Here is a 72,089-nt window from a genome sequence, read left to right on the forward strand (position 1 = left end):
GAGTTTTTATCACAGTTGACACATGAGAGTATGGTGTGGTGAAGTCAAACCCCAATATTTTTTATTATTTTGCTAAAAAACATTTTCTGCACTCCAAGTGTTTGTGAAAATCCCAAAATAATTTTACCAATTTTAGTTCTTCATTTAGCTGCTAATCTTTATGCACTTTAGTTAGAATCATAAATTAAATTACAATTATTAATTCTTTGTCCTTAGTTAACCAATAGTGCATAATTAGCTTCATACTACACAAGTCTCTTGAGAGACAATTTGGAATACTTATAGTTACTTGCACGATTGAAGGAATGTATCAAGGAAGCAATGTGAAAAATAAAGGTTCGAGACTAATTCAACAATTCGCTTGACTAGATTTAGAAGTCAAATATTTAAAATAAATAGGTGAAATTTTAATATATATATATATATATATATATATATATATATATATATATATATATATATATATATATATCCCTTGATAAGTCTATAATAGTTACAAGTTCAAAGTTTGAAACTCATGGGGTGAACGACCTTCATTCAATCAATCACTTTTACATGTTTCATGTTGTTGGGGGTATCATTATTAAAAAAAGTATCATGAAAATAATTATTAATTAATTTAGGCACAAGACAACAAGTCAAATTGACAAACATGATTATGTACATTGCATTTCAGTAATTTTTTATGGACCAAAATTGTTATATTGACTAAAATTGATGTGGATGGGGCCGAGGCAATAGAGATTTTTTTTTCCATTACAAATAATGTCTTTAAAAAAATTGCCTTGTGCTCAAGGTTGATTGAAGAAAACTTTTTTAGTGATGATTTTTCAAAAAGGGAAAGTCTAACTTCTACTCCAAAGTCATATCCTCATCTGATTGCATGAATTACAACAAAAACAATTAAAAAGCTTAATAGTTATTTTGAAATGTAGAATGAGTAAAAATTGATTGATTTTTTTTTACTAACCAGATATTTTCCCTTGACCTTCTTTGTCACTGAAAAAGAAAAATTACAAATAGTCAAAAAGATTATTAAGAGAAATATGGAAGTTGAGTACTTATTAAGAACAAAGTATCAACTCAAAACCTTCAATTAGTGCAATAAAAAATAATCACTAATGTGTACTATGTTATTAATATATTTAAAACAAAATGTAGTTAAAGACTATTATTTTCTGTTAAACCTAAATCCAACAAGCTAAAAAAAAGTTATTGTTTTCTATTTTATATATTGTAAGACTATGAAGTCAATAACATTTTTTCACAATTCAAATAGCATTATTTCTGAAAATCATATATGCTATTAGAAATATTATAGTTCTTTTTAAGAAATTAACGAGCTTGTAGTTAGAACTTAGAAGTGGTGGTGCCTTACATTAATAATTTTTTATTCAATTAAAAACAAAATAATTAAGCTAATTAATTTCCTCTATTTTAAAATTAAGTAGTTAATTTTTGTTTCTTTTACTTATTATACTTAAATTTTCATTTTTATCTAAATATTCAGGATAGAGGCTTACTGAAATTGGGTGAAACTCCTATCAAAAGGTCCAAAATTTAAAACTCATGAAGTCACCTGTAAGTGCTTTGCATTTTTGGAAAATCATCATTAAAGAAGTTACCTGAAAACAATGATCAATTAACTTAGACACAAGACAACAAGTCAAGTTAGCAAATATGATTATGATTATGTACATACATTGTATTTCATTGATTTTGTCCGTGTCAAAGCATTCTGTCAGGATGTCGAATAGGTCAATATACTCAAAGGAAGTTTTGTTTATTCTCACCTAAATCCATCAAACAAATCCAACAATTTTGTAATATTGCAAAACAATTCCAATAAAAAGAAAACAATAATGAAAGTGGAGAAAATTTAAACATTTAATTTCCATGTTGAATTTTGGGGAACTCAATCTTCATCTACCTGATTTACAAAATTAAAGAAACATTTCATTACATTAAATCGCATAAACATTCATTAAATTAAATCATAATAGCAACAAAAAAATTCACATGTTGTTAAGGACATAATTAATAATTAATACATATGGAATAAGATGGATATTCCTCCATCTCATTAATGTGATATTTTTTAGAAAAAAGTCCAAACTTTATAAAATTTAAGCACGTCAAAATATATAAAAACTACTATAACATATGGCATTCCACGTAATTCAAATCTAATAACTAATAAATAGATGTACTTGAGAATATGAATGACTTAATAATCTTGTCATGTCAAGACAATGAGTTGACAAAAGTCTTTCATGTAATTGATATGAATTTTTTTTTACTAATCTTCGTTAACAAATACCAATGAATGATGCGAGAATTTTTATAAAAAATTGAAAGAAAAAATACACAAAGGAATCTACCTATAAAGAGGATGAGTCAATGGATAGAGTCTTCATGAAAATGAATGATTATTAATGATAAAATAAGTTTGAGGAATACTTAGATGTAGTATTTATTTTTATAATATTTATCACAAAATGAATAATATTTTAAATGTGCTAACAAATTTATTTTTCTTTGACTTGCCATACAAGAATGGTTTCTATTCAAATATCCTGAAAACAATAATCAATCAATTTAGGTACAAGACAACACATCAAGTTGGCAAACAAGACTAAGACTATGATTATGTACTTACATTACACTTCACTAATTTTTTTTGATTCAAAATAGTTATCATTTATCTACCATTTAAGATTTGGGAATGTTATTGATATCATGCAACATTGAACTAAACTAATTTATCCTTAATGCGGTTTTATAAAAAAAAAATAAACAAATGCAAAAAAAATTGTTTTTACATCAACACTTTCTACCTATTAAAGTTATAAATTTAGTTGAATTTGGAAGCATAAACTTGTGTATTGTCATTAATAAGGATATAGGTGTGTATGCAATAGTAGGAAAGGTGCATGTATCTCAACCAAAATTAAGCAAAATTAAATTAGATAGTTATTCACATTTTAATTAAGCATCATTGCACAACGGACAAAATTATATATCAACAAAATTATGTAAATTACACTTAAGACATTATAAGTATAAGAACGAATAACACTATACATAAAATTCATTATTCTTGTTAGCTAAAAGAAGTCTTGGTTATAAATGAAAGCGAACTGACATTGGGTCATCTGAGGCAAAAACAATATTAGTGATATCATTGAGCTCATCTTGAGGACTTAGGATGATATGTAGTTCTATACACTTGTATTATATAATTCAATAACAAAAGATTACTTAGACACACATATATTAAAAAAAATAAAATAAACAATATTTTTCAATGTATTCATTTTGTAGAGACAATTATTTTCTATTGGTTGTTTGAGTTCGTTTCTTTATTTCTTTATACAACAACATATTTAAAATAATGGCAACATGATGCAATATGAAATTAAATTAAATTTAGTGGGACTATGAAGAAAGAAAAATAATAATTGAGAATGAAAACAAAATATACAAATGTTTCTATCTGTGCATGTTGAACATCATAAACGAGTAATCAAGTACCATTGTCTTTAAAAGCACCAGCAACCTGAAATGAAAAACATATTACTAGGTAACCTAGTTTATTTGAAACTTGGTTTTGATCAATAATAAGATAAATAAAATTGAATCATTTGCAATGATTAATGTATTGTTAATTCAATCTTCGAGTAAAAATGTAACTTTTAAGTTTATTTGAAATTTGGTTATGCTAGATAGGATTCTATTTGATAGCACTAAGGTTCTCATTCAGTTAGACATGCAATAAATGATTGTCTTCACCATCAAACAAGTTTGTAAATAATCATTATCCACTTCATGAGAAATTCTTCTCGATCCAAATCAAAAAAATAAATATGAAGTTACTAAAAATTATACAACTCTTAAAAAAGCTAAAATGGGAACTCGTCAAATACTTTCTTCTAATCCTCTTCTATAGACATTATAAAAAAACAAGAGAAAAATCATAATCACAAATTTATCTCCACTTATAAAAAAGAATGGAATAAGAGAAAAATAAATGACAAATTTGAAAGAATTTTTCTCTATTTATTTGAAGCATGTATAATCATATCTATAGTGATATCATATTTCGTTCCATTATTTATAGTGATATCATATGTATTTCTTGAAAATTGGTCACTCCGGCCCACTTGTTTCAGGTTGTTTGCGAGCATGTTTTTGTTTAGTTGTGTACCATATTTTTTAAACTTGTGTGCTAACTTTAAGGTGATTTCATGTTCTAATAGTCATAAAATCTCAAAAGAAAGAGGGGGGAGTGCACTTTTTTTCTTCTTACAATTGATAATTGATTTGCTTTTTAAGAACGGATGAGATGCATATATGGACAACCCTTTCTTCTATTAAAGTCCCTTTTTTTTCTTGCTTGGATGTTAATGTCATTATGCACATGTTGTTATCATGTCACCATTTGAGTCGTGAAGTTCTACTTAGATCTATGTATGTTATGTTTTGTCACTGATTGAATTTTCTTGAGGATTTTCCTTGGCTTTTAGGTAATATCATAGTTATTAGACTCGTTGGCTCGAGACCTGTGAGTTTCACTAATTTGAGGCGCGTGTTGAAACGAGCGTGGACATGACCCGGTGCGACTTGGCTTTGAATCAGTCACAATAACCTGATTAACTCATCGAATCATGCATTTTTTAGATTTTTTTTAAATTAAACAATATCATTCATATGAAAAAAAAAATTAATTTATACCACACACTTGTTATTTATATATTTGCTTACTTTTTTTTTGTCACTTTCAACTTTTTCTTAACTAATTTGTCTGTGCATATATTATATATAATTATGTTTGACAATGTACAAAAATAATAATTTTAATAAATAAATAATGATAATATATTTTAAATTCTAACTTAAAGTTGTGTATATTAAATTTTAAAAAAAATATGTTATGTGTTCAAAATTTTAAAAAATTCATAATTAAGCTTCTAAATGTGTTAATTTTATTGAAGTTTAAATATTAATTGTATAAATTTATAGATTATGAAATATTTATATATTTTTTAATATAAATTGAATCATACAAGTTAACTAATAATTTATTGGATCGATTTGGGATCCAATAATCCAATATTTCATCCGAGTTGATGACTAGTTTGATATCAATAATATAACCTTTTGGATTGTGATGCAGATGGCAGGTATATTCATCTTTACCCAAAGTTCATCTATACAAGAAGTAGATGTAAACCTTTGCTTGAAGATTCTGTAGTATTCAGTTCGATCGGGGGTTGAACTTATTGAATTTAGAAATTTTATTTAAGGCAATGATATAACGTACTTATTTATTTGTGTTACAATTTTCCCCGTCAGTTGGCCTACAGAGAGCATCATTGCTTAATATTTGATGATGTCGGTGATATTTAACATCGATTTTAATAAAAAAAATGATATGATAACATTTTTGTAAATAAAGCGTCTACAGGTTATGGTAAAATCAATGCTGTGTATTTTTGCCTCAACATCGGTTAGTTTTAAAACCGATGCAGGCTACCTTATATTTTTTTCTCATCAATTTTCACACTAATATCGCGCCATTCCTTTTCCTCCATTGATGGCTCCTTCTCTCTATCGCCCAAAACCCTCCAAGGCCATGCCGGTGAACATTGCATCACTATCCATCCACCAGAGAAACTCCACTTCAGGGTGAGACAGCAAGAGCTTCCGAATCAACGGAAGCTTGGCCCAAAACCCTGCCATCTCAGCGTCCAGAAGAGCCATGTTGTAGAAAATCTCAATCCTGTGGACCTTGCAGTAGTCAATCTTGTTCTTGATCGATTTGACAAGGTAGTGGTCTCCAACCGGGTTTTCACACGGTTTCGGGAACGAACCGGTTACAAGGAGGACGCGGGGTTTGTTGGGTCTGATGAAGTTGTTGTTGAAATTGGAAATGGATTCGGATTATTATTCAGGTTTGGTTTCTTTGAGGACGCGGCGAGCGCGGGCAGCAGAGAGGTGGTGGCGGATCTCGTTGAAGTCCTGCTCCGGCGTGCGAACTTGCCGACGCCGATGGTGCCGCGGAGGACAACCAACGTGAGGAAGAGGCAGAGGAACGTCACCGTGCTGTGGCGGCACGCGCGCTGCATCTGCCGGACGCGCCGAGGTCCCAGACACCGCTCCAGCATTGCTGTTCACTGAGTTGACTCAGTTGAATCTGACGAGTTTATTGCCTTTTCTGTTCCGCATCCCTCTCCTCTTAATTATCTATACAGGTAAACTATTCCACCTAATTATCTATACAAATTATTTTTAGCATTTTCTCACCAATCTAAGCTGAAATCAATTATCTATATCCAAAATAAGTTCTCAGATGAGGAAGACAGAATAATTTGCAGCCTTTATGTTAATATTGGAAGCAGGTATAATACTTACTAACATTTAATGCAAAAACACTATCAATATAGTGCCGAGCAAAATATTTTTAGCTTTTTCTGACCAATCTAAGCTGAGATCAATTATCTAAATGTCATTTTTTTCTTGTATTTTTTCTTTATTAGAGTCCAGAGTACCAGCAAAGCTATGGGTTACTAGACTGTTTTTATGTCCTATTTTTTTTGTGAAATTGTATGTGTCAAACATAGCAAAAAATTTCAGAATAAATATAAATGTGATGCCAATCTCCAGAGACCAAACTTAGAATTTGCTGAAAAGTGAATAGACTTTTCTAGTTGAGGCAAAAGGGATTAGTTATCCAATCTCTCTTCAGAATATATATATATATATATATATATATCATCAAAAAGTGAAACAATTACTAGCCTTATCACTTTGGATCATTTTGCCTGTCTACCTATGTGTAATAATGTATGCTTTCCCCAATTCCCTATTGCTAATTTGCAACTTTATCATTTAGCTGTCCAATACAATAATACATGCAATTAAGGTTATCAAATTCGAGAGTTTATGTAAACTCATAAGAGTTTCATAGACTTAATTCGTGGACTTGACTCGTAAGTTCATAAGAGTCCACTTTATATAAAATTAATAACAAACTATCTATGAACAACATATCAATTAAACATTTCAATAATATAATAAAACAAAATAATAAATCATAAATTTCACAATACTTAAATAAACAGTCTAATAATGTATTACTACTAGATAATAACTTGTAAATGTTATAATAGTGGTAGATCATTCCCATCAAGGTGTGATATTAGTAGAGAACAAGAGTTTGATGTTATTAAAGGTGAGAATTTTTTTATTCGAGAATAGTACATTAAATGAAGGTATGTTGAACACTAAAAAGATAGAAAAAACTCAAAATGACTTACATTTTGGTCTAATTTTTTTAACTTGCTGACTCGATAATAAACTCGAGAGTCTACCGAGTTTACTTAGAACTTATAAAATCTACTCAGAGTCTACTAAAAAAAGAATTTACTCACGAATCAACTCATAGAGAATATGTGGACTCGTAAACTCGTAAGAGTTAACAAGTTAACTCGAGAGTTTTATAACAATGCATGTAACATGTTATAGTTATTCAAAAAAATATAAATATATAATAAACTTTTGGTAGGTATTTTGATACGAGCTCAATTTTAGAGTGTAGAAAATTTAGGGAGATAAACTCCTTACTAGCATAGGTAGCCCTCTTAGAGACTGAAATTGCAGAAAAAATGAAAGAAGATTACAAAGGATTTCAGCATTGTAAATGCACTGAATCCTCATTTATCCTTACTCCTAGTCAAACCTTTCCTGTTGGATTATGCTGAAAGTGACGAGGTTGTGTCTCCTATTGTTGGTTTTGTTGTGATTTGAACAAGTGAATTTGGCCTTTAGAGAATGTCTGATTAAAAAATAAGGGTGAAAAAAAGGAATTATTAGCCTGTTTTAGTACATATGTGGCTTAAAAAGAAAGCCTACAGCTAGTGTCATATAATATTTGTCTTTGACATGTAGTCTATTTTTTAGAGATTGTGATAGTCATGTCACTTCACTTTCTAACCTAATGCAGTACTTTGGATTAACTTGATGTCTTGATGATAATTTATATTTTATGCTACAGGATGATTCGTACATCGAAAGCTACATAAGCACCATTGGAGTTGATTTTGTGAGTACAACTCTACAAAATTTTATCTGAAACTGTTTGAAGCAATGTCTAAACTCACCATTTCATGTCAATTTGTGTAGAAAATACGTACCGTTGTGCAGATCAGCCATTATTTAAGAATTCTAAGGTTAGCATATTAGAGGTCCATAAATGTCTTTATTTGCGTCATTGATGGGTTGTTGCATACTTAAACATCAGGCATTAATTTTCTTAATGCAGGAGACAAAATTTCATCTCTTCCTGATGAGACGTTGCCATATTTCTTCAGAAGATTAGCATGGTCTCCTGATGGTTCATTTCTACTTGTGCCCGCAGGTATTTGGTTTGAGCAGTAGTAGATCATGATTCAATTAATCTTACTTTTTGCACTAGTTCCATGGATGAGCTTTTGTCACTGCATGCAGAGATTCTTTTAGAATCTGGCCAGCACTTGAATATTTCATAGTTTATCATCTTTTATCTTACAAGGAAGTGGACGAGTCTGGTCAAAGGAGATTGAATTGTTGATTTTTGTATTGTTGGTTGCATTCTGATGTCTGGACTGTTTTTAAAATCAATAGATATTTTCAACTTATTGGTTGAATCATATCTATTGATTTCTTCTTTTGAGGCCTGAATTCCTGCATAGCATTTACCATATGCTCAGTTTCTTACTGATAAGTTTATGTCTCACTTTACCTATTCCAAGCTCTTACAAAATTAGTACTGCATCTAAATCTGTGAATGCGGCTTACATATTTTCTAGAAAAGATCTTTCTAGGTAAAATTTCAGTTGTATAAATTCAAAAAGCTTATATAAATTCAGCTGTATAAATTTGAAGAGTGACCAACAAAGTATAAATTTGTCATCCTTAATTTAATTGATAGTTGATCATAATTATATTCCAATCACAATTGTGTCAAAAGGATTATTATATTTTTTTGTCTGTCCTGTTTGAATATTTACATTAAATTAATTTACAGTACAATTGTGATTGAAAAATAATTGTGATCCTTAATATATGACACATGAATATCATATGAATCTCCAATGTGACATCAAACCTTCTGCCATTTTTTGAAGGGTTGAAGATTGCAAGAACAAGAATAGTTTTAAGAAAACTCGTGTAACTGCTTTCAATATTGTCGTTTTGAGCCAACTGACTTTGAGTACATTACAAGAACACAAGCTTATCATCAAATATACAGCACACACAGTAACACACTCTTACATCCAACAATAACACAAACACCGAAACACACATCAGTTAAAAATATTTTGGATAGAGCATGCCGAGCAACAGCTCTACTCGGCATTGCCTTGTCAGTTTCCCAAAATAGAGGGAAAAATGACATCCACTCACTGTAGGAACATCAGCCTTCTAAGGGAGGTAGAAGAAATAAAAGAATATGCATGGGGTGCTGCTAGTTTTGGTGAACATAGGGAACAAACTGTACTTTGCTGTAGTTACTGTTTTTATAGCCATAGTCTTTGGTTCGAAAGCGAGATTGAGATCTATATTTTACATAAACCTCTGACGGAACGGAATATTGCTACTTATTCTTATTGATCCAATTTACATTGACTTAGTTGGTTGACCTTTGTGTTTAGTTTTCTAAATAATATGTATAAATTGTTTATTTTAATATTTTTTGTACAAAATAATATAACAAAATATAAATAGCAAATTTTGATCTTACTAGGTCTGGTAAAATATATACCGCATGTGACAATATTCAACGGCATGCGGCAATCATGGCTTAATAATATTCAACGGTTTAAAACCTAAGTAAAATGACCCTTCAATTGACGTATTAAACAACTAAAAAAAACAAAGCAAATGTGCTTCAAATGAGTATCAATCTTATAATTAATTGCGTGTGAAACAAATAACAGTGCTGAGGTAAAGATGAAAAAAAGTGTTTCTTGATTTATCTTAAGACCCCGCATGCGGTACCTTCCCTCTGATAATGTTAATCTTAATGATATTAATTTTACGAATTTAAATAAACAAAAAATACTATTTGAATTTTGGTAAATAAGGCAAATTCATTGTTGCCACATAACTCCTGTTAGTTGAGTAGATGAAATACTTAGGTTTTTTTTTTTTTTTCGCTAACTATACCTTCTCTTTTCTATCTTTTCTCAAACTACACGTTTTTGAAAAAAAAAATTAATATATACCATTTTCATGCTACACTGTAAACTCCGACCATACACTTTTTTTTAATTAATTTGTATATTTAAATTTTTATTTTAATTTAAATTATTAAAATAATACAAATATTATATTATATAAATATATTTTTATTGATTTTAAAAATACTTTTGTAATAAAAAAATAATATTATTAAATATAATTATTTATCTTGTATTATTTAATTTATATAAGACATTTTGTAGGTGAATATTTTTTTTAATCTGAATTTTGTCTAATAATATATTTGTTTTAGTAAAAAGATTAAAACTTTTAATATTATTAAAATAATATTTTTTTATTAAAAAAATTTAATATTATTAAAATAATATTTTGTTAATAAAAATTAACAGGAAAATAGAAAAAAATATAGAATTTACTAGAAACATGATCATGACAAAAACAATTATTTCAACATGTCTTCATCTTAAATTTTTTCTCATCCAAATGTAATTGTTTAAGTATTTTATTTATAATGTTCTTTTATAAATAAATTGTTAAACAAAAAATATTATCATTTTTAAAAAATATAATGACATAAACAAAAATTATATTTAGTAACATAATAATATTAAAAGTTTTAATTTTTTTACCAAAATAAATATATTATTAGAAAAAATTCAGATTTTAAAAAAATGTTTACCTAAAAAATGTTTTATATAAATTAAAAATACAATATAAGTAATTATATTTAATAATATTATTTTTTTATTAAAAAATTATTTTTAAAATCAATTAAAAATACATTTAAATAATATAATATTTGTATCATTTTAATAATTTAAATTAAAATAAAAATTTAAACATATAAATTAATTATATAAAAAAGTTTGTATGGAAGTTAGGTGACCAAACCCGACTTTTCAATGCAACTTGAAAATGGTGTATATTAAAAAAAAATTCAAAACCATATGTAATTTGGAAAAAGATAAAAGAGAGAAGGTGTAGTTTGAAAAAAATATATCAATTAAAGCATAAATGGTGATTTTTCTATGTGAATCTGATTAGGCTTCTTTATGATGTAAAAACCGGTAAGGTCAATTGATCATTTATTAAAAATTAAATATTTGTGATTACAAAAAATTAAAATGAAAGTTAAGTTATTTTTCTTTTTCAAAGAAATTACGCACACCACCCTCTATCTCTCTCTCACTTAGCTTTTCTAAACCAGCGTCACCATCTCTCATCAAAGGTAATATTGAACCCTAATATAGACATTTGTGCAGAGCCTCTTCGATCGCAAAGGAGAAATGCCAGATAGCGGAGCCTCTTCGACTGCAACATCAAGGCATCTAAATTAGGGTTTATGATTCAAGGTTTAGAGTTAGGGTTACTTTTTAAGGGGCTATGGTTTAGGGTTAGGGTTTAATGTTTTAGTGTCAGGGTTTAAGATTGGAGTTGCATGAATTAGGGTTACTTTGTTACTTAGGAGATTCGAATGGATTGATAAATATATGTTAGCTGTGTTATTAATTTTATTAGTTAATATATTTTGGATCAAATCAGATTAATTTTTTTGTGTGGGTTTTTGAATAGAATTTAACGGATAAGGTATCCAGTGTGATAAGTTCTGGAGGTCGATATCCCTTGCATAAGAAAAAAATGAAATTATCATGATAATATTTTTAAATTTGAAGACTTTTTATTGTTATAAAGTTTGTTATTTAAGAGATTCGTATAAATTTATGTTAGCTGTATTATTAATTTTATTTATTAATATATTCTGGGTCAAATCTGGTCAATTTTTTTGTGAAGCTTTCGGATTAGAATTTATTTACCAGAGGGTGAGGTAAGTTGTCAAGCTCCATATCTCATACATAATTAAATATTGAAATTATCATGAGAATGTTTTTAAATTTGAAGATTTTTATGATCCGAATACAAATAGGACTAATTATGGTCTCTAAATTTTTTAATTTTCACTTTAGTCCTTAAACAAAAAATTCACAAATCATGGTGTTTTTGTCCGTTAGCATTTCTTGTTCTTTCCATTTAGTGTTCCATTAACTGGTGATATGTCAATGGGAGTGTCATGTGTTAATATGTTGTGGCAATTCATTTGTTGACAGATAGAATCCTCATAAAATGTTTCAAGGAGGATTTGACAATAACAGAATCAACCTAACAATATCTCTTGTTTGAGAAAGTAAAGGAACTCAGTTTTCAAATGCAACAAATTCTAAAATAAGTTTTCAACAACTAATTCAGGAATACACAACCTCAATATCTACATTCTAAGCATGTATTAAAACAATTTATGTATATAATATTTATTTAAAAACAAATAGTGCGTCAGAATAATATAGGAAATATCTATTTGTATAATGAAAATTTGGAAAATTCTTGTAGAATCTATTGAATATTTTATAAAAAAAATTACAACTTATTATTGTAAGAATATTGGTTAAAAACTTACATTTTATATATACAGTTTTTACAGTATTTTCTTAAAAAATATACATACAAATTACATTTCGCGTTCGTGTTCTTGATTTTTCTTCAATATCTTGTAAGATTTAGATGTTTTAAGCGCAAACTATCATTAATAATTAGCATAGAATTGGTTATTTGAATAATTCTTTCCGCCAGAGTTTTTTATTATGAAAAGATAATTATTATAAATCATACTTTTGCAAATCCAACGAATAAAAAGAAATTAAAAGTAAAAACAAAGATAATACGTTTACTTCAAAGGTTCGTTTAGAATCTTCTACCCAAACACAGACTAAGTATTCTAGTTGGAGAGCCTCAGTTCACTACAATCTGAAGCCTGCAGGGGCACGGGTACCCAAGTTAGCAACAAAGTACACAATACACTCCATCTCTTCTTAACTTGCGGCTCCAACTTAGCACTACTTATTCTTCATCTGCTAAAAGAGATCATGGGATAAAAGTCAATTCAAATCAAACCATTCATATATCCTAAACCAGCCCAAAAAATTGTGTTTATATTATGAAAAGAAAGATTCTCTCATTGCCTCTTGTAAATTGACCATAATCATTTTCGGATGAAAATGACCGCTTCTGCTTCTTTAAAGATGAAGATGGCAACATATACTGAGGACTAGTGCTTTCATGGACATATACTTTTTCTGAGTTTAGTTGCCTTGTTGTATTTGAGGCGCAGAGATTTATAAATCCTCTTCAGGTATTTAAAATTCTCAAGCACGTGCTTGTTTAAATGAAGATAGTTGTTAACTAAAATCTACAAATTTATGACAAATTTAAGAATAACAATATAAATATAGAAACTATCTATTTGGTTTTATTTTCAACAACTAACCGGATTTGGAGGAAATTTACTCGATCTCTTAATAGAAATCACTCATGTGTTGTAATTAAATCTCAGCCCCTTGCTCATGTCTAAACAAAGATCTTTAAATTGAAAATACATCATATCCAATATCCACTGAACCTGACAAGCATAAAAATAATTTATAGTATTGAAGTAAAAGATATATATTTTAAAACAATAATTTCGTGTGTGTTTGTGTGCAGTAAAAGATATCTATATTTTAGAACAATAATTTCATGTATGTGTACATTGCTCCGCTTCATTGTTACCCCATACTTATGTTGGAAAAATAAAATAAAAATGAAGGAAAATAATATACGAAAAAGATGCACAGTCTTAAATTAAATAACAAAATAACAGTAGCAAAATAAATTTAATTGACAACACATGAATAATGCATTATAACATACAACACAAGAAAAAAAATAAGGGAAGAAAGATGTAGCCTGGGTTGAAGCGCGTAAACGCCATCCTTAGAGAGAAAACGCCCCCACTGCACGGGTAAGAAATTCTGATTGCGCTCCTCTCCCAAGATACGACAACCTGTTGGTTTCGATCGTGTGCAGCGAAAGGATCCCCAAACCTTATGAGCACCAATGCTCTTACTCTCAAGAAATAAATTATTTTATAAGAGAAGACATAGAAAATTTTGGGAGAAAAAGATGAGGCTATAGTTCTGTCATCTTTTTAGAAATGAGAAAAGAGAATATATAGGCACAGGTCACCTTAAGCAACAAATAAAATATGACCGTTGAAAACTAACCTACAGTTGTCAAAACAAATCTAACAAACTAGTTTGACTCATTAAAACAAAATCTTAAGAAAATCTAAAATAAATATTTTTATTTTATAAGATAGAATTAATATATGTTTATAAATTTTAAATTAAAACACAAATATTTACCAACATTTCCCCACATAATTAAAAATTTTAAAATATATTTTCTGAAAGATAATTTGTATAAAAACATAAGAGAAAGAGCATGTGATATTGTATTTCGGTATAAGGAACCTTCCGGGTTTGAGCCTTATACCTAGTGTTTATGAACTTCCATCCGAGAAATCTACAAATTTTTAACCGGACTTTAGTACACAGCCCCTACAATATTGGTGTTCAATTAGGTTCTAATCAGTGGTAGCGCGTTACACGGCCTTGCGCTTGTATCTTGTTTCGTGAGTGTCCCTTAGAGATTAGCCTATATCTCACAGTGGCGGCCCCACCACCACACTCACTAGGTGAATCCTCAAAGAGTGAGTTGTGACCCTCACCCCTACAATAATTGTCATCGGATTCATTAAGAGGTATTTTGTTTTTTTACCAAAAATACATATATAAATACCTCAACCTTAATATTGCCACAATTTATAATACACCTCGTCATAGGTATGAGAAACGGAACAGCTCCGTCAAATTTTATTTTGGTGTACTTTAGTCAACAAACAATTTCGTTGTTAACCGTTGAACTCCATTCATGGGATCACCAATCACACGGAGACGGGTGTCCATTGTTGTAACTAAATAATGGGCTTTAATCTCATTCCCCTCGACGACTCAAGTACTTGTTGACGCGTCAACCCTTTTGTAAGGGGATCCGCAATATTATTTTATGACCTGACAAAGTCAAGAGAAATGACACCATGAGAAATCAAATTTCTTATAGACTTATGTCTCACTTTTAAGTGTCTTTTTTTTTCATTAAAATTTTGCTAGTCACTTTAGATATAGCAATTTGACTATCACAATGCATTGGAATTGGAGGTATACACTTATTTAACAATGACAAATCACATAATACATTTTTAAGAAATTCAGCCTCACTAGTAGCAGTGTTTAAAGCAATAATTTTTTTTCCATGTGAAATAATAATTTGTCTAGTAAATTTTCATGATACTACACAATCATCTAAAGCAAAGACATAATCACTCGTCAATTTTATTTCATCAAAATCAGAACTTCAATTTTGTATCACTAAATCCCTCAATTACTTTCCAATTTACCAACTGCATGTGCAATATTAGACAGGCCTAGAGAAGTTTGTCAAATGCAACAAAGAAACGATACTTTGAGAATATTTATGTGAAGAAAATCCTTTACTTAAATTTTTCTTTAACTTGATGGATGAGTCATAAGGAGTAGAAACATGTTTCACATCAAAATAATTAAACTTCTTCAACAGCTTTTCAACATAGTGTGATTGGGTTAAAATCATGCCATCATTTTTCTTTATAAGCTTAATACCCAAAATCACATCTACAAGACCAAAGTCCTTCATATCAAAATTTCTAGACAAGAAAGACTTCACATCATTTATGAATTTCATATTACTACCAAATATCAATATGTCATCCACATACAAACATAAAATGACACATCCATTATCATCAAATTATTTCACATACACACATTTATCAGTATTATTGATTTGAAAACCATATGAAAGAACAACTTGATCAAACTTGTGTGTCAATGCTTTAGAGCTTGTTTTAAACCATACAAAGATTTAACAATTTATTTTTTAAGGAAAAATATTTTCAAAGAAAGTGACATCTCTAGATTGCATAATAGTAACATTAGAAATTTCAGTCACTTCTGAATTAACAACTAAGAATCTATAAGTAATATTATGTAAACAATATCCAACAAAATATAATTAATATTTTTTTTTCAATTTTCCTTTTCTTATTAATAGGGATATTAACCTTTACTAGACACCCCCACACTTTAAGATATTTCAGATTTGGTTCTCTTTTTCTTCATAGCTCATAAAGATTTTTTTATAAGGTACTCTATTAAGAATACGACATGCAGAATATAAAGTTTCACCAAAATGTTTATTTTATTGTTTTTGTGTGTTATATTTTCACATGTTTATTATTATTATAGTAAAAAGCTACATATATAGAGGCAACCAGTCACTAACGTGTAACAACAAAATATTTACAAAAAATAACGTTAAAAAACAGAAAATAAAAATCAAACAAACTTTCTAACATTAAATATTTGTAACGTTCAGAAAGAAAATTGACCGAGTAAAACATTGGTTCCTAACATATAGGAATGAAAATTAGTAGGATGCTTTTAGTTTTTCACATAAACTAATTCTAAAAGCATTTTATCTTTAAAACCATCATTAATAAAGAAAATATATTTTAATAATAAATTTCAAATTATAAGAAAATATTTTTCAACATTCTCACACTAATTTATAAATTTTTTTAAAAATGAAATAATATAAAAAAGCATTTTTAATGGAGCATAAAGACTCAATGTATCCATTATACACATTTTGATAAAATAGGATGCTACCGCAGAAAAGACTATGCAAGAAGAAAGTATAAAGTTTTTCTCTCTAAGACGGTTGGAAAAATAAAATAAAAATGAAGGAAAATAATATACGAAGAAGATGCACAGTCTTGAATTAAATAACAAAATAACAGTAGCAAAATAAATTTAATTGACAACATATGAATAATGCATTATAACATACAATAAGCACAAGAAAAAAAATAAGGGAAGAAAGATGTAGCCTGGGTTGAAGCGCGTTTAGAGAGAAAACGCCTCCACTGCACGGGTAAGAAATTCTGATTGCGCTCCTCTCCCAAGATACGACAACCTGTTGGTTCCGATCGTGTGCAGCGAAAGAATCCTCAAACCTTATGAACACCAATGCTCTTACTCTCAAGAAATAAATTATTTTATAAGAGAAGACATAGAAAATTTTGGGAGAAAAAGATGAGGCTATAGTTCTGTCATCTTTTTAGAAATGAGAAAAGAGAATATATAGACACAGGTCACCTTAAGCAGCAAACAAAATATGACCGTTGGAAATATGACCGTTGGAAACTAACCTACAGTTGTAAAAACAAATCTAACAAACTAGTTTGACTCATTAAAACAAAATCTTAAGAAAATCTAAAATAAATATTTTTATTTTATAAGATAGAATTAATATATGTTTATAAATTTTAAATTAAAACACAAATATTTACCAACAACTTAACTTATTCAGTATTATCTATTCAATATGGTCAAACTCACGGCCGAAAAATTTCTGGTTCTCCTCGCATCTTGGATATGTTTTTGCATATTCAACAGCAGCCAAGATAACTTTCTTGGCACTGTCATCATCAAAGTTTATTTCTTGCAATTTCATTTGACTCTAACAGAAAATACAAAAAAAAATGGACTAGAAGACAATTATCACAGCCATAAATATATATTAGAATAAGATATATAATTAATTACTCTATAAATTATACTTTTGTTTTTGCCCAGTAGACAGTAGCAGACTCTTGTGGATGAATGTTAGCAGGTCTAAAAGTGGAAATACAGGGATCAGAACCAGTATTCTGACATGAAGAAATTTGATTATAAACACCCAGATCATGAGTAAGAGGAGTAGAAGTATCTGTAGATTCATTAGAAGAGCCAGACTCATGACTTGGAACTTCAACTGAGGAAGCAGTGGGAAAATTCTGATATATATTCTGTAAAGTAGAGGATCTTATTCTGGTTATCTCATATTTTCCTTAATGTATTATGATGTGAATGAGAATTCTCTGAGTTCGAGAACAAAGAAACCTCCAAGGAAAATAACAGAGAAGGGGAAAATTAGACTTCATTCAGCATTCTCATTCATATAGCAATTGCTGAAAGAATTCATAACAATTGGGAGAAGTTCCAAATCTTTGTTTGCTATTGATAAAAAAAAATAGAGAGATCAGTAACACAGCTGTTTGTTAACAGAAAACTAATTAAAACGGTTGTTATCCAACTGTAGTAACTAATTGAAAATAGTGTACCTACAATTATTAAATAACTAATTTATTTTAACGAAAACATTAAAATTCTTTGTAGAAGTAATATATAGTACCTATCTGAGTAGAAAGAAGATACAACACATGCAATTCTAGCATTCACCATTGTCTTTCGAGTTCCTTGAGGAGCGATGAGTCATGAGAGAAGTGAGGTTGCATGCCAGCTTCGTCAATGGCAACATGAGAATAAGAGGGAGAAGAGAACCAGATCTCTCAACGACTCAAATGTGTTACATTTTCATTTATATGTTATTGTTATTTTGGAATATTAAAGTATGTTTTGACGGAAATTTTAAAATTATAAGAAATTTTAAATTTTAAGAATTTTAAATACTTTAATTGAAATTTTTTTATTTTAAAAATTTTATGTTTGGATGGAGAAATTTAAAATTTAAAATTTTAAAAATTCTAAATATTTTAATTGAAATTCTTTTATTTTTAAAATTTTATGTTTGGATAAAAAAAATTAAAATTATGAGGGTGAAAAAAAAATATATGATTATTGTATTAGTTATAAGTGTATTCTTTTATGCTTACACCTAATGTATGTTTTACAAGCTCATAGTGTTCCTAGAAGAAAAATATAATAAAAGAATTTCAATTTTTTACCTTTTGAACAAAAATCAAAATTTCAAACTTTTAGTTATTTAAAATTTTATTTTAAAATTTCAAAATTTTAAATTTTTTAAAAATAACATTCAAACAATAAATTTTAGACTAAAAAATTTAAATTTTTAATAAATTATTTTCTTCAATTAAAATTCTCTAATCAAACACCCCCTTAATTTTAAAAAAATACACAATGTTCAATTAAAAAAATACACAATGTAATATAAAATAAGATGCACTGCTCGATGCTACCTCAATAGTTGCTATGAGAGGCAACACGCAACAATAAGATGCACTGATAAAGTCTGAACATGATTTGAACGGTCAGAAAATTAGGAAGCAGAAGAATCTTTGAGAAGTCTTAGGTTCGATGCAAAAGCTCTGTTATAGTCAGTTTTTTAACTTTGAGACGTCTGAACACTGTAATATAAAATATATATAAAAATAAAAGCTCTCCCTGAAGAAAAAAAAATGTGGGTTGGGATTAAAAATTATCCACACACCAACGAATTAGAATTAGAAATTAAGGATGTTGAAATAAGTGTTTATTTTAATAAAAAAAAGTAAATATTTTTTTATTTTTTAAGTATGTGTATCTAAATTATTTCAATTTAAAAGTATTTTTTTTTACTTATTTTAATAAATAAATCATATCTACTTCTTTAAAAATTGATTAATTTAAAGTTATTTTTAAAAAATTAGTTAAATTACTCATTTGGTCCTTATAGCTTCATGATTCTTATCTTTTTAGTCTTTATAATTTATATTTTAATTCTCTTTTAGTCTCTGTAGTTTAAAAATCTTCTTTTTAGTCCCTATAGTTTACATTTTAATTCTCTTCCCTGTAACTTGAAAATTATATAGTGACTAAAAAAATAAGAATCATGAAACTATAGGGACTAAAAAAATCATTTTCAAAACGACTAAAAAAGAATTAAAATATAAATTATAGGGACTAAAAAGACCACTTTCAAATTAAATTATAGAGACTAAGAAAATAAGAATAATGAAACTGTTGGATTTATATGGGTAATTTAACCTAAAAAATTTAAACAAACACCTTAAGAAATGTGTTGAGTGGAATGACTCGTGGGCTTTAGTTCATATGAGTAGCTCTAAATAGATTTTGCATTAGTCCATCCTAAAGCCCAAAAGAAGTGCAGAAAGTAATAGCCCACAACATCTCCACAAAAAGCAATTTACAGCAGCATAGTAGATTAACTAGTAAAAGATTAACTCTTCTAAGTAGACCCCCCTCCCCCGCCCCCGCCTCCCAAAAAACAAAACAAAGAGTAGCCCTTCTATCAAATTCTTTTTCAGACACGAAGTTCTGATACAAAATATTTTTTCGAACAAACTTAATTAAATATATTCCAGTTAAACTAAACATACATTCGTTACATTTAAGAAACTTTAACTCGAATTCAACAAATTTAAAATATTATGGAGAGTAATGATCATATTTAAAATTTGGTTTAATGACATGTATGATTAAATTGCTCAAGTATGAGCAAAATATGATTAAATTTGGTTTTAAATTAATTAATTAAAATATAATATGGGCAAAATAGATAAAAAAAAAAAAAAAAAAAAAAAAAAAAAACTCCTCTTATACTCAGTCGCACAGATTGTAAAAACTAAGAACGCATCGTAAAAGCAAATAGTCCCTACATTAATGGAATGACAAATTGGACCCTAAATGACCCTCAATCCAACAATGAAGTTGGGCCTTTCGAGCCTTGCTGGTGCTCGTATGCAGGTTGAATGAGTAAAATGTTTGGTTTGAATTATGTAACAGTTACCCGCATCAAATGGAAAAAATTCTTCCTAACTTACACATAAATTTATAATATTTGGAATAGCTTCAGAAAAAACAAATAATTTTTCATGGTAAAGATGAAACAACATATAGTTTCTACCTTTTCTTGATATTACCATGATTTTGTAAGGTAGAATCAATTTTGTATTGTCCAAATACACTATTAGAATGAACGCTAAAAAAATTGACGAATGTCAGTAGTAAATGTTCAAGCAAACATGCATGGTGTCACAACCGCGTGCTTCGATGCATGATGGTTTTAATAGACATGCTTTCAAAATTCACTCTCTTCTCAAGCAAGTGAAATTCATTATGGTCAAATACATCTTAAAAACTAGTTACAAGGTGTCACGGTCCTTGAGACACAAGCTACAAGAAAAAACACACATAATAATACCATGAAATTATTTCACGTGTAGAAGTATACTTTGCAGTTACATGTAGACCTCCATGCCGATAAATTTGGAGGATTGACATAGAGGACAGAAACTAAGCTTGCTTTCACAATCTTTACAGAGGCAAAGATGCTTACAAGGTAACAAAACCATGGTCACTTCATTGACTCTGCAAGCCTTGCATGTCATCATCTCTTTCATGTCGGTATTCTCCCTCGAAAGCAGATGAAAATCAAGGGAACGGCCATTGCAGCAAGAAGCTGTATCGTCGACCTCACTGTCACCACATCCTTCTTTACTATCTCTGCTTTGGACATATGCTTGCTGAAGGTTGAACTTGAGAGCAGAAATCATATTTTCATTATATCTTGCTCGCTGTTGCCATGTACCAGCTTCCACAGTCAACTGCTCCATTCGATCTTCGAGTTCCATGTTCCTCTTGTTGATGCTTTCTACCTCAGCTTCTTTCTCACGAAGTTTCTGAAGGACTTTGTCTTCGATGAGTGAGACACTCTGAAGCTGTGTTGCCTGAACCTTCTCCAAGACTGCTTGCCGCAAACGTTCACCCTATTAGAAAGGAGAAGATTAATTAGTGTCGCATCTTCAAAGTAGAGAAAGTTATTTTCTTCTCAGTTATACCGATGCCAAATCAGGCTAAAAAAACACAGTATAAAAAGGCATTTATATTTGAACATTGAAGCAATTACTCAAAAGAAAAACAGTTTATTGATACTGTCAAAGATTCAGTGCAGAATAAGAGAAAATGATGAAGCTTGATAAGATTTCTTTAATAATTCAATCAGTGATGCATATAAATGTTATAAGGAAGAAGTATACTTAATAAGCTTTTCTCACCAGTTGTTGCATTTGACTCACCTAAAGAAACTAAAGTGATCTCATTATTCAATAACAGCAAGAGGCAAGAAAAAGGAGATTACTCTCCAGCACGAATAAAAAATTGAGTATCTCACATATGATACACACCTTTTTGATAGCATGAATCAACCTCACTAATCATAAATATTTTTATAAAATGTTATAGGAGAAGTGTCACCCGAGAGGGAAGCAGTTGGATTTGATGGAGGAAAAATCAAGGAAAGGGGCAAAGAGAAACGGGGGCAGAACGCCGCCGGAAAAAAAATGAAATGCGACTGATTTCTTGAAGGGGTTTATGAGTTGGTTTGGAAAGTAAAATTTGTAGATCTGTAGAAAAGGGGAAAAGAAAAGGAAAAAGGGAGAAGAGAGAAAGAAAGGGGAGGTGGAATGCTGTCGAAACGAAATGACGCTGCCCGCACATGGCAGTCCGCGGCAATGGGTGTATGAAAGAGAAAGATGAGAGGGTAAATAGGGTAAAGGGAGGGAAGAAAGAATAAATAAATAAATCTTAGCCATCAATTTAAAAGACAGAGATCTAGTGGTGTTAATAAACTTGCACATGGTGGGAGACATGTGCAACTTTCCCACCGTAACCAGCATCTTAGAATAGATCTTACTTAAGGTGTATAATGCCTAGAATGGATGCAGGCAGATTCTTCATTTAGTCATGGTAACTCAGCACCATGTAACAAGAATTAAGAATGAGAATTCTCTCAAGCTTCCATTACATAACTTACATCCCACTTCTAATAGGTATCTCCTTTACTCATGTAACGAGAAAACTGAAAGTGCAAGCTTCATACAAATTACACAATATCAGTGAGAGAAGAAATACTTACATTAGCCTAGTGCAATCAAACACTAAAGAGATCCAATTATCAAGTATCAACAATAGAAGACACATCAGGTGTGCATAAATAATGAGGTCTATACTCTAATCATGGAGGAGTCTATCAAGTCTCGCAATAAATGGTTTTAACTTATAATAGTTTACCTTCAACGAGTAACCAATAAAATGGTAAACTAGACATCAAAACCCAAGCTTACCTGCACTTTGAGAAATCTATCTATCTCTACATCCTGCTGCTGCAACTCACACTTGATGTCATCACCGATGAGTGACAACAAAGCTGAGTCTCCGGTGGATGTCAGGTGAGTATTGTCTAGTGACAAGCCCAACCCAGTCGACACTGATCGTGGTTGAAGGAAATCAACAGAAGATATCTGAGAATTGTTCTCCAAAAAATCCTGTTCTTTTAGTCTCTTCCTCTCTGGCTCCAAACCATAATTCCATTGCAATTGCAAATCCACTCCACCATCACTGCCATCAGCAGGAGGAACAGGACCCGGAGCAAACCCAACAACATGAACTAGACAACAACAACAAACAGACAAACAAACAATAAAAAAACATCACACACAAAATCTAGGACTTAACTTACTATGTCAACCCCACAACTACCCCATAAGACATGTTGAGGAAAAACACACAAAAGACTTCAAAAATCTAAACTTTCCAGTGGTTGAATCATCATACAACACAAAAGAAACAACTTTGACTAAAAATAACCAAAAGGGTACCACCAACAAACCTAGCTAGTGTCATTTCCCTAAGAGTTAAGATTTTCCAGAGCATTGAACACATGTAACAAAAAACAAAAGAACCAAAATTGAACAAAGGGAGGATAAAGATGAAGAATTTACATACACGGAGGAATATAGGGTGGATGTTGGGACTGCTCTTGCAAATCAGTGGGGTTGTAAAACGCCACCTGCTGTGACATCTGACCATCGATTGTTTGCAGATTTCTGAAAGCAAAGGAAAACAATAAAGGGGGAAAATATAAAGAAGCAAAGAAGATTAAATTGTAAAAATAAACAAAATATCAAAAAGGGTTGGTAAAATGAAGGGTGGAAAGGAAGGGAAATGGTTTGGGATTTCAATAAATAGATAAAAAATTGAGAGGATAATTAGATTAATTGCCTGAAGTTTTTGGTTTGTGGCTGCTGTTGTTGTTGTTGTTGTTGTTGTTGTTGTTGCTGCTGGCTTTGGTAGTGCCGTTGGAAGTGGTGCTGAGGGAAAGCCATGGATGAAGAACAACAACACCGAGAAATGGAAATGGAAGAGGAAGAAGAAGTGACGAGGTGGTCGATGCAGAAGTTTCTTTTAATTTCCACACTTGCCCCTCATGCCTTTTTTTTTTCATTCATTCATAAAATAAAATGTTTGGACTAACCCCCAACTTTGAGAATCTGGCCCAAAATAAAACCAAACATGTCGTGCTTCTTAGAGACGTTTAGGTAAATAATTTAATTAAGTATTTGTTTAATATTTTTTATTAAATAAGAGCTTAACTTTCCTCAAAAAAAAAATTAAATAAGAGCTTAGCCAAAAGTTAAGTTAAAAATAATTTATTTCGATAAACTTTTTATAAAGCTTAAGAGAATCTCTAAAGGTATGGGGCAACTCATCAACTTTCTTTATAATTTTTTATATGATGACACATCAGTTTTTTTTATAACTTTATTAAACTTAGGCAGTCAATTTTTTAAATGGTGAAATTTAATGAATCTTTTCTTTTTTGGTTATGTAACTGTCCCTTAAATGCAACTATCCCATATACGTAAGTATCACTTCAGTCTTCAGCTAGCTCTAATGGTACAACCCAGTTTGATACCATTGCTCATTTGTTAAAGCAACATGAACAATTTCCATGGAAGAGGTAAAAAAATAAGCTAACCAAAATTCACAAAAAAGTCATATGGTATGTTTGGTTTCACATCTTAAATGTGATTTTTATACTTTTTGAAAAGTTAATAATTATAATTTTCACAATTCAAACGTAATATATTATTTCTCACCGAGTTTTCAAACACGTATATAAGTCATTTTCATAAATTAAAATAAACTTTTTCAAACACCAACTTAATATATATATATTATTTTATCTTCATTACATGTGTTATATATGGAATGTTAATTTTCTGTCACTTTAGGAGTATATGATAGTAAAGAGATTTAGCTCCGTAAGATAGTAAAGAGATTCATTTACATATAAGTTAATTTATTTTGAGTATTGTAAAATAATTAAACAAAAGTAAAAATTGAATAATGTGATGTTTGGATTAAAGTTGAAAGAGTTCAAAACTAGTTTTACTTCAGAAGTAGTGACAAAATTTTCTTTCTAAACTTATTCGTTGGAATGTCCAATTTTACTTCTAACTGTAAACCAAACATAACCAATGCATAGCCACCATGTTTAAGTTTAAGGGAAAGCTCCAGTTTCCAAAAATGTGAACAAATTGATAAACTGGTTAACAACACATCTTACTGTAGGGTGAGAGCCGCGTCTGAACTTATAGGTAGAGAGGTAGTGATGATGGAACATGATTAGTGATCATTAGTGTAAAGTGATTACCATAGAAGGAATTTAACCTCTACCTTCTGTGTCTTTTCATCAACATGCATGCGTGCCTTAAATCTTCATCTCATGCTCCAAATCTTTTTCATTCCCGACACTCCACAAACTCCTTCCTAGCTAGGTAAGAGGGTTACTCATTGCATGTTTTTTTTCTTCAATTATTATTTATTGCTAACAGTTCATGCTTTTCCTGTAAGTGCACATGCTTCTTCTCTTGTTTCTCTGGATGTCTCTGTCTGTATTTTGTTTATGACAATTTTAGACTGGTAGTAATTTCATCCCTTCTCTCCCAACATGCTTATTTTATAATCATTATCCGCAAACTATTTTTGAGATTATACAATTCGGGTGGCGGCACAGTGAAACAAAATCGTGGTCAATCCCACGGTAAATATAAAGCAATACATTGTTGTTTCTCAAAATTCACGGTGACACCACAATTTTTGCCCCCAAAATCGATTTTTTGTGGTATCCAAACACACAGATTATAACAAGCCTAACAACTTAAACGATAACCGAAACTAATAGTGTTTTTACATTCGGCTTTGTTCTAGTTGGATTAGAGAGGCCTTGTGCAGTTGTGTCTGGCGGACCTACAGCCAGCAGAGGGTGCACTTGCATCCCCTAATTTTTTAAAATTCATCAAATTTATGAATAAAATCTTATATTTTTATATTTTATTTCATTTATATTTATATAATTGAACCCACTAATTTTATTTTTTATAATTTACATTCACTGACTTAGGATCTTAGATCTGTCACTTGTTGTGTCCACTTTAAATGGAAATTAGTCACCATGCAAGTTGCAACACGTTAACTGATATTATAAGGTAGGGTCATTCTTGAATCTAGAAGTACTGGCGAAGATCACAATATTGTTTTCTCTGCTCTAGCATTGTGTACATCGATATGCAGTTTATTGAATATATCTAATCATCCAAGAATATAACAGATCTAAAAATATCACAAGTCAGTCACAACATGTTGCAGAATGTTCATTAGCTGCATTTTGCAATTGATGAAGTTATAAAATACTTGTACATTTTTATGCAAGTGTCAACAATGGCACAAAGACTCTGTCAAACTGCTACAAATTAAACTGCACCAGGAACAACCCAATGGAGTGTCATATAGTCAGCAGATTTAAATGTAGATTATAATGCCTGAACAAAGCTACCCTTTTACGAGGCGACTTGCCATCTAAAAAATTCTTTTCTCCCTCAATGAAATCGAGCTGTTTAAGACACGTCTGGAGAGGGTTTTCCAATCTTTGTTGTATCCATAAACGGTTGTGGCATGTTGCCGTAGAGTGCATCCTTCATAATTGCACAAAGAAGAGTCGTTAAGCTCGACATATTAAGAAAAATGAAGTACTCATCATGACAAGAAATTATTGTATAGTCTAAGACCACCATGCATCCATAGTCTCGACAAGTTTTCACGTGATATATAGTTGAGTTTTAAAATTTATGATAAGAGTTAAAAAAAACTCAGCTATGTGTCATATCAAGATTGGTCAAAACTATAGATTCATAATGGTCCTAGATCACATGATAATTTTTCCATCATGACAACTATGTAAGATGATATTGAACGGTTGAAGTATTGAACACAAACCTTAATAGAGGGATGAAAAGTGGATGAGGTATCCGAAGTTGCTATGTTTTTCACGGAGGGTACACCAATAGACTTATTTGAGATGCTGCATTGCTTTGGAAAACTAAAGGCATGCCGCACCAAGCTTTCATCATTTGAAGATGAGGCAATTGCACAGGTAGAATTCTGAAATCCATTACTCCCATCAAGATTCAATCCAGTCTGAGGCATTATCATAGGTCTTAGTCCTCCTGGCAAAGACATTGGATGCAAGCTCAAACCATTTCTCATCATTAACATCTGCAGAATCAATCACAAGTACTAAAATTGACAATTAGTCAATGAAAGAGTAATGAAACCAAATAACCTAAATGTGGCAAGACAACTTCCAAGCCTTTTCTTTTCTTTTTTTCGCCCTCGATTAACTAAAGTGAATCAGTTAATACTGTAGCCGCTTGAGCATGTGTTATAGGTTCAAAATATCCTACCAAGTCTATAATGTGTTAGCGATGTAATATAATAACCATTCACGTGTCTTTGCCTAACAACTTCAACTTTTAGGATGGTTGGTTCATAACATAGTAACAAAACTTCTATTACCAAGGGGCCTAGAGTTTGATCATTGCTTGTATATATTCTTCTAATAAAAAGTTGAATTTCAGTACAAGGTAAATAGACCTATGAATCATTCGTACTTCAAATGCAATGGCTCTTGTTAAAACTGTAATCTAAAAATCATATACGTATCTTCACCTAACAGCTTAAGTTTTTGGAAAAATTGGTTAGTCACAAAATATACCAAAAAGAATTGAAACAACTTCAGAAGGACCATAGTGAGCATTTAGTCTTGTTTCATTGACGCACATGCCATAGTTAAGGACAATGTGTAGCACACAAATATTCAAGAGTTAACTGACCCTCTCAAGTTATGTAGCACTGATGTAAAGTTTATTGGTGACTAACAAAAGAAACCCTCCTCCATGCCAAATCAAGGTTGAACATGCGAACAAACAGTCATAATATTTGTTGTTTATTGATTCTGTAACTCAGCCTAGCAGCATGATATGTAGATTGCACTGCCCGAAACAGGTTTTAAAGTTCTCAACTGTTCATCTCATTGGAAAATCTCCATGAAAAATTCATTCTTTCGTTCATAATAAAAAAGTATGAGAACCGTTAGCAACACACTTTCTAACATAAATCGTTGCATGGTTTAGGACCACCATGTGTCTATAATCTCAACCATAAAATAATTTCTCCTCTCTAATACACTTTGCAATTGATTAAAAATTATTAGAAACTATAAAACTATGAGCAAATTGAGAGGTTATTCAAAAGACTGTGTTAGAGAATGTATTGTTTGCTCAAAAAGTATTCATGAAAAGGAAAATCCTATTGTGAAATAAGTAACTAAATGCAGAGAGGACAAAAGAATACATATGAGTCAAGTAGGGAACAGAAGACATATCCAAGGAGGTGATTAATATAAATATCACAAGTCGAATGAAAGAAAACTCACTTGCACTTGAAGCTGGAGCTGCTTTAAATATTCTATGGCCTCATCTAGCATTGAAGCTTTGTCTGTCTATTGAAAACAAACACAAAGGAATCATCAAGAAAAAAATAATTCTAAAGAAAAGAGAATAGTAGTATTTTGTAAGATTAATCAACTTAATGAAGAGGCAAAATGATTATAAATATATGTAGAGATATTGTACCTTGTTGGAATTTGGAATTAAATTCTGTAAGGCTTTCATTTTCTCGTTAATCCTACTCCTCCTTCTCTGCACACATCAAAATCATCAATCAGAACTAAGAAAAATAGAAAGATTTCTCATAAAATTGAAAGATAAAAACAGAACCTTTTCAGACAAATTATGGAACTCTGCAGCTCTACTCCTCTTTGACGAAGAACGTGGTGGTGGGACAGGTTTCGATGCCTCCACACTCTTCTATCAAAAACCAAAAAAGAAACTTCCACTCACTAACAGAAAAAAGGCCATCCAAAATGCAATTTTTGAATTTCCAAAAGAGATACCCAACTCTGTGTTCTAAGTTTCCTTAAAGCTTTGAAGCCAAAATCATATAAACTATTAGCAAGGTTTTAAAAAATAGTCTACTACTACAATTTTCTCCATAACGTCAAGATTTTTTAAGTCTTCATGACCGCAATTGTAACTACATCGGCCCTATTTTCCTACAATATTAAGGATCGCGACAAAAATGCGACCGTGTGACCGCAATTTAAAACCTTGACTATTAGCAATAGAGAATTTCGATGTTGAGCAAGTTTCAATTTTGACATTAAAATTGAAGAGTGGGGTCTAAAGGGTGTGTGTAAGTGATGACGCTTTTTTGCGGGGAAGCAAAAAAGAATTGGAAGGACTAAGGAGTGGTACCTCAACATGAGAAGAAGTGAAATCAGGGGTGTGATTGTTGTTGTGGTTGATGTTGTGTTGCTTGAAGGTGGTGGCATCAGAGGCAGGGATGTAATGATGGGGGTCAGAGAAATTGAAATTTGAGGGAGAGGAAGGAACAGTGTTGTTGTTGTTGTTGCTGTTGATGTTGATGGTGGTGTTGTGTGGGGTGAAATCAGAAGGTGAATGATTGGGGTCCATTCCTAGTGGGGGAGAATTGTGGAGGAGTTGGTTGAACAAGGTTGAGAATTCTTCTGAATCAGGAGGAGGCAAGGCTCTCCCTATATCTCCAGCCATTGAACTTGAAAGATCAAAGCCAAAACTGAAAGAAAAAAGAGAGAGAATGAGAATGTTGATGTTGGTGTTGGTGTGCTCTGTTATGCTATGCTCTGCGCAGCAGCTTGCAAATAGCAGCAAAAATAGGACAAGAGGATTTTGTGTAAAGCGGGATTAACGTTTTAAATTGTCTTTATTACACTGTTTTGTTTGTTCGAGGTCGTTTACTGTTGTCATTACAATTGATTACTCTCCCGCCTCTATTACTTATCTTACTTCCCTTGCTGCATATTTAGTTTACGTGTGTTTCTCTTTAAATTTAGTTAGAACTCGTAGTAATTTAGAAGGATTGAGCTTTTTCGAACTGAGTAATTCAGTTTGCATAATTATATACTCACCATAAACCATCAAGTTGTTGGTGGGAGTTATATTAAATTTGATTTTCTTAAATAAAATTTCGTATTTAAGTCTAAAAAAATATAATTGAAAGAAATATTAATAACATGGAAACAAACAATATATACTTATCATGTTATACACCAAAATAATTACTCACCATAATATATGGTAAATGATTTAATTATTATTAATAATAAAATTAACAGTTAATTTTTTTTGCAGCTGTGATTATATACTCTATCTTTCTTTAGAGAAATCAAGTCTATTTTTGTAAAAAGAAGGAAAAATCAAGTCTATTTAATGCATATTTGGTAACATAGTGAGATCAAACTCACTATAAATTTCTGAAACAACAAGTGGTTGTTTTTATGTTGATTTCAACATAATTTTATTCTCAGCTTCGATTCCTGTTGCTAATTTAAACACATTTTTATGTTATCATTCATTTATAGTAGATTGTTACTATCTATAACAAGTTTATTGATTTTTATAATTATTATTTAAAAAATTATATTTGATATGATTTCTAATTTATTGGCAACGTATGGAAAAACTAAACTTTTTTATTTTTCTTTTAATTAAAACTAAATAAAAGTTGTGTATGTATATGTTGGTGGTTATAAAAGAGGAGATCAATGTACTCTAAGTGCTAAACAATTTTAATTATGTAACATGAGAGCACAAAGTCAAACTTTTTACGAATAGTCAAATTCTTAGCTCGGTGATTTCTACATAAAAAGGAGTCATTCAGATATCGCGATACATATTTTTCATTTAAAAGATCCTATTGAAATTAATATAAACACATTTCAATCATATTTAAATATTTAAAACTATTTTCTTAATTAAAACTAATTTTATCGACTTGTAAATTAAAGAGACACTTAAACCAAAAATCATAAAGTTTTTTTGGTTTACACAAAAAAACATATTTAGTTGAATCTATTGTATACCTTAGGATCTCACACACACAAAATAAAATGTATGCATGTCGATGCGTACATAAATAATTCGTACTCAAAATGCGCACATTTGTTTTTAACGATTTTCTTTTTATCTCAATACGAAGATGGGCATGAATGATTGAATTCGTGATAAAATAAATTAGAACTTAAATATTTTGAAAAAGAAAATTATCATTTGTAGTCTGCTAAGTTATTTTCTTCTAGAAAAACTAATTATTTATTGCAGTGTCAGAAACAGTTTATAGTTATTGCTATTTTATCTTGCCGTGAGTTTGACCATGGGTTTTCAATGCTTAACGCTTAACCTGCGAGACAGTTCAGAAATTGAAGTGAACTAATAAATAAAAAATATATCAAAAAATAAATTTAAAAGATTGAAACGATGAAAAATGAAAAGAAAAGAAGAAGAAAAAAAAAAAAAAGCAAAAGTCAAAAGACGTCATAGTAATCTTCACCGTCTTATCCAACCAAACGAGACCAATTTATTATGGAGCCAAAATGTGCAATTCCCGAGGCTACTTTTGGTTGCGTGTTCTGCTCACAATTTTTCCTAATACAATACACCTACTACTACCTTCTTTTCCCCCCTATTGCTTGTAAGATTTTTAAAAAAAAAAAAAAATCAAGCTAGGAATTTCGGATTTGGCCTTTGGTTATTTTAGAAATGAAAGATGCTTTAGGACATAAATTAAGAAATTTAAATTTTTTTTATTAAAATGCATAAAATCATGTTATTATAATTAATTTTACGTTTTTTCTATAATTTTTACCATAATTTTTTTTTCATTTTTTAAGTCAATATCTTAAGTGTACTCTTTAGATATTTAATAGCAACAATTAATAAAACAAAACAAAATTTAATGGATGTATCTCACTTGATAAACACACGTTATCATCATTAAATTTGTGGGGTGAGAATCCTTCGGATTGAAGATTAGTTTCGTAATAAACTAAAAAAATTTAAACTTATAAAAATATCTCGAGATTCAATTGGAGAGTCAAATATTTTAATTTTAATGGCTAAATAAAGCAAAATAAATTATGCTATCATGTTATGATTTGAATTTATTATAATTGAATGAAAATATTGTTCATCTCACATTATTTTTTTTTGGATAATATCTCATATGTTTTAAATTAGAGAGAGAATATATTTAGATGAAATAAAGGAAATAATGGGCTGGAATGCCAATGAGCTTACTATGGGCCCTTTGCCATTTCCTTTACGGTGACGGGTCAGTATTTGATTAGCTTCTCCTAACTTCAAGCTTTTTTTGTTTATGGGTATCCGCGGGTAGAGTCATTAAGAAATCCTGAATTGATTTAAATTGATCTAAAAAGTTTGAATTAGATTATTTATGTATTTGGATCAAAACTGAATTAAATTAATTAAAATTGTTTATATATGAATTGTGTCATGAGTTTAGATTTATAGATCCAATAAAAAAATTTAAAATTATTTTGTTTGGTTTTAAATATTGTTAATATTGAGACTCCAAATGTTGGAACTACTAGTATTAGATCGTCTTAAGGTATTACTTTTAGGTATATTGTTGTTATTTATAATATTAATGGATCATATTTTATTCATTTATTCCAACAAATATGATTGCAAAATTTATTGTAAGAAATTAGTTTATAGGAAATAATTGTAATTCAGATTATTATAATAAATCTTTTAAAGAACATTTTATTTTAGTTTATAGTAGTCTATTTTAGAATATTAGGTTGATAGTATTAAATGAATCTATTTTAGAACATTTGATAATATTATATTAATTGTAATAGATATTTGAATGAATTATGATATAAAATAATAATTCTAAAAATAAAATATTAGATTTAAATGATTAATCTGTTAGCTCAAATCGAATCAAATCGTTCATAAATAGATTGGGTTGGATTTCAAAAAAAATGGTAAAAATCAAACAAAATCAAACTAATTAAATTTGATTTGGTTAGGTCCTAAATTTGACCAAAATCGATCCACCAACACCCCTATTCTTGTCTTCGAGGCTCCCAAAAAAATTGACCCCATATCATATACTAATATTGTATTTTAATATAAATATTTATGTATAAATAAAAGAATAGTACTACTTGTAAGATACTTTAAGTGGTAAAATAATTGGTTTGAAAAACTTTCTATAAAAAACAGATTTTGATAAATAAAAAATTACTTACAGTACATGTCTAATTCTTCTTGCAAAGTTGTTACAGTATGCTTGGTTCTATCGAAAGTATGGGGGATGAAATTGAGTAACAATGAAATACAATAAAAGTGAAACTGGGGGTGTTTCTTATTCATGAAAAAGGGTTGAAAGTGGTATAATGAATATGGGCTCCATGCTGGAGAACTTTCATCTCAAATTGAGATCAAATGCGTTGAAAGAGAAGAATCAGAAGATCACGGTTCCACTTTTTTTGCTTTGGCAAAACCGTTCCTCATTTTTTTTTTATTTGTATTGTGGGACTCGTGTTCACTATTAACCTGTGACCTTATGTTGAAAGCCAAACCTTATGTTGCTCGTCCTTCTCCTCACAACACCTTCCAAAGAGGTAACCCAATCTACCAACTAATTTCGAGTTTCTAATATGAATTTCATTGCCATTTGCCAATGAGTGTGTTCTGCACCATTACTTGAACATGGTGGGACTGAAGGATGGATATTAGGTTTTTTGAAGCATTTTTTACGATGATGATTACTCAATTCATGGTGGATTTCATTTCAGCAGGTACGATTAATTTTGTCAAAAACAACAGATTATGCTATAAAGGTATAACCAATTATGCATACCATAGTTGATTGGCATATAAGCATAGCCGTTTATGCTAGACATAATCATATATACTGTGTAGCATAATTGGTTACGGTTGTCTTTTAGAAAATAAAATACTAGCTTCGATATTGTCACGAAAATAAAATACTCATCTTTTTCTATGCTGGGGTAAAATGGAAATTTTGTAAATCATTTAAATTTTTTCTTTCTTGTTTTTCATATTTAATCATAATTCAAATATTTTATTATTTTTATCCTTTCTTTTATCTTTACCAAATAATTTTACTTTATATTCTTTTTCATTCATTTACATCTCTCACACTTTCACATATTTTCATCCCTCGATACCAAACAGAGTCTTAATCAATAACATAAAAACTACCAATTGATGCATGAATAGTTGTCTTTTCTCTTTTAAAAAAATATGAATCAAAAATTAGAAAAATATAAAATTTGTTTACAAAAATATGTATTTATTTTGTTTTGACGAACTTAGTTCAGTACGAATTAACAATTCTCTTTTTATTTAAAATGAGCTTTTTAGATTCAACTCTTGTGCATATAAAAAAAAAAAAAAAAAACTCGCTAGAAAAATTACTCTTACTATATTATATATATTTTCACCTCGAATAAAATTGCATGTAATAAAAAATATTTGCAATCATAAATGAAATAAAATTACCATATTTTTTAAATCAGCAAAATTATACTATATGTTTTTATTACCAAATCAACAAAATAATTAGACATCTTTTTTAAATAAACTAGACATCTTTTGTATTGTAATTAGTTACATTGGTATTGACATATTCATTAGTAATTTAAAAATAAATAATTGGGTTAATGTTCCTTATCCTACCAAACAAAACTTACATGAATTGCCACAAATAGAGATAGGTATATGAGCTTGGGTTTGCATATGATTCATTTAACATGTGGATCAAACGGGATAGAACCAACTAAAATGTCGATCAATTTAATCCACGGGTTACATGAGTTTGGATTTTGAGTTAAAAAGCCAACCCTTCAACTAAATGATTTTTAATGCTATTTATTATTTTATATTTTGTACTATTATTTACGTAAAACTACTTGTTGCGGTTTTGATCATTAAAAATTTAAATAACTAATACTTGTTTAGTATATTTTGATCTCTTTCTTAGCATATCTATATTTATAATTTTTTATATAAAAATATATATATTTGAAAAAACTATATTTTATTTGATGCTTAAGTGTTGCAACTAAAGTTTTCTTTAAAAATTTACTATTTCATTAATTTATGTATATTTTCTTATGTTTTTCATTAATCTTATGTTACATATTTTGTACTTTTAATTTTTAAAAAAATATTTTTCATCATTTTTTATTATGTTTACTTTTAGTTTTCATATTTCTATTATTGAGCCCATGGACCAATCCATTAGCCTTGAGGATTGGAGTGCAGCTAGTGCACCCAGCACTTGTTGTGAAAAGGCCATAATGCCTTTCAGTACTTTTTAAAAAAATAACCCTCGCCTCTCTCTCCTGCGCCATGATTCTGCTTCTTCTTCCTCGGACCTTTCTGCTTCTTCATTCTTCTGCTTCTTCTTCTCATTTCTGCTTCTTCTTCATTTTTCTTCTTCTTCGCGTGATTGTCGTCATTGTCGCCATTGTTGTTGTGATTAGGAGGAAGGTGTCGCGGTGCTTCTTCTTCGCGTTTCTGCTTCTTCTTCGTCGTCCACCGTCGAGGGAGCTTCGTGACTGTCCACAGTCGAGGTAAGCGCCGTGAACCTTTTCTTTTTTCCACCAGTGTTGCCGGCGATGACGTAAACCGCTATCGTAAAGTTGTTGTGCGTTTTACGGATCACCTGATCCGTAAGCAAGTTCTGGATCAAGTTGATCCGGAAGATGCTTACAAATCAAGTGATCCGTAAATTATTTGTTACGTCAGGCTCATCAACACATGAGGTGATCGAAGAATGCATCAGGATGGCCAAAAATGTGACACAGGACCATCTAGTATATGTTAGGTTTAGACGTAGGCGGCGCACGGATCAGGCGTAGTTTATTTACATATTTTATATTGATATTTCATGTATATACAGATATTGTACATGAACCTATTTCATTAGTATTGTTGGTTTTATTTATTTTCATTAGTAATGTTAGTTTTATTTATTTCCATTGATTGTGTATTCCATTTGTGTCTATATACACGCGCGTTATTAAAATGGTCTAGTTAACTTAGTTATAGTATATGTAAATTATTATAAAAGGTCTAGTTAACTTAGTTTACCAACTAATAAAAAGTAATTTTAAATATAACTTTAAATATAATTAAAATAAAGAAGTTGAAAAGGGTGTAGAAAAAAATAAATTAAACAAAAAATGGACATCATGAGTAGAGGTCATAGAAAAAAATAAATTAAACAAAAAATGGACATTATTCGTTATCTAAGATTCTTATTTTATATAACGTACTAATATTTTTAAATTCTCTTATAATTACTATTTTTTCTCCTATACTAATCATCATGTAAAAAAATGTATTATAAAATAGTTAGTATTTTAATTTTTAATATAATACTAATTATTTTTTTATTTATATTCTTTATAATATTAATGATATGATTAATTATAAAAATAAAAAATAAATTAATGATGATAATATTAATTTTATAAAATTATTATTATCTTTTATCTATTTATTGATTTTTATTAATATGTATAAAATAACCTTAAACAATAATTATAATGGGACTGAGTAAGTATTTTAATATCATCTTCTAAAAAAATTTATTCTAAAAAAATATATTATAAAATTAATTATTTATAATAAATCAATATTTATAAATATATTATAATTAATAAAATAAATAAATATATTTAATTATATTATAATTAATAAAATAAATATCTTTAAATGTATAAATTATATTTTAAATTTTTAATAAACAATTACGGATCAAGTTGATCCGTAAGCTTATTACAGATCAACTTGATCCGAAAGCTGGCGTCTCACTCTTATGGATCAACTTGATCCGAAAGTTATGGATCAACTTGATCTGGAAGTTACGGATCAAGTTGATCCGGAAGTCTCTTACAGATCAAATTGATCCATAAGTCTCTTACCGATCAAGTTGATCCGTAAGTCTCTTACGAATCAATGTACGGATCAACTTGATCTGCAAGAGGAAAAATTAGCAGGGACAATTTTGTCATTTTTAAATAATGTTGGGTGCACTCAGCAACACTCTAACCTTTTTTAATGGGTTTTTTTTGGCTTAAAAAAAGTTTAGATTAAGGAAAGAAGCCCCCTTGTACGCCCTTTTTCAAAAGTATAATAAAACTCATTAAATAGGTTTAAAAACCTATTTTTAAAGAGACTAATAAGACTAAACTTATAGTAAAATCTCCCCTCTCAACCATTCAAACCAACGTTGATAGCAACGTTAAGCGTTTAAATACAACAGATACAAATATCGTACCATTACATTACAAATTTGTTTCTTGTACACCCATAGAATGAATGGACAAATATGTGGTTCCCTTCCCTTCCCTTTCCTCCTCCCAGCCAACATCTTCCACAGCCGCCACCGCTACCTAACCACAGCACCACCAGATCTGCCACCCAATAACCACCCATTGCGTCCAACGTCGGCACCGCCACCCACAAACTACACGGAGTCCAGGAAGTGTAAAACGAGACAACATTTTGAAAAGTCCTTTATGCAATGTTTGATTTTTTTTTACTATTTCAGTAGAATTGCCCAATTCTTGAAAGGAGTTTTCAGAATGTTGTTGCATTTTACACTTCTCATGTTTCGACGCCATGCATGTCTTCTTCCCATGCAGTCTACGGTGTTGGGTGGTGGTTTTTGTGTGTACCAATTGTGTTGGATGGTTGCGTGGAGGTGGAACACGGTGGTGTTGGGTAGCTGGATGGAGGGGTTCTATTGTTCGTTTGATTTTTTTTTTAGGTGCAGGAAGCAATTGTCTGCTATTTGTTGATAATTTTAACATTAAACTACAATGCCTCTAAACAACATTTGAAAGAGGAAACACCAAAATGACATGAGAGGACGATCACAAATAAACAAAAATAAAAAGTTAGGAGGCTAGCTAATATTCTTCACCAAAATTACAGGACGGGTATAAGAACCTGGAAATACGAGGCAACCACCCTGATTTGTTGGCTTTCTTGGGAAACACAACAGACCACATATCAAACTTGAGATATATCGATTACTAAAGCCAGTAAGCCACTACTCAAGCATGAGAGCATTTCTCTTGAATTGAATCTAACTTAAAATTTCTGGCAATCTATAATTATTGTTGTTTTTACTTCTTCATTTTTTGTATGGCAAAAACCTTGTATCCTTACTGTGAATTGGACCCGTGAACAACTTTGGCAGAGTGGTCGTTAAGTAAGAACAATATTATATAGAAGCCACTACAGCCTTGTATTTCTACTTTCGTACACATGTAAATACTAAAAAAACGGTCCAGTGGGATGGCCTGACGGATCAAACTATCATTGGCATAATTCACGAAAATAAGCTTATCAATCTATTCACAACGACGATACTTTTTGGCATAGCATCGACCCACCCAACAAAAAAATTATTTCTGCATAGGTGGTGCCAAACTTAGCAGGCGCACGCAACGCCCAATGCTTTGGATAAAAGAAAGAATAACTGCTGCAAAATTATAAATCGTTGGTCCAAACATCCAAGTATGCCCAAAATTATGACATCTTTACTGAAGAAGCTCAAAGATACTACTATGTTCGAATTTAAATAAATCACATTTAGGGAGAAACGGATCTCAGGAACCATTTCTGAAACCTTTGAATGCGACTTGAAGTTAAAGCATATAGAGCACATCACAAACCAAGTATGAACTTCCAAATGTCAGTATATTAAATTGCACATTTCAAAGCACAACAGATATAAACTACACAGTTTCCATATACACACAAGCTAACAACAGACTCTTTACAATATACGCCATGGATAAAAATTTTGTCAGACCCACTAAAAAGAGTCATAATTTTTAAGTGGGACCAATATTAAATTCACTGAAGGTGTTGCTAGCATTGCTCACACACATAATAATGTCATAGACACAGCAAAAAAAACAGGATTTGATAGATAAATGATCATTGATGCATTGATATCTAGTTTTCAGAACTTATTCATAGCACACGCACTGCCTAAAAAAAAACATAGCACATAAAAAAATAAAAAAGGAATGCAATGGCTTTAAAAAACAGAATAGTTATACCTCACATGTAGCAATAAAATGAAACCAGTTACATAATATACATGTAAAAATGCAGTAAGCAAGTGGAAATCCTCCCCCAAAATACCAATACACAAACATAGTTTGATACAACTAGTCCAAACCCATGCCCAAAGGCATAAGCATCATTGTTATTAACAACAACTACACAAATCCAAATGTCCAAAACCACCATCCATATATATGGCACGGTACCAGATTGCAGAATATATAGTGGACCTTGTTTGGATAAGCTTTTCTATAAGCACTAATAGGAGAAGAAAATTAAAAAGAAAAAGCTTCTCCATAAGCTAATGAGTAGAAGCTTTCTCATATTACTTCTCCAAAAGCTAATTTTTAACCTATGCATAAACTAGTTTTAGTTTATGAACTAGTTTTAGTTTATGGAGAAGCTTATTTCATTTTTTCTTTTATTTTCTTCTCTCATAAGTATTTATGGAGAGATTTATCCAAACAAAAATACCATGAAGAACATAAAATTAGTCAGCTTAACCTCAAAAGTACAAAGAAGGTTAAGTCAATTCATAAACTCTCATTATGTTGTAACACTTACAATTTGGAATTCATCTGATTTGCCTCCTGAACAAGATTGGAAAATGAAAGTAGCACAAACAGTAACGAATAGGTCTTGCTACTATAGTGGAGAGAGGAAATTCTGATGGTCCCACAAATGCTAATAAAATTTAAACATGAATAGGTCGATCAAGGGAACAATGAAAGCATGAAGTACGGTGAAGTTGCTCATAGAATACTAGAGTAAATCGCATATTCCAATTACCAATACCAATATTTAACTCTAACTCTATCCCTCTGGAGCCAATTGCCCTGCAGTAGGCACAGGAGAAAATCTGCATTCCCAAAACAAAGAAGATCTGCTGAATATTTCCTCAAGTAGGGCTCAAGAGAGTAACATACAAAGATCTATAGTAACTACCTTAACATGTGAAGTGACCATTCCATGACATTTGCCTCAACCCCATCCGACAGTATGTTTCTTCATTTGAGTAGAATAATAGCTACTCATTATCATAAATCTTTCTCCCCATTAGCTGGGTCAATAATCCATTCTGAATACAATTGTTTCAGGTGATAAATATTCCTCAGAGCAGTATTAGAATTCACATTATCTCTTAAAGCCAATCAATTCATGCAATATCATTCAATTCTATGAAATCCTCCTCTTGAATGGAAAGCATAAGTTGCTGAGATGTCATAGCTTCTACAAACAATGCACTGCCACTGGGAAGTCCAGAAAGCCTTTCCTGAACATGATTACCACAATAGCAAACAAAACAATTTAATGCTTAAGCAACACTTTCTTTTCTCAACTATAAAATGAAAAAACTGAAAAGGTGCAAGGGTAAAAGAATATGCTAAAACTGAATGAATGAATAAATAAATAGGTTTTAAGCAATGCTGGAATAACAAGTAACAATGTTAACTATTCAATTGCCAGATGTAGAGCTTTCTGCTAACTAGTAAATGAGTTTTCCACCTTCAGAAAAGTAGAATATGACTATAAATATATATAAAATGAAACACATGTACGTGTTTCCAGTTTCCAAGTGCATAGATACACAGCGAAATTTTAGTGACTTACTATGACGGAAGAATTAAAGGCTTAATTAAGATGTTACATCCAACAGAAAAAGTTATATCACTAGTAAAATATGCATGCAAATGCAATCTAAAAACACCATCACATGAATGAGTTCAAAACTTTCCAAATTTAAAAGAAAAAAGTAGTTGCAACAAACATTTTGACTGACTCCCAGTATTGATAACCCAAATTCTGAATAAAATTTTCAGGTTTGCAATTGACAACTGCAAAACAAAAAAAGAATCAAATGAATGCAATGGAACTATCTGGCTTCACACACAAAACACCAACCCACAAAGCCTTCCCAGCAGTATCTCAAAGTGTCAAACATAGATGCAGCACGATAAATGAAATACAAACAAGCAGCAGCAACGGTTTCTTACTGAGGAAGTATTTAACACAGACAAAATCATAGAACACATAATAATATGAAAAGGAATGGTTCAATTCTATTCTCCACAGTCCCACCTCTTTTATAAAAGCCAAAATGTTCCACATACAATATGCCAAACATAAAAATAAAGGACAAAACATAAATGCAGACCCTTAGGTACTTTAGGTGTAGTTCTCTAACCAGAATTAGATTTTCACCTTGCTAATCTGTTTGATAGAAGTTTGCATTAAAAATTAGTAAAGGTCACCAATTGAGATAAAACTCCAATTTTGATTGAAGAACAATACCAACAACACCTAAGAAACCACATCTAAGTTTTGCCTTGAAATAAAACCATATGATATGTTCCTGTGTCTCATTCTAACATTTATCATGTATGATAAGCATCCTAAGTCATGCAACTTGCAGAAACAAAAGACAAACAGATCAAATCAGAGTTAAATATCATACCGGCTGACTTCCAGGAGCAACTGAAACAGGTGCAGCTGGATCACCATGCTCACCACCACACCTAATTGGATTCTCAGCAATCTCATTCTCTCTATTAACAAAGCCATCATCGCACACCTTAGCTTCAACAACATCACTTTCGGCACATCCATCACACTGAACACCAACCTGACGCACCGCCACCCCAACGCTCTCCTCAGCACAACAACTCAGACCAATCTCCGACGGACTATTCTGATGAGGAGGCTTACTCACCACACGGCAAAGCACGAATGAAGCCTGCACACAAAAATAACATTAGTTACACATTAATTAATTAACACCAAGTTTGAAATATCAATTAACTTGATTTTAGGCAAAATGTTTACATATTTAGTTGTAGATTGAGGAATTAATTACAGTTTCAAAATCTGTTTCCGAGTTTGAACAATTTAACTTTTGCGTACTTACTTAACATCCAAACATTAAACTAGTCACATTTCAACCAAATTTCAGCAAACGCTCATCCAAAAACACACACTAATTGTTACACGAATTCGTGTTATTTGAATCAATCGGTGAATCCGTACCAGAACGCGGTCAACTAATGCATATTCGTACAAAATCCAATCGGTTCTGGCAGCGTTTTTCAGGGAATTGCCGACGTAGAAGACGAAACGCGTCATCGTGGCCAAAACGACGTCGTCGCGGTTGTCGCAAATATCCCGAACCCTTCCCTTTCGGAGCCAGAACCCGCTTTTCACCTTTCTTTTTCTGTTTCTGCGTTTCGTCTCTTTAGCGTAACAAAACCAATGCTTCTTCCTCCCTTTGTAACCGTACGAAAAGCACGCAGCGTCCGGTAATTCGAAGGGGTCGTGATCGTAGAGGTCAAGTTCTCTGATCAAATCAGAACCGTAGAAACCCTCCTCCCGGTTCTCGTTCTTCTTGGTTAAGTAATAACCGACGAGAACCTCTTCGGAAGGGTAGAACCGGTAACCGGGAGGAAGTGCAGCATGCGCGCGGTCTTCCATTAATCATAAGAGTGAGAAACTGAGAATGGGAGAGTCTTAGGGTTTTTGGAGGATTTTAGGAGAATGGGAGAAAGAGCGAAAAGAAGGAGAGTGAGTGTGGCTTTGTAGTGAGAAAAATGAGAAATGAAATGAGAGAATCGTGTTTTGCAAGCTTTGTCACTCTCCCGCCGGTGACTGTGAGTGTGGGACATGGCGCGTTTTAATTGGCTGTGACGACGCCATTGTGTTGGTCACGATGGAGAGCTGGGTAATGGAATCATTGGGTGATGAGTGGCGGAAACCATCGTGGGGAATGTCTCTGCAGAGCACGTGGTCAAAGCCTTCTCGGATTTTTTCCTTAGGCCAAATAGTATGATGCAGGGACCAATTGTTTCTCAAAAATATGATAAATTAATTTTTATGTTAAATTTATAAAATTATATTATTTAAGAATTAATTTGATGATAAATTTATTTTTAAATTAGTTTCACATTAAATTATAAATTTTAAAAATTAATTTATTATTAAATTATCTATAAAACTTATTTATTATATTTATATATTTAATAATTAAATTTAAATTTTTCATCTTTAAAAATTAATTTGTCGATACACGAAATTTGGATGTTTTCTTTCTCGTCATTCGGACAGTGGGGACGAATATGGTACGGGCTGGGCGCTTGCAGGTGTAGGGTACTGGCCAATGATGGATGGAATTGTATGGACACGTGTCAGGTGGACGGAGAGTGCCGCTTGTTCTGCGACATAGCTTAGCATTTTGTGCTCGCGTTGCCGCGTTGCGTGCGTGTCTGTTTCTCTTAGTTAAGTCCAACAACTTTACTAATTAATTAATAATTAATAATGTAATATTCCTTTATTAAAAAACAATAATGTAATATTCCTTTGCACCAAAATGGGAAATAACCACTCTGCAAAATGAAATAATTTATTATTTTAATCGAATTAAAAATGAGAAATAAGGTTATAATATGATAGTATAAAAAGTTTTACATCATTATCTAATCACAATTTATTATATATGATAAATTTATTAAATTTTTAAAATAATTATATTAAAGTAATTTAAACAATAATTTATGATTAAATGACAATATAAAATTATTTTTACCATAATATATGGACATTAAACTAATTAAAAATACAAAAATATGAATTTAATTGATAAATATCTAAAATTACATAATAGAAAAATATTTAACATTTTTTCTGTATTTATATGGTTAGAACTTCGAAACTTGTCCGTCACAAAAGAAATAACATGATAAAATTTAATATTTATTGCTTTGAGAAAATATTTTCTATGCTTACTTTTAATAATAAAATTCATGTTAATTATGAATACATATTAATGAATAATAAAATATCGGCTTATTTAATTTACCTGACAAAAATAATTGAATGTGGCTATGTTGGATAAAACTATCTTATAAGCTGATTCAAAGCTTATAAGTTGTAACTTACGAGTTGAAAAATTAAAAACTAATTAATTTAACTAAAAATATTTGATAAAATTAATTGATAAATATCAAAATAACGTAAAATGACATATTTAATATTTTTACATTGAATTTATTTCTAATAACTTATATTTTAAAAAAGTTGGGTGATAATTTTAAAATTTTGTATTATAAGAGAATGGTCAAGATTTGGTGATTTTACTCATTGTTTAAACTCAATTTTTCTTTTCTTAAAAAAAGTTAAATTAAATTAAATTAATTTTATTAGAATTATATTGTTTTAAATCATTTTTTGACATTTAAATGCTTTATTAATATTATTATTTAAAAACAAAAATAAAATTTTTTTTCTTTATAATTCTCTTAAACATTATTTTTTTATTTATGCAAAAATAACTTGGATCTATATATTTCTCACTTGCATAATTATGAAACATGGTATAAATTAGATCTTCTATTTAAAACTAATCATATATATTTGGAATTCTGTTTACATTAGGTTATATAATTATAAAAAAATTGACAAATAATTGTAAAGTTAATATGATTTAAAAAATTTCTAACATTAAGGAACGACGCGATGATAAAAATTAATCAATTGACTGACATGTGTGTAAAAATAATAAATTAGATAAGAGAAGTTATTCAAACAATAAAAAAATATAAAAGGATTTTTAAATTGAATAAAAGTATAAAACAAAATTTTAAATAAAATAATAAGGATAAAATTGAAAACAATAAAAACTAGTAGCTTTTAAGCTAACTTATTTTTCATAAGTTATCTCAAGTAGCTTATTAATAAGTCACTTCAGATAGCTTATGGAAAATAAGCTCGTGTATCAAACAAAATTGTTTTGGATAAAGTAACTTATAACCTCCTCAAAAGCCTTATTAATACCTTTTTATTTATTGATCTATTCATCTATTTAATTATTTATTTAGTTTCAGCATAGTTTTCTTTTGTCTTTGCACCTTTTTCTTTTCATTTTAAAGTGGACAAATGAACATAGTGAGGAAGCATTAAATTCTTTTGTTTGTTATCCTGGTAATCAAGTTTTGGAAAGGCTTTTTGAACTTCATAGTGGAGGTGCATTAGAGGAGGATTTCCAAATTGAATGATATTGCATGAATTTAATTATGTAAGAGCTAAAGTAGATTTCAATCCTGCTCTTAGGTGTATTTATCACTTAAAACAATTATATCTTACAACGAATTTATTCATGTAGTATCATTCAATTATATGAAATTCTCCTTTATAGCATCAAAGACATATGTTGCTAAGATGTCACATATTCAATGAACAATGGCTACAAGTTCAAACACAAAAATATATGTTTTTCATTCTAGAGGAGGATTTGTGAATTGAATGATATTGCATGAATTCAATGGATGCGGGAGAGATCCATTGCATTGCTAACATTCCCATTCTGACCTTTTTCTTTGGTTGTTCATCATCTCCTTCTTCTTCCATAGTCAATCGTCCTCTCTTAAGATTTTGTGCACCATCAGTGTTTATAGGTCTAATGTCTAGATTTAGACCAACAATTCCATCAAAAAGTGATATATACTTTTCATAATTTGGTTCTTCACCAAACTTCAAATTCACAATATACTCCAAAAATTGTCGAAAAGGTGACGAATTGGTTCACTTGCCAATCCATCAACACCCTTTCCTTGCATGGAGACAAGGATATTTATAACATGATATTGGGGAGCTGCTATGCAAGCACCACTTGCCGATAAAGGACAAAGGATAATAGAAAGCATGATAACAGAAACACACTACAAGAATGCACTACTTCTAACGTGCAATACTACCCCTAGCACTAGGTCCCTAACAAAATTGTTCCCTTAACACCATGCTTTAACAGAATACACTAACAAACATAATCCTCTAGGTGAGTTATCATCTTCCTCTTCCTATCATTCCCCGACCCATCAAAAATGTTATGGGGTGATTTTTTTGGGATAGCATTGCACCCATGCCGAACCCTGATGCATCTGTCTCCAGGGTAAATGGTTTAGTGAAATTTGGTAAACATAGCACGGGGGCGGTGCTGACTGCCTCTTGCAAAGCTTGAAAGGCTAACAAGGTCTTTGGTGACCAAACGAGTTGTTCTTTGGTTAAGAGATGAATCAGAGGGGCTACGATGGTACCATAGCCTTTGATGAAGTGTCTATAAAAATCGACGAGGCCCAAGAAACCCTAAATAGCTCTAAGGGAGGTGGGGCGTGACTATTGTTGAATGGCAAGGACCTTATTAGGAAAAGGCTGAACACCGGAAGCGGAGACCACATGGCCCAAGTATTCAATTTGTTGTTGGGCTATACAACATTTAAATAACATTTAGTGCTTTCATTGAGCTCCAATGGCGGACAACGAACCTTCCTCAGACCGCCTCGAGGCCGTTATTGCCAAACTCGCTATAGCTCAACTCCACTCCACTGTGATCCTAGCCTCCATGGTCTCCAAACTCGATGTCATTCTCCTGAAATTGCATATCCTGGTGACCAACCAACCTTCCTCATATTTCCCTTCTACAAAGTCACCATTAATATACAAATCTATGGACTCTGCAACGATAACAACATTGGTGGCACAACCCCGCACAGAAACCATACTGTCAATGTCTCTAGAGAAGCAGTTGTCGACACCACTCGCTCCAATGCCATTGCGACCAGTATTGGCGCCAGAGTTCTTGTCAAAAATGCCTCTTTTGGTGATGAAACCAGTTACAGTGTAAGTATTTTGTTGTTATCTCGACCAACATCGACGTTGGAGTTCTCGTCAAAGATGCCTCCTCTAGTGACGAAACAAGTTGCGACGCGAGCAATTTTGTCAGAGGTATTTTGACACCGTCGTATTTGCCTTGGTAAGCTATCGCCACCTCTATGATGTGCTCTTCGACCCTGTCTTTGGCAGCACCGTTGGCCTTCAAATTGTCGAGGTAGTCAGAGTCGTCTAGGAACCAACACCAAGAACGCACTTAAGCGTTAGGTTCCTTGTGCGAGTGTTATCGAAGAGAAAGAAGTGATGGAAGCCATGAATATTACAAAGGGTATTATTTCGGCCCCATGTTTGTTGTTGTTATTAACACAACTTGAAATTATTTCCAATACTAGCCTGCCACCCATCACTATACCTCTCACCTTTTTGACCAACTATCTTTGTCCTTTGCTTTTCCATTTTTTGTTTTTTTCTCTTTATTCTTCATCTCAATAGTTGCTTTCAATCCTCCACTCACCATTTGACACGTCAATTCCCTTAGCCAATCCCACTTTCATGTTTTTTTTCAATGTAACCCACACTCTTCAATGCCCATCAATTTTCCAAAGTCCTAGCTACATCACTCCATACCCACTTTAATTTGATACCACGTTCCACATGCACTTGGAAGTGTCTTTTCATTCCTCCTACACCTTTTCTATAAAAAAAAGGGATCATTTTTTCATGTCATGCAGTACACCTAAGATGTCTACTAGGTTGGTAGCCCAAACAACAATCAACTTTATCAAGCAATGTCAACTACACGGACCTTGCTATTATTGTAGTATGTCAAAATAATATATATAATATATATATAATATATATATATATATATATATATATATATATATAATTCAGTAAAATTAATTTACTTAAAAAAAAGTCCAAGTCTCACACACCTTTACACTAATTCCCAAGCCCAATTCTCAAACTTTATTTTAATTTTTGCAATCCAATTACTTTGATATTTTTGTTATAAATTCATATCCTATTGTCGAAGTCTCTTCAAGCCATGGTTTGAAGTCCCAATACCTTGAGGACAAGGTGTTTTTGATGGATCATGGAATGTTAGGAAGCAAGCCCTTAACCCTCAACGCGCTACTGAAGATACCCATTAGTGTGGACTACATCTAGCCAAATCCGTTAGAAGCGCTTAGCTGACAGGCCTTCATTGGTGGAAGCATATCATGTTGTCTGCTGCTTGTCTCCTTCTTCGCGTGCCATGCATTCTGTTCATACATCCCACTACTTTTTGTTATTCCTTTCATATATTTCCTTTATTTCATCATTGTATGAAGCTTATAAATAATGCTTAGTTTGTATTGAGAAGTAAGCAGAAAATTAATACAAGTTTTTTTCTTCTTAAGAATTGTTGTTACTGGGAATCTGTGGAAAGAAAAATGGAAGGTTGATACAGTGCCAAATGTTGACATCTCATTTGACGGGCATGCCATAATATACTTTTGTCCATTTGAATCTTATTAGACGTGGTATTCAAGTATGAAGGAGGAGGAATCAGTTACTCATGTACTACCTAGTTGTGATGGAGTTCAGAGACTGTGCAAGGTCTGGGTCCAACACAGGTGTTCGACCAAGCCCACAAGCCATAAACTTTGTAGGTTGGATAAGTGACATCATATCTCAAAGAGACGAAGATTTTTCTGCTATAATTTTTGAAATGGTGTGGGTTATCTGGAAAATGAGAAATTTGTGGGTATTCTCAAATAAAGAACAAAATATACATGCTACAAAGTGATGGACATGACATAGGGACTGGGAACATATAAGAGACAGGAAAAACTAAAGAATAGCAGAACACTATTAGTGTTGAAGCCTTATGGTTGGCAAGCTAGCAAACTTAGCTTTTGACTTTCATGATTGTGAATGTATGTGTACAAAGTTTTTGAGTATACAGGTTTTGATGATGCCAAAATATAAGCACACAAGATTGCTTTAAGAATAATTCAAAGTTAAGCTAATACAATTGCTTCAATATGAATTCAAGATCAAGCAAACAAAGATCAATAGAAAGATAATGCTTAGTTTATGTGTTAAAAGAATCTCACATTGGTTGATAAGTTTTGGCCTCATCAATTGCTTTTCAAATACTTTTATCAGTTCAAAAATAAATGTTTTTACACTAGTAATCGATTACCAGGAACTATAATCGATTACCAGAGACAAATTGCAAATGGGCTTTTAAAAAAGGATTTTGAATTTTAAAATCTTGTAATTGATTATCAACTGTTTGTAATCGATTACTAGTAACAAATCTTCAGAAAATAATTTTGAAAAGTCATGACCCTTCAAAAACATAATTGTGTAATCGATTACCAGTGAAAGAATTTTGAAAAATATTTTGAAAAAACACATCTTCAAAATGGTTTTTGAATAGCCACCAAGGGCCTATAAATATGTGTTTGTTCTTAAAAAATATTTAGAGTTTTTCAATCAAAACATTAAGTGACAAATTCTCTCAAAACAAATAATTGGCCAAACACTTACAAATCAATTAAGAATTCTTCTAAGATCTTCTACTTGTATTATCATCTCTAAAAGAGAGAAATCCTTCTGTACAATTTTATAAATTTTGTTATGATCAGGAGACTGATCGTCTCATGACTTGTGAAAATCCTGAGCACAAGGGAGAGTGATCCCAATGTGTGTTTAAAAGTTGTAAAGAGTTTACAAAATTAGTGGAAAATCTTAAGTGGGTTGCTTGAAGATTGGACGTAGGCATGAGGAGTGACCGAATTAGGATAAAATGAGTTTGCATTTCTCTCTTCCCTTATCTTGATTATTTTATTGCACATGTTTTTATCTTGCATACTTAAAGAACATTGTTGAAATAATTTGAATCTTCATTTTCATCTTCAATATTCTGAACCTATCATTTTAAAAAAGGAATTAGAACTTGTTGATTGGAAATTTTTTAAAACTTAATTCATCTCCCCTCTTAAGTTATTGAGGCCACTTGTCCAACAATGATATGTACTAGTTGGATGATGCTACTAACCAAGTCATGGCATTGATGGCATTTCTGTTTCTCAATGGCAATGTTTACCTCAAAAAATTTCATATAAGGTAGCTATAAGAAATGGTATAAGACCCCAAGAAGTGTTCAAGCTAACCAAACTAGTTGAGGAAACCTTTCCAAACCATGATTTCACAAATAAAAGAATTCGTAGTCCTCTTTTAAAACTGGTAGGGAAGAAAAAGTTTTACATAAGTAAATTTTCCTTCTCCCTAGAATTTGTTGTCTTAAATTTTTAATCAATCTAAATTCCCATATATCTTTCCATGCCTACTTGCTTATTCACAAATCTCTTGTCATTTATTTCCTTTCTTCTTTTTCTACTAAGTGATAATTCTAATTTGATTTATCATTTTTAGCTCAGACTCAAGACTTTGATATTTTGGTAACATCTAGAGTGTGTTTGATTTGTTAAAAAATAAATAAAATAAGACTAAATAAGTCACCGAGTCACCTGATAACTTTTTGTATTATATGTTATTTGATGGTCGATGCATATTATAAATAATTTTTATGTTATATCTTGTTTGATGTGTTTATGTACTAGACAAAATAATATAAATTTTATTATAATACTTTTTGTATTGTGTGATGTTTGATTTGTATTAAGAAAAAATATAGAAATTTTTTTGAACTTTTTAAATTATTTTATTATTTAACATATAATTTATTATCATGTAATATTTCGATTAATATTACTTCTTAACTAATCAAATTTTTTCACTTCTTCGATGTCTACTGTCTCTTTTGTTCAGCACCATCGGTCACCGTAATGGAAGTAATTTTTTAACAACTCAAATTCCCATTATAATACTAGAAACATGTTATTATGTTGTTTTTTAATTCTCTAGTGTTCATGCTATTAATGCTGGTTGTCCTTTTTAATTTCTTTATTGTCCTTTATATCCTCATTGTTAAACTTATTAAATAAACCGCCGCGAAGCTGGCCGTGACGTGGATCCTGAGCCCGTGGCGCATCAATCACCGTTTTGATGTTCATCACCCTCGTCACGGGAGTGAAAAGGGTATGCTTGGAAAAGAAATTCAATTTATAAAAATGTTGACAGATGTCATTTTTTAATTGAGTCGGACCCTTTCTTTCGGAGGCTCAAGCATCATTTTCCTTTTCCTTTGCCCTAGAAGTTCATTTTTCATGCGCGGTTCAGTTGAGGAACATAAAAGCAGAGGAAGTTCATTCCAATTTCCAATTGCCGCTCAAGCATTTTGGAGCTTCAAAATCAAATGGGGTTTGCCCAAACATTCGATTTTCTGGGTAAAGTCTCGGTCTTTCGCTTCCTCTGACTGTGTACTTGTTGCTGTGGCCAGGTTAAGAGTTCTAGAATTCTATTACTTACTTACTCTTCACATTCCTAAACTGAGTTTATTTGACACTTTGGAGTATATAGATTTCTTGAGTTTGTTTATGTTCACATCATGTCTAACAATACCAACTCCTCCTCCTCAAAAACTCAACCCACTTTCTTGAATCCTCCTAATCCTAACCCCCAACATTTCTCGAAAAGCAATGGTGTGGGCAATCACCAAGGCCAAAACTTGATGCCCCCTTTTATGCAGCCACCCATGAATGCAGCACCTTTCATGAATGCTGCAAATCACAATCATTTTCCCTTGCATATGCCTCATATGGGTTTGCCTGGTCATCAACAGGGTCAACCACATGTGGGGGGTTTAGGTCCCCAAAACAGTGTTGGCAATGCCAATTACAACAATCCAATGTTTCCTCCTGTTCAGGGACAAGTCATGCAGAATCAAGCTCAATTCAATTTGTCTCCACTCCAGGGACAATTTTTAGCACAAAGTATTCTCAACATGCTTCAGCAGCCCAACATGAATATGAGTATGCCAAATGGCCAGTTTTGTGGCCCTTACCTTATGCAGAATATGAATCCGCAGTTACCTATGCAAATGCCAAACCCTTCTCAGGGGGTTCCGTATGGTATGCATCCTGGTTCCTGCCCCATGTTCGGGTTTCCAAACCAAGTGCCTCAGGCTATGGTCCCTCAGAATTCAATGTTTTCCACAAATCCCCAGTTAGGTTTTGTGCCCGGAAATCAGGTCCGGCCACAGATTGACCCAAACGAGAAAAACCTTAATCCACCAAACGTTAGTGCAAATTCTTTTGTATCATCATCCCCTTTTTCGTCTCAGCAGTTACAAGGGAATACTTCTGGATCACTTAATCCTAATTTGGCTCACACAAATAACTCTCAACCTCCTGCATTTATGAAACAGGTACTTAAAACTGAAGTGTTTCTGTCTTTTCAATGTGTATTAGCAGAGTTTGTTATTCTACTACACGTAGATACTATTATACAAGAAGCCGTGGCTAATATATTTACTGCAAATCACATTAATTGCTGCAGGAAAAACCTAATAGCAATATTAAAACTAATGTTCCAAACTCTAATTGGAAAGGATCACCTAGCAAAAACTTCAAAAATAAACCAAATCGAGGGGGGTTTCAAGCAGGGTATGCTATTTTCTTCTCTTTTGTTACTCTTGGTTATTTGGGTTAACAATTGATCACTTACCTGTTTTTCCTGCGAGTTACAATTGTTGTCCTGTTCCTTTAGATTCCAGAAGTCGAAATTTCATGATGTCAACAATGGAAAGAAGGGAAGTGGGTTTCCTATAGAACATAATGGCAAAGGTTTGAACTTTTCTAACTTGTTACCAAGACAAAAACATTTTTTTCTGTGGTTAGACTAATGCTTGTGGCAAAAACAGGGCCTAACAGTGGGAGGGGAGGACACTATGGTTTAAAACCAAAGGAACATAAGCAGCAACCAGAAAGGTAGCTTCAGCTTGACTTTCTGATCCTTTCTTATCTGGTCCCAGTCTATCACCTGCTAGCAGTCCTTAGACTCAACTTCTTTTAATTGTCTTTGTTTCATAATGATAACATGCAACAAGATGCTGATTAAATAGTCCTTTGTTTATTGGCTGCTTCCTGGAAATGAAGGCTATTTTACATTGCTGTTTCTAGAGTCCTAAATATGATGCTAGTAGACATCATCTGAATTTAATATTTGAAAATGTTATTTGAATAACAATGATTTACATCAGAAAGGTAAAACAATTTTTATTGAAACTTTTGCAACTCTGTTAGAAGTTTAGGCATATGAATATATTATCCTCAATTCTGTGCCCAAATGTTCAGTTTTCTAGATTGTCATTAGTCATTACATATGGGAAATAGAGAATAATTCAACTCTATATTTTACCCTGATTTGTAACCAGCTTTCATAAAATCAGTAATTTACTCAACTATATTTTAGCTAAAGCTAGTGTAGCAATGTAAAAAGATTTGACATTTAAGCTTGTTGAATAGGAAACTATTTGAGTTCATTTGAATTTTGAACTATGAGATCAAGCATGGTGATCAAAAAACATCTGAGACTGAAAATACTGTATGAACATAATGGTGACCATAAAGCCATGTTAGAGATCCAAAATTGTATCCACCAGTTGCCTCCTTGCCATAGAATGAGACTTTATAGGTCATTCTTTGAACACCCTCTGAAAATACAAGTTTATTGGGGATGACCTTCACAACCAATCACTCAGGTGCACACACTTTTTCAGTGTGTGGCATTAAGGGATCCAAAATTGTAACTGTTCTTGGAAAACCTTTGCTTTCTCTTGCTTTTTAAGTGTTATTAATCTTATTGAAATTGATGGGTATTTGATGTTGGAGAAAAGGTCTTCATAGGTGTTCTTTGGGCAGTTAAAGTTAGTCATAGACATTGATCTTATGTTTTTCTTTGAATAGCCATAATAACTAAGGATCTGAGATAATCTTCCACATATGCTTCAAAGACTAAGCCAGGGTTGAGAGCTCATAGTGGATTAATTTCCCCAACTCCCATTTTATGTGAGTTGGTGAAGTAGTTTGAGCTGTTAGTAAGAGGCTTTCTCAAGTTGTTTTAGCTTGTAGCTAAAGAATGGAAGAGGAAGAGAACCACATAAGTGTCACTTCTCTCTTGCTATCACACATATCCTTGAAAGACTAGAAAAAAAGGTGTTTGGTCTAGAACCTGTTGTCATCAATGCTGATATGATTTGGTCATTGAAGGACTCCATTTTTTCATGTCTGATTTAATAATGAGTGCCACTGCACCTGTCACATGTGGGCAAGCCATAGATGTAGCAGATTTTATGCCAAACAAGGATGGTTTTTTCCCAACTGGATCACTTCCTGGTTCATTACTTTTAGGAATCATGGCAGCCAAAATGCCAGTCCTGGCACCATCACATCCAGCTGGACAACAAATTTGCCCTAATGTGAAAGAAAAATTGAGTGCATTGTTCTCAAGATGCTTATGCAATTAAAGTTCATGGATAAATGGATACAGCATGTTGGAACACAGGGCATCAAAATACCTTGAGAATGTTTTCTGTTAGGCTTGGAGGACCTCTATATCTAGTAATTTCTGTTGGAAGAGTTGTTGCAGTTGGGTTCTTGTAATGGAGACATGATAGACTGAGCATACACCTAGCATATTATTTTTCAACTTTTACATTTGTCATGAACATGAATATGTTTTGTGTGTGTGTAATTATTATTTGAGTCAATTTGAATTTTAAACTATGAGATCAACCATGCAGTATTTAAAAAACATCTCTGATTCTATATAATTAAAGCACCTTGCCTCTCTTCGACATATTGACTCAATAAGGTTGTGACCTATCACAATTTTGGTGCAAAAACGTGCAATTTTTTTGTTCAAATAGATATCTTCCAGAATTCAGATAACCATCTAAATGAAAACTTAGATTTCTTTTTGGTGTTATTTTTAGAAATTATATTTGCTTTCTTGTAGATTTTTGTTTCATCTTTTCTCTATTGAATAATTACATTTCTTAATCTTTTAGTTTCACAGCTTATTCTGTTATACTGAAAATATCTTAACTCTAATCCTGATTTTGTGTATGAATGGTTAGATCCTTGTCTGTGACTTACACTGTGCAAGAGATCCAACAGTGGCGTGAAGCACGGAAAAAGAATCATCCTTTCAATAACAACATTCAGAAGGTTTTAAACAAACTGATCTACCTACTGCTTTTGTTTATCAGATGTTATTGTCTAATAATCAATTCCTGAATCACTACCTACAGAAGCACAGTGAACACCCAAAAGACAGGAAGGCCATTAATAGGGAGGTCTTACAAAGAGAGGTATTCTTATTTGAGGGATGTTATTAGCATATAACACCTCCCAATTAATATTTTTATGCTACCAAATTTAATTTTGTTGTTCAATAGAGAGCTAAGCAAATACAATTATTTTAGCATGAAATATAAGTGCTGACAAATAAATGTTTCTTTGACTCAGCTAATAGTATTCCAAATCATTGATGTAGTGTATATAATTGTCTTTGCAGCTCAAGGAGGTGTTAGCGAAGCAAGCTGAATTGGGAGTTGAAGTTGCTGAAATACCATCATACTACTTGAAGAATTCTGACAATCAAGCTCTTCAGAGTGAAGGGAAAAACAAATTTACTGACAAAAGAAAATTCCAAAACAAGTTCAACAAGAAATCAGACAGAAAAGGTAGGTTCGCCAAGAGGCAGAAGTTTGATGACAAAGATTTTTCAGAAAGCCCCTCTTTGAAGAAGAGGAAGCCTACATTATTGCAGAAACTCCTGAGTTCAGATGTAAAGAGGGATAAGAGCCACCTGATTCAGGTTTTCAGGTTCATGGTAATGAATTCTTTCTTCAAACATTGTCTTGATAAGCCGCTGAGATATCCGTTGGTCGTGGTTAAAGAAAAGGGGTCTGAAGTTGATGGTGAAGAAAAATACTTGCACACCGGAAAAGATGTTCTTAAAGGAGGGAATGAGGAAACAGTTCAAAAAATTGTGACCTTCAATAATGATAATAGCCATGATTGTGAAGATGAAGATAGTGATGATGACGAGAATGATTCTATTGTTGATAATAATCTTCATAAAGATCCTTCTTCCTTGGTTAAAAGACAGTGTGATAGTGGCGAAGGAATTGGGAAATTTGATGAAGAGGAGGGAGAAATTATAGAATGAAATTCCAAGGTTGCTCTCTCTATTTTTGCAGCAAAGTTTTTTAATACTGTGATGGTAACATTTTCTGTTAAATCAATTTTTGTTTCTATCGTTGTTTTACTAGTATACATATGATGTTACAGTAAATATTTTTTTCAGCGAAGCTTTTGAATACTAATAGTTATACTTGGGCAGGGCACGTCTTAGATTAGGGACAGTTTAATTATAATATTAATAGATGTTTTGACGCTGTGACATGCCTCAATGTTATATTAGGATTTCTCTCAGAACTTGTATTTGCCACTTATTAAAGAAGCAACAACCATGCCGATGGGTTTTTCCTATTTGCGCATTTGAATGAATTTTTCACATCCATGTTTTTATTGATTATTTGTATGATTTTTCTGTCCATTTTCTCATTCATTTGTATGATTTTTTTTTCTTATTCATTTGAATAATTTCTCTGTTCCCTTATTCCACGTATTTGTATGTTTTTCCCCACTCATTTAAGTGTTTCTTTTTCACTAATTTTTGCCTATTTTTTAGTTTTTTCCCCGCTCATTTGAAGGATTTTTTCTAATTATTTACACAGTATTCCTCCTGCTAATTTGACTACTTTTTTATACTAAATTTTCCACCCATTATTTCCAGCTTATTTTCCTCACCTATTGGCATGATTTTTTTTAGGTTGACAAAATGGATTGATCGGATAAATTTAAATTGGGATCAAAATGTATCATATCAAAATAATCTATTAATCCATTTTAATTCATTAAAAATTTATTTATAAAATCTAATCCATCGATGATTCATTTGATAAAAACTCATCTATTAACATTTTTTTCATGAATATGTATCTAACTCATCCATAAAAATAATGTATTTTAAAAATTAATAATATTTTTAAAATAATAACAATTTTGATTAAGGTCAACTAAAACTAACTCGATTGGTGTGGATAAAAAATTATTCTAGTTGACTTTGATAAAAAAATAGTCTTGATTAATGTTGATCAAAAAATTGCCCTAACGCAATCGATGTTGGCGAAAATTTTGCCTTGTTAACATCGGTAAAAAATTGTACAAGTTGATGTCAGTTGAGAAATAGTTTCAATTGACATTAATTAAAAATGATCCTGGTTGACTTCGACCAAAAAATAATCTTATGTGACATCAATCGTAAAATTGTGTCCAGCAAAATCATCTAAAAATTATTCATGTTGACTTTGATTGAAAAACAACCTTGACTAAAAAATATAATTTTAAAACTTTAAAATAAATTTTTTGAACAAATTTCAAAAAATAAACTTAAGAGCAATTTAAATATGAAAAAAGTGTATTGAATCAATTTTGATCCATTAAGTCAATTGGAAAATTCATTAGATTTTGAGAAATAGTGGATGAATCATTAACCATCTAGAAAATCAATGGATGCATTGGATCCAATCCATTTGATTTTTGTTGTTGTTTGTAACGGATGAATTTCCTTGAGTGAAATGATGGATAAATGGATTGATTTGCCACCTTTACTTGTAATAACTTAATTTTTAGCAATACTTGTATAGTTGCATTATGTAGCAAAATATGCAAAATATTATAGCGCGTCAAACTTTACTCAGTGTTCTTTGTTTTGATGCCATTGGAATAAAGTTTATTTTATTATAACAAAATAAAGAAAATTTCAAATAAAAAACTTGATAATTAACAAGGTTAAATATACAACATTTTTTTTTACTATTTACAAAATAAAAGCAATTTATAAACAAGTGATTGATTCGAATAATAATAAACTATGTCATTTGTGCAAGTAATAAATGGTTTAAATATTTCTCTTATCTTATGTTTATGGAAAACTTGGTTGGATTGGAATACCACCTTTGAGTGAAAATCTTTTGAAGGAATTAGTCTCATTTAATTATTTGAAAATACTCTTTCCAATTATGTGTATAAAAAATAAAAGCAATTTTATTTTGAGTGATGATATTTATCTCAGTCACTCTCATACTATTCATTTTCATGTCATTCTTTTCTTTCTATCTCTCTCTACTTTTTTCCATCACATGGTTTCTAGCCCATTTTCACGAACCATACAAGAGTTTAACTCAAGGGAACTTCTAGTATAACAGGAAAATGTCGATTTTGTCCTTTCGTAAGCCTCATACGGATTGACAATCGGTAAGCCTCTTATAGATTGTCAATCCGTATTAACGTTATTAGCACAACACTCTAACCAATTGAGCTAATAGATCAATTATATTATATAATAATTAATGTCGTTATATATAATACTAAAATTTCTAATATATATTTAATGCATATGTAAATTTATATAATAAATTTTTTGATAATTAATTTGTTTACATATAAAAATTGTAAATAAAAATCATAGGTTTAATAAAAATTTACATATGTAAAAAAATACCAAATTTATTTAATTATGAATTGTTGTAATAAACATCTAAATACATCACTCAATTAAATATCATATTTGTTTAATTTTCAATCACTATAATAAACATCCAAATACATCATTCAATTAAATATAAAATTTATTTAACTATTAATTAGTGTAATAAACATCTAAATACAATATCCAATTAAATATCAATTTTTTTAATTATCAAATTTTGTAAATAAAATAATGTATAAAAAAAATTATAATAAAAAAAATTCAAAACATATGGATTGGCAATCCGTATGGTTTATACGGATCGACAATCCGTATGGTTCATACGGATTGACAATCCGTATGGTTTATACGGATCGACAATCCGTATGATTCATACAATGAAGTTCTGTGGTTTTTCGTTACCGAAGAAGAAGAAATGAGTATTAAAAAAATTCAAAACATACAGATTGTCAATCCGTATATTTTGATTTTTTTAAATTATATTTTTTTTATACATGATTTTATTTACACAATTTGATAATTAAAAAAAATTGATATTTAATTGGATGTTGTATTTAGATGTTTATTACAATAATTAATAGTTAAATAAATTTGATATTTAATTGAATGATGTATTCAGATGTTTAATACAGTGATCGAAAATTAAATAAATATGATATTTAATTGAATGATATATTTAGATGTTTATTACAACAATTCATAATTAAATAAATTTGGTATTTTTTTTTACATATGTAAATTTTTATTAAACCTATGATTTTTATTTACAATTTATATATGTAAACAAATTAATTATTAGATAAAAATTAATTATCACAAAATTTATTATGTAAATTTATATGTGTATTAAATATACATTAGAAATTTTAGTATTATATATAGTAATATTAATTATTTTATAACATAATTGGTCTATTAACTCAGTTGATTAGAGTGTTGTACTAATAACCCGAAAGTTACAGGATCGATTTCTACTTGGACTATTAATTTTAAATTAATTCCAAAATTATAAGTCTCATACGAATTATTAGTCTTTATTGGACTTACGAAAGGGTAAAACTGACATTTTTTTGTTATGCTGGGTGTACCAACAAAACTCCTGGATTCCCCTAGCAGTTCCCTTATGTTGTATTAAGTAATTTCCTTGTTACGTGGGGGAACATTTTTCTTGGAACCCTCATTCTCTTAGCGGGCCATCTCGCACATGAGAGCCCATATCATCCATTTGACCTAGCAAGCACACATACTCACATGGCCCTATTGTTACGCGGGAAAACACACCCTCGTAACGACGTAACCTCTCGCACGTGCGAGCCCACGTCACACATCTGACCTACGGATTAAACTAGGGTTTCCGCTTTCCCACTATATAATCCACACCCTTGCGTGCGTGCCGTGCGGTGCAGCCCCTTCTGCCCTCCCAACCCATATACTTAAAAAAACCCAAAAAACCAAAAATACCATAAAATTTTTCAGCTTCTCCGCCGCCGTACAGCCACCACCTCCGTTCGGATCTCCGGCGGACCTACTATCCCTACTACTCTATTTACACGGAAGAACAAAAAAACTATCCCACAAAAAAAATTCCAAAAGCGGTTCGGTTAGGGTTTAGTTTTTTTTTTATATTATTTCGTGTATCTAATTTTTCATCAGTAATATTATTTTTGAGGCGGCGAGATGGCGCAGATTCAGGTGCAGCATCAGAGTCCGGTGTCGGCTCCTCCTCCGAACGGCGTGGCTAACGCGCCGAACAACCCGAACCAGTTCGTTACGACGTCGTTGTACGTCGGCGATCTTGAGCAGAATGTCAACGACGCACAGCTATACGATCTGTTCAACCAGGTCGTCCAAGTCGTTTCGGTGCGCGTTTGCAGGGACCTTACGACGCGTCGTTCACTCGGTTATGGCTATGTTAATTTCAGTAACCCTCAGGATGGTAAATCATAACAAAAATTTCCTCTTTTTTGTATGAAAATGAAAATTGGGGCTTGATTAATTGGTTTTTTGTGTGTGTTGGATTTTCAGCGGCGAGGGCATTGGATGTGCTGAATTTCACTCCACTCAACAACAGACCTATTAGGATCATGTATTCTCATCGGGATCCTAGTCTTAGGAAGAGTGGTACTGCGAATATTTTTATCAAGGTGCGCACTTTTTGTTGTCTTTTTACGTTGAAAAAAATGAAAATGACTTGATAGTGTGAATCGTGGAAATCGTCCATAAACGCGTTTGTTGTTAACATCTTATTCCTAAATTTACCGAATTTGTAATTTGTATTAAGCTAGAAGGACATAAGTTATAAATTTAGGGATGTTTTGGCTATTTTGATAACATTAGCTCGTATGGCATATAAGTATAACCAACTAAAAGTAGAAAGTATTTGATGGGAAAGGATGATTTCATTGCATTTTTGTATTTTCAACGTAATAAGTGGTCTCTTTTGTATTTCTAATATAAATCTTTTGCTTTTAATTGCTTAAAAGTCAGATGTAAGGATGAGGTTAACAATGAAGAACCTGTATTTTAATTTAGCTTAATTGGAAAGTAATTCTATGACTAAGGGCGGGTCTTTTGTTTTGAGAAAAGTGAAACTATAAAATAGAAAAGAATAAAAAGTTGTCTTTTTTTTTTCTGTATAAAATTTTTAGATCTAGAAACCTTGAAAACAAGGTGGCATTTTTGTAACTAAAAGCGAACAATAACCAATCAATCCTAAAGTTTTCTATTTGCCTAGTTTTTTGTGAGTAGTGGCTGGGCAATGAAGTTCTTTTTTTGTTGCTGTCTGTTGTTTATATTGACATCCTGAATCTCATATTTCTAATGATATTGGTGGTGCAGAATTTGGATAAGGCTATTGACCACAAGGCCTTACATGATACTTTTTCTTCTTTTGGACTCATTCTTTCTTGCAAAATAGCAACTGATGCTTCTGGCCTGTCTAAGGGCTATGGTTTTGTTCAATTCGACAGTGAAGAGTCTGCACAGAATGCTATTGACAAGTTAAATGGCATGTTGATCAATGATAAGCAGGTCTATGTAGGCCATTTTCTGCGAAAGCAAGATAGAGAGAATGCTCTCAGTAAGACAAAATTTAATAATGTCTATGTGAAAAACTTATCAGAGTCAACCACGGATGAAGAGTTGATGAAATTTTTTGGAGAATATGGTACCATTACTAGTGCTGTAATAATGAGGGACGCAGACGGTAAATCAAGGTGTTTTGGCTTTGTCAATTTTGAAAACCCAGATGATGCTGCCAAAGCTGTTGAAGGACTTAATGGGAAGAAAGTTGATGATAAGGAGTGGTATGTTGGAAAAGCCCAGAAAAAATCTGAGCGTGAACAAGAACTGAAAGGACGGTTTGAGCAGAGTATAAAGGAATCTGCTGACAAATATCAAGGTGTGAACCTGTATCTCAAGAACTTGGATGATACTATCAGTGATGAAAAACTTAAGGAAATGTTTGCTGAATATGGTACAATAACTTCATGCAAGGTGTGCAAATGTCATTTCTTTGCTGGTATTTTATGGTCAGGTCTTTTTTATTGGTAGCAGATTTAAGCAATGTGTATTATGTCACCTATTCTGTAGGTTATGCGAGACCCCACTGGAATCGGTAGAGGATCAGGATTTGTTGCATTTTCAACTCCTGAGGAAGCATCTCGTGCTGTAAGTATAGAACTCTGTAAACAAGAAATATATTAATATGCTAATATTATTTTTTTTTGCTAAAGAACCTTAGTTTTCATATGCATATCTGTTGGTACTTGTAGCTCGGTGAGATGAATGGTAAAATGATTGCTGGAAAACCTCTGTACGTTGCCCTTGCACAGAGAAAAGAAGACAGAAGAGCAAGGTTACAGGTAACCCCGTAGTAACAGTGGCCCAGCTTTTTCTGTTGTTTATTTGTACACTGTTAAGTTTTAAGTTTTTGGCACAGAAATTCCTACATTTAGTCCATGAATGGTAGTTATTTGGTATGTTTATATGTCTGTATTCCTCATTTAGTTTAAATAAATTTAATTTTCACAAAAAAATTTACTATGTCTGTTGCTTAGCAAAAGTTGTGTATTGGAAACCTGAAATTTTGTTACTTTGAAGAATAGATACAAAAACAATACTGTATATTATTGATTGGGGTAGGTGATGGTGTTGAGGGCCCTAATCTTAGGTGATAAGGTTAGGTGAGAGATGGATGGATCCAGCAGATCCCTCTTGTTGGTTGAGGAAATGCCCCTTTGGTTGTCTGGTAGTTGTCTTGAGAATGCCCAGCCCATGTTATCATCAGGTTTCATTGTAAATGTCTCAAAATCAGAATCACTGCCAAGACAGGAAATATATTAATTAAGTCACTGCCAAATAAAGCGTCTTTTTAATTTTTTTTAATTCTTCTATTCTTTATCTGTAACAATTAAACACCCTTTTTATTGATTTTATTCTGTTACACAACCTGCATGTCTATTTTCAATGTTGCCTTTTTAAATAGGCTGTATATCCTACCTTATGCCTACTATCGTTTGTGCCTTTAATCTAATTACCTGTTTTGTGGTCATCTATAGAAATTAGTTTTTTATATGCTCTTTTCTGCATGTCCTTTGTGTTTTTATTTTGTTATACATTTGCTGTAATATCATGTTTTATCACTTAAGATTGTATTTTTCTTGTACAAGTTTTGATGCTCCTCATTATTTATTGGTGAGGCATGTGCTTTTTGGTGCTTCTATTGGCATCTCTCTTTGACCTCAATGGATATGAAATCATATGATATGGACATGGATATGAAACTTTTTAACACATACAGAATATAACGTGATGCTTTGCAGCAATTCATAGAAGTTGTATTGCAACTGTAATTAGAATTACTGTAGGTTAGGCAAATGAAAATGTATTTAGAATTCACCATTATTACTGCTTTCTTCCAGGCTCAGTTTTCACAGATGAGGCCTGTTGCAATAACGCCTTCTGTTGCGCCCCGTATGCCTCTCTACCCTCCTGGTGCTCCTGGTCTTGGACAACAATTTTTGTATGGGCAAGGACCCCCAGCCATGATGCCTCCACAAGTAATTATTAGCCAGTTGTTTACATCTTTAACTTCTATTTTTGTTGATATCAAGCACATTATATGTGGAAAAATATTTCAAAAGTCAAGTTTAACTTTTAGCCTTTTAGTTGTTCACATTGCTGTTAGTCTAAACTTGTGCTTAAGGGCCTACATTTTTGTTAATATGATATCTCAGCTATGGTGTTTCTCTTTGTGTTCTACTCTTCCACATATGCTACATGTGCGTTATGCTACTGACCATTATGTCAGGGACATTATATTTTCATGTTAGGCTTATTATGTTCAATTAATCAGTTTAGATTGAGAAATAACTGTAATCATCCTTCAAATGCAGGCTGGATTTGGATACCAGCAGCAACTAGTTCCTGGAATGAGACCTGGTGGTGGTCCCATGCCAAGCTTCTTTGTTCCTATGGTTCAGCAAGGCCAACAAGGGCAGCGCCCAGGGGGCCGCCGAGGAACAGGTCCTGTGCAACAACCCCAACAGCCAATGCCAATGATGCAGCAGCAGGTCTGCTCTTGCACAGAGTTTCCAATTTTTTTGTTTGTCTCTCACGTTACTCATCTGCATGCATGCCTGATGGTGAGATACTTTCTTATTTGTTTGTTAGATGCTTCCAAGGGGGCGTGTCTATCGTTACCCTCCTGGCCGCAACATGCAAGATGTCCCACTTCAAGGTGTAGCTGGTGGAATGATGTCAGTCCCTTATGACATGGGTGGTCTGCCAATCCGCGATGCTGTGGGACAGCCAATGCCCATTCAAGCTTTGGCCACGGCTCTTGCAAATGCTCCCCCTGAACAGCAGAGGACTGTAAGTAACTTTTCCTGCAACTGTTTTTGGCACATTTTGGGTTGAGTAATCCCTGATTTATGTGTTCTATATGTTATATGTTATATAATAATGCTGTACTGATTCTTTATCATGAATGTTTTGCTAGATGCTCGGTGAAGCTTTATACCCGCTTGTGGATCAGCTGGAACACGATGCTGCAGCAAAGGTTACTGGCATGCTTCTGGAGATGGACCAGCCTGAAGTTTTACATCTGATTGAGTCACCAGATGCTCTGAAGGCAAAAGTTGCTGAAGCCATGGATGTGTTAAGAAATGTTGCTCAACAGCAAACTAACCCAGCTGATCAACTAGCTTCACTCTCTCTCAATGACAATCTTGTGTCTTAGATTCCTTTAGTCTTTTGACTGGAATCTGCTTTCCAGTTATTCCTATTCCGTATGCTTCCCCCCAGTTTATTTGCAGGTGTCTTAGATGTTTTGTTTTAGTCAGAGTACTAAGGAAGTTTATGTTCTTGGTACTTTTGGTTTCACTTTTTTTCGTATCTGAATTGCTGTAGGATGGATTAGCATAACTTGTTGGATTTATTAGATATGCATTTGCGGTTTGGATTATTTTCCTCCATTGTTCTACTGGATTGTTTGTGTGGATTTCTTTAATTCGTTTTTTGCTTAAGACCTTTATTTTTCCCTTTAACACGAGCTTGAATATTTGGGTTTGGGATGCTAAATAAATCTTTAAAACAAATCTAGAAAATTATCGATGCAAGTAAAATCATCACCTTTCACTTATCATATTGAGGCTTCGAAAACAAGACTTCAATGAAATTATATGAATTTGAATTATTTAATTTGACTTTTGAAACTTAAAATTATGTTTTTCCTTTTTCTTTTTAATTTGGATAATCACTCTTCAATTGTTTTTTTTCTTCATGTAAATAACTTTTGCTTATTTGAAATTTTGATTTTAGTTCTTCAATGAATTTATGTTTTAATTTTAACTGTGGTATTGCTAAGGCGTTGTTAAGGGTGTCATATCCAAAAATTTAGTCTTTGATTAGGGGAAAAAGATAATCTGGCTACCTTAACACATTGTTGAGTATTACTTAATGTCACGTTAACAATTCATTAAAGTAGACTTAACAGTCCCTTAAAGTTTTAAATTATAGTAGTTTTAAATTGAAGTAGAGGATAAAATTGTGAGACTTACATTAAATTTTCAAACTTTCCTCTCATTTCTCTTTTCCTTTATGCACAATTGAATGCTACATTAGTATCTGGGCATATTTGAATGCTCCATTATATTAAACATTTCCCGTTCTTTAATGGACTTTTATGCAAAAATTAATAAAAGTAAATGTCAGATTAATAATAAAATAAATATTTAAGTGTTCGCATAAAATGTACAAACAAAATGCTAGTCATGGTTTTTTACAAATTATTTTTGGACATTTTTTAGCATAAGAATATTTAAAATTGATTTGCATTTTTTTAAAAAAATATTTAGCTGTCTTAAAAAGATTTTAAGAGTTTTATGTTAATACGTTGTTAATATAATGATTTTTACACTTCCAACTAATTAAAAATTATTTTAGACATAACTTTTAAATAATTATTACAGATATCAATGATCTTATGATATATGGTAACTCATAATTAAGTGACTGAAATTTTACACTCATTTAATTTTAATTAAATTCAATTTTATACATTTTCTAATTTGATAATTTACTTGAGAAAAAAGAAGATAATAGAAACAAAAGGGCATGTTTTCACTTTTCATCTAAAAAAAGTTATTAAAGGATTGTGTGATATTTCATTAATTAATATCACAGTACCTCTAAACATGTATGCAACTACTTTAAATATATTTAGAGAAATTTTTTTTATCACACTTGTGATGATTTTATCTTACTCACATTATTACCTTTAGTGAAGATATGTGGTCTCATACAAAAGTAAAATAACAATATTGTAGGTGGCAAAATATCCGTTTTAGTTTTTAATTTTGAGATAAAAATATTTATATATTAATATTTATTATACATGTATTGTTCTTTAAATAAAAGAGAGATCAAATTACATTGGTGTAACTTTGATAACTATTATACCATTCTATAATTTTTATTTGAATAATATTATCTTAAAGCTCACCATTAAATTAAAACTTTGTTTTACATAAATTACATATGAAAAATTTCATATTATTCTAAAATTATTTGTTACCTTGTTCATATGAATTAAAATCTATGTAATATAAACATTTCAAAATATAGTAAAATATGAATCATTTGATTACATTCTTATTGTTGTTTAATTTTGACATAAACAATGTTGGTAATATGTAGATATCATTCAACGGTTGGATAAATGAAAATTACATTCTATACGAAGTTATAAAAATAGTGTAATAGTTGTCAAAGTTATACCGATGTAATTTGATATCTTATATCTTAAATTATATATATATATATATATAATTAATTAATTAATTTGGTAAAATATGTTTGATTGAATAGATGAAGAAAAAAGAAAATTAAATATAACTACTTTGATTTTGTTTTGATTTTAAATATTATAAGTTATGAGTAATGACATTTATAAGTAAAGTTTTACTTCTCTTCATATTGAAAGTTCTTGTTAATTTTTTCACCCAGTAAAATTGCTGCACCCAACAATTTTATTGAAGTGGCAAAAATGTCCTTTAGTAAAATTTAAAAAAACATTCTCCCTTAGCCTTCCTCCTTATCGCGCTGCTGCTACTGTTCATCATCTTCGTTGAGGTTCCAGACCCTCCATAACTGTCGCATCGTCAGTGTTGTCGTCTCTGCCGTAAGTGGTCGTGCTCCCTACCCATTTGTTTGTCTGATATTGTTTTATGGATTGGAAAATCTGTAGAACACATACGGATTGCCAATACATATGAGTTATATGGATTGCTAATTCGTATAACTCATATGGATTACTAATTCGTAAACCTTTTTTTAATTTAAAATTTAAAGAAATAATTATTGTTTTATTTTTAAAAAATTATAAATATATTAATATTTTTCTTATAAAAAATAATTTGTAATAAATAAACATTGTTGTATATATTTTTGGTTTTTTTAATTAATTATATTTGTTTTTTTGAAGTTGGTTTTTAATAAAGAAGTTAAGTTGTTTGTTTATTTAAAAAACAATGTATATATATTATTGTGATTTAATATTTTTGTAATCACAAGTAATTTAATTATATTTTGGTATTTTAAAAATTTATTTATAAATTTGTTAGATATCATAAGTTCCAAATTTTTATTAGTATATACTTCACAATTTAGTTTAACAAGAAAATGTAAATTTGTAAATTATAATTTTTTATTGATATAGTCGTATATATATTATTACATTCATAGTATTAAATATTTATATAAATAATGTTTAGAAGTATAAAATTAATTTTTTTTTCATTAGTTATAAAAACTTTAAAGTTATTGTCATAGTAATTTGTTGAAAAATGAAATTGTGATTTGTTAGAAATAAAAACCAAAGATATTTAAAAAATTAGTTATGTGAACTCTATCTATTTGAAAAAATTATTTCTATATGCATTTATGAATATATAAAACTAATTAAAAAGATATTTAAAAAATAAATAATTTTTTATATATGAATTATTAAATAGTAATTGTTTGAAGTATTGTTTGAACGCTTGTTGATGTTGATGAAGTTACACCTGTTGCTGAGGAAGTTCAGCATGTGGATGATGCAGCTGACGAGGTCTATGAACAACCTCAAGAAGCAGCTGCTGATGATGTAGTTCCTAATGCTAAGGGTTTTCCAGGTGGGCCGCACAACACATTAATTTTGATTGACTATGCTCATCATGTTGTAGTGACTGTTTGGAATGAACAAGTATTTATATTTTTAAATAAATAATATTTTTTGTAAGTATTTGTTATTATTGTTGAAATGATTTAAATTTTGATTTTCAAGAACGTCTTGAGTTGAAGTTATCCTCCCATTGAAGGAAGGTTGAGAAATTTGGCAGGTCTACTCCAGAGATTGAAGGCTTAGTGGCTACCACAAGATTAAGTTCTTTGATCGCATGTTCCTTGGACACTGGTGATCAGGGACTTATATCAGCTTTTGCAAAGAGGTGGCATAAGGAAACAAGTAGTTTTCATCTTCTTGTAGGAGAGATAACTATCACCCTCGATGATGTGGCATCATTGTTTCATCTACCCATCACAGGTGCCTTCCATAACTTCTAGGCTCTTCATATGGATGAAGTCATGCCGCTGTTAGTTGAATTGCTTGAAGTTAGTGGAGCTGAAGCAAGAGCCAAAACAGTACAATGCCATGGGGCATATGTTCAACTATCGTGGCTGCGAGACATTTATCATAGCAAATGTGATGCATCATAGTGGACTGTAGCAGCTCGAGCATATTTGTTGCATTTGGTAGGTTGCATTCTCTTTGCTAACAAGAGTTTCACATATGTGCATGTGGTATACTTGGATGCCTCTCATGACCTCACTCAGAGTGGAAGCTACGCATAGGGAGTTGTTGCCCTAGTCTATATGTATGACAATTTGGATGATGCGTCTAAGAGCAACACTAGGCAACTTGCAGGATATATCACACTTTTACGGGTAATTATAATTGAATTTAATTTTTTATTTCCGTTATGTATTTTATGTTGATTATTGTTTTGATTTTTTTTTTGTTTTCAAAATATGTGTAGTGTTGAATCTATGAGCATTTTCCTTCTATTGCTTCGTCTATTGTTGTCGAAGATTATGATGAGGGAAAACCACGTGCCTGCAGTTGAAAGTCTGGAAAGACATTACCAATGTCGACTGGATTCCTTATGGTGACCATCGTGCATTTAGAGAATTCGAGCTGATTTCTTTGTTTTCTGGACATATTCGATAGGGTCCATATGTTGTCATACACCACCAGAGAGGGTTGTGCAACAGTTTGGGTATGTGCAGATCATTCCTCCACATCCTACTGCATCGACATTATGCATAGAAGATATTAATGATAGATGAATTCAGTTTTCTGAATACCTTGCACAGGTGGGTCAGATATGTGTTACGCTTGGACAATGTGCAGCAGACTACATGGAATGGTTCTACATGATTTCTCATCCCTTCATGAGTCCGGCATAACCTAGGGATCCACCTAGACATCCACCTATTGTGCACGATGACATATTTATTAAACCAAATATTACTCAACATCCAATAGCGACAACAACTATGGACGAAGCACCTGTAGATACACCCGCTCATGTAGAGCAGCCTCGACATGCAGTGGTAAAATATATTTTCAACTTACTCTGTTATTCATTTTATTTGAACATGCATTAATTATAAACCTTTTCTGTTGTTGTCAATGTCATAGAAGGCTTGCCAAGAAATAGCTAAAAGGTTGGAACGATTGTTCAACCTAAGGATAATGACAGAAGGTATAGAAGTATACATTGTCATGGAAAACTGCCTAAGGATCGCTAGAGGTGTAACTGCGGAATGCAATGTATATGTGCGATTGCAACGAAGGTGGCGTATGGAAGACGAATGAAGACCTTTAGAATTTATTAGGTTTTATATGATTTTTGTATGCGATATAATTAGACAATGTTTATTATTTAATTTTATTTGAGAACCATTTTAATTATTTTCTTAACTACACAATGATTATTATTCAACAACTCTTAAAACCCTAGACCCTAGGTAGTGAATTAAACCATAAACCCTATATTAGTCACGTAACAATAAACCCTAATTTTTGAATTAACACTAAACCCTAACTTGTGATGTAACACTAAACCCTAGGTATTAAAACATCCTAAAACCCTAATTAGTAACATACCATTCACCATACATAGTGACTTAACACTAAACCCTAATTAGTTACGTACTATTAAACCCCACATATTCAAGTAACAATAAACCCTAATAACACACGTAACACTAAACCCTAGGTATTATAGTAACCTTAAACCATTTGAAAGTTAAGTAAAATAGATAATTATATGAACGTCCAATGAAACACGTGTATATTATTGTATTACATGATAATTAAATAAGTAATTAAATGTTCAATTTTCACTTAAATCAACATAGTCTGTTTTCAATATCAACAAATTTCTATACTATTGCATTCTACTAATATATGGTGTTGGCCACTGCTTTGCTTGAGGATGACAATGTGTAGACCATAACAAAGCTAGTGGCAGTAAGAGACAACGATTTCTTAGAAATACCTGTTACATACAGACATATACATTCAAATTATTATAACATAATTTAATACATAAATTAAAAAAATAGGATGATCATGCATTTACCTAAACAAAATGATTGTTATACACATGACCGATACATATTACGCGATGTACAAAACAATCTGTTGGTGGTTGGCTTCTAAGAGGAAAAAACATCATGTTTTGTTGGAGAGACAGAGAAACAAGGATTACATTATACCTTGATGCAATCACATATTCCATGTCGGTTATATTTATCCACTTATCCATGGAAACCTGTATGTAGCAGTTATAATTACATTTATTTAAACCAAATTTAATCCAACAAAACATAACAAAAATTATATACCATGGATAATCCATCAACAAGTAGGAACCACTTTAATTTCTCAAATATGTCCATGCCACCAAGCAGGTTGATATACTCATCAGATCATTTGGCAAATTCTTAAAACAAATGGCTGCGCACCAAAGACCACAAATATTTACCCATACCTAATAAGACAACAATTGCACGATATCCACAATTATCGTCAGCTTTGACATCAACAATGTTTTCAATGGAATCATGAATGCATGGATGAAATTGATCCAATATTGGCAGAGTCCTTCTTGGAATTGCTTGCTTAGATGATAATGCACTATGTTTGACTAAAGAATTACTATTTTGCACAAAATGTAATGCATCCACATTCTCCCAATAAGACGAATCACGCTTTGTTGATCTTTGATGTTTGGTCATCGGTTTCTTTTGAACACCGTTTGTTTTGACCTTTTCTGGAGGACACATAGAGTTTAGATCAGGGTAGGCAATTCCCGAAGTTTACTATTTAGAGTAACTTTGCCACAAACATCAAGTTCTTCAAACCACTTGGATATGGTTTCCATCTCTTCAGTTATGCTGACTTCGAGCTTAGATAACCCTTGGTTTCAAAAACTTAGCCTTCGCCAAAGCATATGGATTACACCCAAAGGTATGCTACCGAAAACATATCTAGCTAGCTCGCATATACAAGGAAGACCATGAGTAGTTCTCATTACACATCCATAACGAGAACTATCAATACCAGTATAACTCACACACTCATACTCAACAATAGTTTGGTTTAAAACATATCTTGATACCATGCCAAGTAATTTTTTTGTATAAGATAACTTTAAAAACATGTTCAACCACATGTGTACTTGTCTCAAAAGATGCTTTAATTTCAGTGTGTTACAGTGTGATCATGTTGTTCATGACTTCTTAAACACTACATAGGTCTCCAAGGCTATTCTGTAGTAGTCTGTTTAAGGTCCAATGAGCAAACTCAACCCTGCATATGAAATACACAAAAAAATAAACAAAGATAGCTATGTTTATCCATTAAGTCCTAAACTCTAAGCAAAAAAAAGTTTACAATTTTCATGCTTATTAGTTGTTGTTTTTCCTAAGTGCATCATCTTATTCGTTCAGGCTTTAACAAATCTTTCTTTATGGGGAAATTATCCATGTTTGGTTGACATAGTCAACAAACATTGGTCATGGTGAATAAGAAATTTCAAACTTTTTAAGGCATTCATTGAACTCTTCCTCAGAAGAACAA

The 72,089-nt window shown here is 31.4% G+C and overlaps 6 protein-coding genes and 1 long non-coding RNA gene across 11 annotated transcripts in view; 3 read left to right on the top strand and 4 right to left on the bottom strand.

Annotated features, from left to right (window-relative positions):
* Positions 1-5,479: 5,479 nt before the first annotated feature.
* On the top strand, positions 5,480-9,644 carry LOC114384576. Of its 2 annotated transcripts, XR_003660729.1 has the most exons (5): positions 5,480-6,254; positions 8,057-8,104; positions 8,185-8,231; positions 8,324-8,419; positions 9,168-9,644. It is a non-coding gene; the product is annotated as an uncharacterized LOC114384576 (long non-coding RNA). The 2 variants fall into 2 exon arrangements; XR_003660728.1 differs by lacking the exon at positions 9,168-9,644 and having other exon boundaries at positions 5,481-6,254; positions 8,324-8,924.
* Positions 9,645-21,045: 11,401 nt separating this feature from the next.
* On the bottom strand, positions 21,046-24,309 carry LOC114385310 (probable BOI-related E3 ubiquitin-protein ligase 3). The gene is made up of 4 exons (XM_028345331.1): positions 24,078-24,309; positions 23,802-23,902; positions 23,141-23,463; positions 21,046-21,784 (listed from the first exon to the last, which is right to left on the bottom strand). Exons 1-4 carry the CDS (start codon positions 24,179-24,181, stop codon positions 21,257-21,259), a joined length of 1,056 nt encoding a protein of 351 aa, XP_028201132.1. The 5' UTR covers positions 24,182-24,309; the 3' UTR covers positions 21,046-21,256.
* A 2,190-nt stretch (positions 24,310-26,499) lies between these two features.
* LOC114384481 (transcription factor ALC-like) lies at positions 26,500-29,961 on the bottom strand. Of its 3 annotated transcripts, none has more exons than XM_028344150.1 (6): positions 29,513-29,960; positions 28,976-29,062; positions 28,832-28,897; positions 28,633-28,698; positions 27,135-27,413; positions 26,500-26,833 (listed from the first exon to the last, which is right to left on the bottom strand). In XM_028344150.1, exons 1-6 carry the CDS (start codon positions 29,825-29,827, stop codon positions 26,756-26,758), a joined length of 891 nt encoding a protein of 296 aa, XP_028199951.1. In that variant the 5' UTR covers positions 29,828-29,960; the 3' UTR covers positions 26,500-26,755. The 3 variants fall into 3 exon arrangements, with proteins under 3 accessions (XP_028199951.1, XP_028199949.1, XP_028199952.1); XM_028344148.1 differs by having other exon boundaries at positions 28,976-29,065; positions 29,513-29,959; XM_028344151.1 differs by lacking the exon at positions 28,976-29,062 and having other exon boundaries at positions 29,513-29,961.
* A 9,313-nt stretch (positions 29,962-39,274) lies between these two features.
* LOC114383531 (NAC domain-containing protein 71-like) lies at positions 39,275-43,004 on the bottom strand. Of its 2 annotated transcripts, XR_003660535.1 has the most exons (4): positions 42,251-43,004; positions 41,682-41,960; positions 40,172-40,499; positions 39,275-40,085 (listed from the first exon to the last, which is right to left on the bottom strand). XR_003660535.1 is itself a non-coding variant. In XM_028343218.1 (3 exons), the coding sequence occupies exons 1-3, from the start codon at positions 42,689-42,691 to the stop codon at positions 40,383-40,385; spliced, it is 837 nt and encodes a 278-aa protein (XP_028199019.1). In that variant the 5' UTR covers positions 42,692-43,004; the 3' UTR covers positions 39,275-40,382. The 2 variants fall into 2 exon arrangements, 1 of the variants encoding a protein (XP_028199019.1); XM_028343218.1 differs by having other exon boundaries at positions 39,275-40,499.
* Positions 43,005-50,903: 7,899 nt separating this feature from the next.
* LOC114385316 lies at positions 50,904-56,352 on the top strand. Its single transcript, XM_028345339.1, has 7 exons — positions 50,904-52,202; positions 52,334-52,440; positions 52,544-52,620; positions 52,698-52,764; positions 54,915-55,005; positions 55,089-55,148; positions 55,355-56,352. The coding sequence occupies exons 1-7, from the start codon at positions 51,384-51,386 to the stop codon at positions 56,009-56,011; spliced, it is 1,878 nt and encodes a 625-aa protein (XP_028201140.1). The 5' UTR covers positions 50,904-51,383; the 3' UTR covers positions 56,012-56,352.
* Positions 56,353-59,778: 3,426 nt separating this feature from the next.
* Positions 59,779-64,881, top strand: LOC114383038 (polyadenylate-binding protein 2-like). Its single transcript, XM_028342618.1, has 9 exons — positions 59,779-60,335; positions 60,425-60,543; positions 61,238-61,894; positions 61,991-62,068; positions 62,173-62,262; positions 63,322-63,459; positions 63,796-63,972; positions 64,073-64,273; positions 64,401-64,881. Exons 1-9 carry the CDS (start codon positions 60,077-60,079, stop codon positions 64,638-64,640), a joined length of 1,959 nt encoding a protein of 652 aa, XP_028198419.1. The 5' UTR covers positions 59,779-60,076; the 3' UTR covers positions 64,641-64,881.
* A 6,920-nt stretch (positions 64,882-71,801) lies between these two features.
* The window catches only part of LOC114383555 (WUSCHEL-related homeobox 4-like), a 6,077-nt gene continuing 5,789 nt past the window's right edge, over positions 71,802-72,089 (bottom strand). The window contains exon 4 of the mRNA XM_028343247.1: positions 71,802-71,819. The gene's annotated coding sequence lies outside the window, so the exon portion shown is untranslated. The remainder of the gene's footprint in view (positions 71,820-72,089) is intronic.

Source organism: Glycine soja, chromosome 14 (genome assembly GCF_004193775.1).
Source record: "Glycine soja cultivar W05 chromosome 14, ASM419377v2, whole genome shotgun sequence".
NCBI classification, from domain to species: domain Eukaryota; kingdom Viridiplantae; phylum Streptophyta; class Magnoliopsida; order Fabales; family Fabaceae; genus Glycine; species Glycine soja.

Excerpts from the sequence above, each read along its gene's own strand:
- LOC114385310 (XM_028345331.1), bottom strand. The coding sequence starts at position 24,181 with ATGGCTTTCCCTCAGCACCACTTCCAACGGCACTACCAAAGCCAGCAG. Across the intron at positions 23,903-24,077 it reads CCACAAACCAAAAACTTCAG|AAATCTGCAAACAATCGATG; the intron begins GCAATTAATCTA and ends CTTTGCTTTCAG. Across the intron at positions 21,785-23,140 it reads ATAGATTTCTCAAAGTGCAG|GGTGAACGTTTGCGGCAAGC; the intron begins GTAAGCTTGGGT and ends CCTTTCTAATAG.
- LOC114384481 (XM_028344148.1), bottom strand. The coding sequence starts at position 29,827 with ATGGCTGGAGATATAGGGAGAGCCTTGCCTCCTCCTGATTCAGAAGAA. Across the intron at positions 29,066-29,512 it reads TCACTTCTTCTCATGTTGAG|AAGAGTGTGGAGGCATCGAA; the intron begins GTACCACTCCTT and ends GGTTTTTGATAG. Across the intron at positions 28,699-28,831 it reads TAATTCCAAATTCCAACAAG|ACAGACAAAGCTTCAATGCT; the intron begins GTACAATATCTC and ends TGTTTTCAATAG.
- LOC114383531 (XM_028343218.1), bottom strand. The coding sequence starts at position 42,691 with ATGGAAGACCGCGCGCATGCTGCACTTCCTCCCGGTTACCGGTTCTAC. Across the intron at positions 41,961-42,250 it reads CATTAGTTGACCGCGTTCTG|GCTTCATTCGTGCTTTGCCG; the intron begins GTACGGATTCAC and ends TTTTGTGTGCAG. Across the intron at positions 40,500-41,681 it reads TTGCTCCTGGAAGTCAGCCG|GAAAGGCTTTCTGGACTTCC; the intron begins GTATGATATTTA and ends AATCATGTTCAG.
- LOC114385316 (XM_028345339.1), top strand. The coding sequence starts at position 51,384 with ATGTCTAACAATACCAACTCCTCCTCCTCAAAAACTCAACCCACTTTC. Across the intron at positions 52,203-52,333 it reads CTCCTGCATTTATGAAACAG|GAAAAACCTAATAGCAATAT; the intron begins GTACTTAAAACT and ends TAATTGCTGCAG. Across the intron at positions 52,621-52,697 it reads TATAGAACATAATGGCAAAG|GGCCTAACAGTGGGAGGGGA; the intron begins GTTTGAACTTTT and ends TGGCAAAAACAG.
- LOC114383038 (XM_028342618.1), top strand. The coding sequence starts at position 60,077 with ATGGCGCAGATTCAGGTGCAGCATCAGAGTCCGGTGTCGGCTCCTCCT. Across the intron at positions 62,263-63,321 it reads ACAGAAGAGCAAGGTTACAG|GCTCAGTTTTCACAGATGAG; the intron begins GTAACCCCGTAG and ends GCTTTCTTCCAG. Across the intron at positions 64,274-64,400 it reads CCCCTGAACAGCAGAGGACT|ATGCTCGGTGAAGCTTTATA; the intron begins GTAAGTAACTTT and ends ATGTTTTGCTAG.